At 46.9% G+C, this 65,186-nt stretch overlaps 3 protein-coding genes and 1 long non-coding RNA gene across 7 annotated transcripts; 2 read left to right on the top strand and 2 right to left on the bottom strand.

The window, feature by feature from the left end:
• Window positions 1-6,590: 6,590 nt before the first annotated feature.
• Window positions 6,591-9,426, top strand: LOC142069146 (uncharacterized). Its single transcript, XR_012664986.1, has 3 exons — window positions 6,591-6,747; window positions 7,382-7,494; window positions 9,259-9,426. It is a non-coding gene; the product is annotated as an uncharacterized LOC142069146 (long non-coding RNA).
• Window positions 9,427-12,234: 2,808 nt separating this feature from the next.
• Window positions 12,235-38,028, bottom strand: LOC125621691 (C-type lectin domain family 2 member B). Of its 4 annotated transcripts, XM_075119563.1 has the most exons (8): window positions 37,965-38,028; window positions 27,294-29,737; window positions 23,388-23,490; window positions 21,172-21,373; window positions 18,352-18,444; window positions 17,103-17,314; window positions 14,783-14,886; window positions 12,235-14,177 (listed from the first exon to the last, which is right to left on the bottom strand). In XM_075119563.1, exons 4-8 carry the CDS (start codon window positions 21,227-21,229, stop codon window positions 14,069-14,071), a joined length of 576 nt encoding a protein of 191 aa, XP_074975664.1. In that variant the 5' UTR covers window positions 21,230-21,373; window positions 23,388-23,490; window positions 27,294-29,737; window positions 37,965-38,028; the 3' UTR covers window positions 12,235-14,068. The 4 variants fall into 4 exon arrangements, with proteins under 4 accessions (XP_074975664.1, XP_048674787.1, XP_048674786.1 ...); XM_048818830.2 differs by lacking the exons at window positions 23,388-23,490; window positions 27,294-29,737 and adding an exon at window positions 30,878-32,750; XM_048818829.2 differs by lacking the exon at window positions 27,294-29,737.
• LOC125621689 (C-type lectin domain family 2 member B) lies at window positions 37,395-47,703 on the top strand. The gene is made up of 6 exons (XM_048818825.2): window positions 37,395-37,625; window positions 39,874-40,042; window positions 42,690-42,785; window positions 44,681-44,868; window positions 45,073-45,176; window positions 46,031-47,703. The coding sequence occupies exons 2-6, from the start codon at window positions 39,955-39,957 to the stop codon at window positions 46,149-46,151; spliced, it is 597 nt and encodes a 198-aa protein (XP_048674782.1). The 5' UTR covers window positions 37,395-37,625; window positions 39,874-39,954; the 3' UTR covers window positions 46,152-47,703.
• A 961-nt stretch (window positions 47,704-48,664) lies between these two features.
• On the bottom strand, window positions 48,665-61,412 carry LOC142069145 (killer cell lectin-like receptor subfamily F member 1). Its single transcript, XM_075119561.1, has 6 exons — window positions 61,209-61,412; window positions 60,158-60,256; window positions 53,390-53,560; window positions 52,463-52,620; window positions 51,176-51,288; window positions 48,665-49,682 (listed from the first exon to the last, which is right to left on the bottom strand). Exons 1-6 carry the CDS (start codon window positions 61,291-61,293, stop codon window positions 49,559-49,561), a joined length of 750 nt encoding a protein of 249 aa, XP_074975662.1. The 5' UTR covers window positions 61,294-61,412; the 3' UTR covers window positions 48,665-49,558.
• Between the last annotated feature and the right edge of the window lie 3,774 nt (window positions 61,413-65,186).

The raw sequence follows: 65,186 nt of genomic DNA, 5'->3' as shown, positions 1-65,186 counted from the left end.
CAATTTCAGTCGGAACCTCTTGGTGTAATTATATTACTAACACAATATACAGTTGCAGTGTTCGTGATGATGGAGTTTAGGGCCACTGGTTGTGTGGACAATACTCTGGAGTAAAGAGAGGCCTTACTTGAATCTGGACTCTGGTACTGTCAGTGGTCAATGTGCAGTTATTATTCTGGTCTGAAGGCTTCCTCTTCTCAGGCAGGTTAGGTTTGCAGATTTCCAGTATTTCCCGCTGAAATAATGTGGCAGGGCTATTTTTTAAAACCTCAATATAAACGACCGTCTTACTGACCAGCCGCTGGAGCTGACAATAGTATTTCTTATTGTTATTATTTTGTCTTTGTTTTACAATAGCGCCTAGAGACGCCATCCATGATCGGTACCTTTATGCGCTAGGTGATATACAGATATATAACCAGAAACAGTCTCTCCCCTAAAGAAATTACAGCCTAAAGAGAGAATTATTTTCCCTGTCCAGATGGGGGGAAATGAGACATAGGAGATTCTACTTGATTCCAATCCCACGCTCATCACCGCAGTAGCTGAGATTGAGAGAAGTTGCCCAGAGTGAGACAAGGAATCTGTGGCCCTGGCCCAGCAAGGAATTAAACCACAATCCACAGTGTCTTAACCACAAGCCCAGGCGTCCTCTGGCAACACACTGATTGGCTGCAGGGAGAATTTTGGAACTTATATTCAGGGCCGATGATAACATTTACTTCTGACCTAGTATCTTTCCTATTCAGACCCCTTTGCTAGAGTTAATGAATTAATGATGATGTTTCACTAAATCTTTCATCTTCCAGAGTCGCCTACAAGTCCCCGTTGTTACAAAATTGCCCTAGGAGCTCTGGGGGCCTGGTGTATCATTCTGACGTTAGCGGGGATTACAATCGGCACCTGGGGTAAGTGTCTGGGATCCCATCCGGTTTTTAAAATTGATCAAATGCAGCCTGTTTTAGATAGATTTCTAGAGTGCTAACACCTTCTCTAAGTAACAGTATGACTAGGTTTGGCAGATTTCAATTGATCTTTATAATTTCGACAGATAATATCAATGTTTATTTTTAAGCATTTTTAAAATTTTTCGCAAACTACATTTTCACAGCTGTGAAAAATTACGGGTATTAAGCTTTTTGTATTTTTATCTATTTAAATGTTCACAGTTGTGGGAAATTATGGGGTGGTAGGACAACAGTGGGGTCAGACAACAAATATTTAATGACGGCAGACGTGATTCTAAAAGTGAAAGCTTTATAACAGTTCACACAGAAATTGTCAATATCACATGTCAAAATATACAAGTAAAATTAGATTATTATCCATAAATATTTTTTCATTAGTTTGTGTTTGGTGAAGTCAACGTTTACCGATAAAAATCAAATTCTTCCAAGCCTATGTACTACAATTTTTTCTCTAACTCAATTAATTGTGCCAGGAGCTGCCCAGACCCACAGCGAGAGACAGTCCCTGCCCCAGCTGAGATCAGGCCCCGTTGTGCCGGGCGCTGCAGACACACAGGGAAAGACGTCCCTGCCCCAGCTGAGATCAGGGCCCCTTGGGCCAGGCGCTGCACAGACACATGGAGGAAAACAGTCCCTGCCCCAAACAATTCACCATCTCGATAGACAAGAAAACCAAAGGAAGGCTCTGTACTCCCATATCACAAGTGGTAAACTGAGGCACAGGTTGCACACAGAGATGCAGTGACTTGCCCAGTCACTGAGTCTGTGGCAGAACTAGGAATTGAAACCACACCTCCATCCACTACCTTAACCACAAGACCCACCCTACGTCAGTCAAACATTCATCAACTTCATTGGAAATTTTGCATGAATATGAGCCGCAAACCACCCTTCCTTTCTTTTTGTCCCACCAGCTTTATCCTCTCCAAACATCCAAAAGGAAAACCCGGTACACTAGCCCTTGACAGTTTCAACTGGATACTTAGGCTGGAGCTAGCAATAATCCAAGGCAGGAGAACCACAGATTCCCCCCCACTAAAATATTTAACGTCTGGTCTTCTCCCTCTGCCTTTCTGCCTAACTGACCCCGATCCACATTGTCTGACGCTTTATTACAATCACACACTGCCAGGCAATTTCCTAACCCCAGCTCTGCTGGATGCTGCTAAGTTTTCCAGGGTCCAGCTCAGGAAGAACAGGCTGGAGCAGCAGGGAACGCATCCCTGGAGGAGCTGGTGTCTCACTTGAGGCAGCGTCTGTGTGACACACCACCCGGCAGCTCTGCAGGTAACCTCACCTCCTTCGGACGCTGGGTTACTATGCACATTTCACACCACCGGGAAGGGTCATCAGTGGGGTCTGAACCCCAGGTCCTATAGCACAGACTTCTACAGGGTGAGCTAAAGGAGTAACTCCAAAAGCTGACAGTAGTAGAAAGTTAGGACCAGTCCTATTTAACATATTCATTAATGATCTGGGAAAAAGGGTAAACAGTGAGGTGGCAAAATTTGCAGATGATACAAAATTACTAAAGATAGTTAAGACCCAGGCAAACTACAAAGAGCTTCAAAAGGATCTCTCAAAATTGGGTGACTGGGCAACGAAATGGCAAATGAAATTTAATGTTGATAAATGCAAAGTAATGCACATTGGAAAGCATAATCCCAACTATACATATAGAATGATGGGGTCTAAATGAGCTGTTACCACTCAAGAAAGAGATCTTGGAGTCTTTGTGGATAGTTCTCTGAAAACATCCACTCAATGTGCAGCGGCAGTCAAAAAAGCAAACAGAATGCTGGGAATAATTAAGAAAGGGATAGATAATAGGACAGAAAATATCATCTTGTCTCTATATAAACTGATGGTATGCCCAGATCTTGAATACTGCGTGCAGACGTGGTCACCCAATCTCAAAAAAGACATATTGGAATTGGAAAAGATTCAGAAAAGGGCAACAAAAATTATTAGGGGTATGGAACAGTCTCTATATGAGGAGAGATTAATAAGACTGGGACTTTTCAGCTTGGAAAAGAGACAGCTAAGGGGAGATATGGTTGAGGTCTATAAAATCATGACTGGTGTAGAGAAAGTAGAAAGGGAAGTGTTTACTCCTCCTCACAACACAAGAACCAGGGGTCACCCAATGAAATTAATAGGCAGCAGGTTTAAAACAAACAAAAGGAAGTATTTCTTCACACAATGCACAGTCAACCTGTGGAACTCCTTGCCAGAGGATGTTGTGAAGGCCAAGACCATAACAGGGTTCAAAAAAGAACTAGATAAATTCATGGAGGATAGGTCCATCAATACCTATTAGCCAGGATGGGCAGGGATGGTGTCCCTAGCCTCTGTTTTCCAGAAGCTGGGAATGGAAGACAGGGGATGGGTCACTTGATGATTACCTGTTCTGCTCATTTCCTCTGGGGCACCTGGCATTGGCCACTGTCGGAAGACAGGACAGTGGGCTAGATGGACCCTTGCTGTGACCTAGTAGGCCATTGTTATGTTCTTATGTTAAAGTTATTCTCCTTTCTGTGGACTCGCTATTGGAGGGGGATGTGGCACACACTTTGCTAGCACAAGGTAACCAACTTCCACTGGGAGGTTCAAAGTTCAAACCGATTCCTTGGAATATTTCTGTGGATGTTTGGCTGCGTCTAGATTTGGCACCTACACCGATTGCAGAGGTGGCAAGGTGGCGTGTCCAGCAGAAATAGGCCATAGGCCCATAACTGTAATTTCCTCCACCAGCCCCCGTCATTTCTGCTTGGTGTGGCCTGACTGTTAAGAGTCATAACGCATTCTTGGGGCCAGTTTTGTGGATCAGCTGAGACATCTAGTGGTCACTCAGGGTAGTTCTCAGCCTTTACTCACATTTTTCTGGTTTCAGAGGAACAGCCGTGTTAGTCTGTATTCGCAAAAAGAAAAGGAGTACTTGTGGCACCTTAGAGACTAACCAATTTATTTGAGCATGAGCTTTCGTGAGCTACAGCTCACTTCATCACATGTATACCATGGAAACTGCAGCAGACTTTATATACACACAGAGAATATGAAACAATACCTCCTCCCACCCCACTGTCCTGCTGGTAATAGCTTATCTAAAGTGATCAACAGGTGGGCCATTTCCAGCACAAATCCAGGTTTTCTCACCCTCCACCCCCCCCACACAAATTCCCTCTCCTGCTGGTGCTAGCCCATCCAAAGTGACAACTCTTTACATAATCAAGTCGGGCTATTTCCTGCATAGATCCAGGTTTTCTCACATCCCCCCCACCCCCATACACACACAAACTCACTCTCCTGCTGGTAATAGCTCATCTAAACTGACCACTCTCCAAGTTTAAATCCAAGTTAAACCAGAACATCTGGGGGGGGGGGTAGGAAAAAACAAGAGGAAACAGGCTACCTTGCATAATGACTTAGCCACTCCCAGTCTCTATTTAAGCCTAAATTAATAGTATCCAATTTGCAAATGAATTCCAATTCAGCAGTTTCTCGCTGGAGTCTGGATTTGAAGATTTTTGGTTTAAGATAGCGACCTTCATGTCTGTGATTGCGTGACCAGAGAGATTGAAGTGTTCTCCGACTGGTTTATGAATGTTATAATTCTTGACATCTGATTTGTGTCCATTTATTCTTTTACGTAGAGACTGTCCCGTTTGACCAATGTACATGGCAGAGGGGCATTGCTGGCACATGATGGCATATATCACATTGGTGGATGTGCAGGTGAACGAGCCTCTGATAGTGTGGCTGATGTTATTAGGCCCTGTGATGGTATCCCCTGAATAGATATGTGGGCACAATTGGCAACGGGCTTTGTTGCAAGGATAAGTTCCTGGGTTAGTGGTTCTGTTGTGTGGTATGTGGTTGTTGGTGAGTATTTGCTTCAGGTTGCGGGGCTGTCTGTAGGCAAGGACTGGCCTGTCTCCCAAGACTTGTGAGAGTGTTGGGTCATCCTTTAGGATAGGTTGTAGATCCTTAATAATGCGTTGGAGGGGTTTTAGTTGGGGGCTGAAGGTGACCGCTAGTGGCGTTCTGTTATTTTCTTTGTTAGGCCTGTCCTGTAGTAGGTAACTTCTGGGAACTCTTCTGGCTCTATCAATCTGTTTCTTTACTTCTGCAGGTGGGTATTGTAGTTGTAAGAAAGCTTGACAGAGATCTTGTAGGTGTTTGTCTCTGTCTGAGGGGTTGGAGCAAATGCGGTTGTATCGCAGAGCTTGGCTGTAGACGATGGATCGTGTGGTATGGTCAGGGTGAAAGCTGGAGGCATGCAGGTAGGAATAGCGGTCAGTAGGTTTCCGGTATAGGGTGGTGTTTATGTGGCCATTGTTTATTAGCACTGTAGTGTCCAGGAAGTGGATCTCTTGTGTGGACTGGACCAGGCTGAGGTTGGTGGTGGGATGGAAATTGTTGAAATCATGGTGGAATTCCTCAAGGGCTTCTTTTCCATGGGTCCAGATGATGAAGATGTCATCAATATAGCGCAAGTAGAGTAGGGGCTTTAGGGGACGAGAGCTGAGGAAGCGTTGTTCTAAATCAGCCATAAAAATGTTGGCATACTGTGGGGCCATGCGGGTACCCATAGCAGTGCCGCTGATCTGAAGGTATACATTGTCCCCAAATGTGAAATAGTTATGGGTAAGGACAAAGTCACAAAGTTCAGCCACCAGGTTAGCCGTGACATTATCGGGGATAGTGTTCTTGACGGCTTGTAGTCCATCTTTGTGTGGAATGTTGGTGTAGAGGGCTTCTACATCCATAGTAACTTGGATTTAAACTTGGAGAGTGGTCAGTTTAGATGAGCTATTACCAGCAGGAGAGTGAGTTTGTGTGTGTATGGGGGTGGGGGGGATGTGAGAAAACCTGGATCTATGCAGGAAATAGCCCGACTTGATTATGTAAAGAGTTGTCACTTTGGATGGGCTAGCACCAGCAGGAGAGTGAATTTGTGTGGGGGGGTGGAGGGTGAGAAAACCTGGATTTGTGCTGGAAATGGCCCACCTGTTGATCACTTTAGATAAGCTATTACCAGCAGGACAGTGGGGTGGGAGGAGGTATTGTTTCATATTCTCTGTGTGTATATAAAGTCTGCTGCAGTTTCCACGGTATACATCTGATGAAGTGAGCTGTAGCTCACGAAAGCTCATGCTCAAATAAATTGGTTAGTCTCTAAGGTGCCACAAGTACTCCTTTTCTTTTTTCACATTTTTCTAAATAAATCAGGAGTCCTCATGGCACCTTAGAGACGAACACATTTATCTGGGCCTAAGTTTTTGTGGGCTAAAACCCACTTCATCAGATGCATGGAGTGGAAAAAACGAAAGCTTTGGCCCAAATAAATGTGTTAGTCTCTAAAGTGCCCCAAGGACTCCTCGTTGTTTTTGCTGATACAGACTAACACGGCTACCACGCTGAAACCTGTCACATTTTTCTGGTTTTTAGCTAGGTCCTGACCAGAAGCCCCCCTTCTGTCCCATCCCTGCATCCCCCCTCTCCTCCAACTCGGCCAGTGCCCCTCAGTCCCAAACTGCAGATCCCTGCTCTCCCAGCCTGAGCTCCCCCCCCAGAATCCTCAACTCCGCTGATGAAGTCCCTGCTTTTATGTCTCTTTCCAGATGGCTCCGGGTGCAAAGTCTGCCCCCGGGACTGGCTGCCTCACAGAGACAAATGCTATTGGGTCTCTAAAGAGAGTAAGTTCTGGAGTGAGAGCTTTAAAGACTGTGAAATGAGGAAGTCTCAGATGCTGGTGATCCAGGACAGGGAGGAGATGGTAAAGAAACTAAGCTGAGGGTTTAACTTTGCCTGGGGAGGTTTTGTTATGGTTTACCGCGGATGTTGCTAACACAGCGGATGAGGGTGAATTTCAGAGATGGAATATTTGGTTTAACAAGCTGGGCTAGACTGTCCCATGTCGCCAAACATCCTCAATGGAAAATTCCATGCACCTGATCCCCAACTGGTTTAAATCAATGTATTTCCACTGCAGGCAGTAGAGACAGCCCTACCGAGGAAGGGGCTTGTGGGTAAATGGGAGGGGCAGAGGACGTGGTCTTGCTCCGGGCTGTTGGTCTAAAGAGCCATAGGAATATTGCACTGACTCTTCCCCCCCACATGCTCCTGCTTCCACTCTCAGGAGCGAGTATGGCCTTCTGGCCTATCCCTGTGCTTTCCTCTATCCAGAGGGCTCAGAGATGGGAATCTGTTGGAGTTAAGGCTGATCCTATTGTAGCGTGTGGATGCCAGCGTACGGTGCTGTGTGAAGTCACTGCTCCACCACTGCATCCAGCTACATCTTTCCAGTCCGATGGGGCTCTCAACGACATGGGGTTCCCATGGGCCATGAGGAGAACACAAGAAACCAGAGAATTATATTCACCCTGATGCATCTGTCTCACACTTGGCAGGAGTTCATACAGAACATTACTCAAGGGACAAACCTTGTTTGGATTGGACTCACCATTAAATCACCAGAGAAGAAATGGACCTGGGTGAACACTTCCCCATTAGATCAAAGACTGTGAGTGTTTGTAATTGGTTACTGGTTTACATGAGGTAGGAAAGTTGTAGCTGTGTTGGTCCCAGGATTTGAGAGAGATAAGGTGGGTGAGGTAATATCTTTTACTGGACCAATTTCTGATAGTGAAAGGTCTTCTTCATCCTCAAGAATTAGCGATTGCTAAACTCATTCCTTTTTATGCCTCTCCCTCCCACTCATGGATGCATGAGGAATGCAACAGAGCTAGGCTAAAACTTTCTGCCAAAACTTTTTTGGGCAAAAAAAGAGAGATTCAGTGACACCGAAATGTTCTGCAAATTCATGGAGGCTCCACCTAATTGTTCATTTCAGAAAATCAATCGATTGATCGATCCATCAAAGCATTCCATTTAGATATTTTCAAAACACTGGGGAATGGTAAACAATGAAGAGGAGAGGTCACTGATTCAGAGCGATCTAGATCGCTTGTTAAACTGGGCGCAAGCGAACAATGTGCGTTTTAGTATGGCTAAATGTAAATGTAGACATCTAGGAACAAAGAACGCAGGCCCTACTTACAGGATGGGGGACTCTATCCTGGGAAACAGGGACTCTGAAAAAGATTTGGGGGTTGTGGTGGATAATCAGCTGAATATGAGCTTGACGCTGTGGCCAAAAGAGTTAAAGCGATGCTGGGATGCATAAACGGGGATCTCAAGTAGGAGCAGACAGGTTATTTTACCTCTGTATTTGGCACTGTGCGACAGTGGCTGGAATCCTGTATCCAGTTTTGGTGTCCACAATTCAAGTAGGATGTTGATAAATTGGAGAGGGTGCAGAGAAGAGCCACAAGAATGATTACATTATTAGAATACATGCCTTACAGTACTAGACTCAAAGAGCTCAATCTATTTAGCTTAACAAAGAGAAGGTTATGGGGTGATTTGATTACTGTCTATAAGTATCTACATGGGGAACAAATATTTAATAATGGGATCTTCAATCTAGCAGAGAGAGGTATAACATGATCCTGTGGTTTGAAGCTGAACCTAGACAAATTCAGACTGGAAATAAGGTGTAAATTTTTAACAGTGAGAGTAATTAACCATTGGAACAATTTACCAAGGATCTTGGTGGATTCACCATCACTGGAAATTTTTAAATGAAGATTGGATGCTTTTCTAAAAAATCTGCTCTAGGAATTACTCTGGAGCTGGTCTCTGCCCTGTGTTATACTGGAGGTCAGACTAAATGATGACAATGGTACTTTCTGCCTGTGGTACCTATGAAAACAAAATATATCAATTTTTCGGTTTGAAATTACTTTTCATTTAAAAATTTTCTTTAACTTTATGTTTTTAAAATTGAAAAAAAGTCTTAAAATGGTCAAAATCGAAACAGAACATTTCGATTTTGTCAAAATGCGTTGATCCCAACTGACTTTTTTAAATTTTATTTTATGTTTCGCCAAAAATCTCAGCAAGTTTTGGTTTCAGTCCAGCAAGAAACAAATTTTTTGTGTGTGGACTAAATTGCCAACAAACCGGAAAATCATTATTCACCCAGCACTAATTGCAGCCACATTTGGAGCCATAATCTTGACACAATCAGTTGTAAGATATTTAGTGACTGAACATGGCAATATTCTGAACAAAAGAAACCCTCAACCATGCTTGTAGCTCATTCCATCGCTTCACACTGACTCCACAGACATTTTAGACTTCAGAGTGACAAACAGGTGATGCTCCTGAAATCTTCTCATATCGATAGTAATAAATCACATTTTAAATCACAGATCTTTTGCAGGTTCCCGGTAACTGGCTCTGCTGAAGGAAACAGCTGTGGGATGATCAGAAGGAATCGGATTAATTCTGAATCTTGCAACTCTGAATTCAAGTGGATGTGTCAGATGGGAGCCATCCTGCTATAAACCTGGTGGTCCCTGCTTGGAAAAAATGAAAGCTTTGTATTTTAGTAAGTGGGCAGTGATGAGTTTTATGAGTTGGAGTTATACATTTTAAACCCATGGCTTGATCACCACGTAGTTTTGAAAAGGGAGGAGAAAAGTTATTTCCAAATATAAGTGGAGGAAATTGTTTGGGGCTTTCTTCTAGAGGGAAGCTGGTCTTGTAGGGTGGGATTCAGGAGATCTGGGATGATCCTTTGTGACATTCTTAACAGTGAGCGTGATTAACCATTGGAACAAACGACCAAAGGAAGTGTTGGATTCTCCATCTTTTGATGCCTTGACTGGCTGCCCTTCTGGAAGATGTATGTTGGTCAAAGACAAGTAATTGGGCTGGAGAAATTTAACGGCTTGTATTATATAGGAGGTCAGACTCCAGCAAAACATTTTAAGTTTTGTCAAATCAGCATTTTCTGGGGGAAACCTCCAGTGAGTGATAGACTGAGAGGGACTCCAGGGAAAGCAACCAGGGAGTCAATGCTCTGTAACAGAGCAAGGAAGCACCTAAAGGTAGCCCAAAGAGGATTGAGAATTGAGCCCAGAAGGTGGGCTAAAGAGGAGCCCAAAAGGAGCAGAAGAACCTTTTGTTGGCTTGAACTTTTGTTACCAAGGGAGGGGTTAAATATGTGTAGTGACTTTGCTGCAAGACAGAGTGAAATCACCAACACAGACCCCTGTGCAGAAGGCCAAGAAGACTTGCCTCAGAGGTGGAAACTGACTCTGAGGCAGGTTTCTCCTGCAGAGGCACACTCCACCAGAAGGGAGCATGATGGGGCAGCCATGCCCTGTGACAGCCTGTTTCCTAAAGCCCCAGCTCCTGGACTCATGTGATTATAGGATGATCTCAGCTTGAATTAAAATAAAAGCAAGTCTCTAACCCAGTGGAGGGCAACCTGCGGCCCACAGGCTGCACATGGCCCATCAGGGTAATACGCTGGCAGGCCATGAGACATTTTGTTGACATTGACCATCCGCAGGCACCGTTTCCCACAGCTCCCATTGCCAGGGAACAGAGAACTACAGCCACTAGAAGCTGCAGCGGGAGGTGCCTGCGGATGGGCAACATCAGCAAAATGTCTCGCAGACCGCCAGCAGATTACCCTGACGGGTCACATGTGGCCTGCGGGCTGCAGGTTGCTCACCACTACTCTAGCCCCTGTGATTGTGACATAACACTTGAAAACAGGGGCCCCTGTAGGCTCAAAAACCAGAAGTCAAATAAAAAGAATTTTTTTTTTTTTTTTTTAAGTCTCATGGTTTTAAAATCACACACGTGATTTTCAGGACTGTTCTGACTCCTGATTTGTGAACACTTGGGATTGGCTATAGTGGCTAACAGACTCTTGTGAATGCAATCCTGCTTTGTTCTTGATTATTGTATTGATCTAAAGGTCCATATGATCACTCTTTTTCAGTACTAGTAGTACTGTAGTAATGCCTCTGTCATGGACTAGGACCCCACTGTGCTAGGGGCTGTACAAACACAGCACACAAAGATGGTCCATACCCCAAAGAGTATATAAACAGAAGGTGAAATTCTGGCCCCCTTGACATTAACAGCGAAAGTCTCATTGAGCTCAGTGGGACTCGGATTTCACTCTGAACCCTACATTGATGACAACACTTCTGCTCACACTTTTGATTCAATTTTTTTTATGGGCTCATAGCCTGGAATTGCTGGGGCTCAGAGATCACAGAAACGAGCAAGGTGTAATACTTAGGGCAGTGGGGTAATATGCTTCTGCTCAGCCATTACTGCCTTAATGAATAACCAAGATAAAAAACATTTCACGGAGCATATATAGGTGCGCACACACCCCCTTCCCACCCACCACCACCCCCCAAGTAAAACCATCACAGTTCCCCCATTATAGGAAAACATATTTCACTGAAAATATCAAAATGCTTCATTTCAAAAATGTGGAAACGAAACATTTATCACAGAATCATAGAACTGGAAGGGACCTTGAGAGGTCATCAAGCCCAGTCCCCTGCACTCATGGCAGAACCAAGCACCATCTAGACTATCCCTGACAGGCGTTTGTCTAACCTGCCCTTAAAGATATCCAATGATGGAGATTCCACAACCTCCCTAGGCAATTTATTCCAGTGCCTAACCAGCCTGACAGCTAGGAAGTTTTTCCTGATCACCAACCTAAACCACCCTTGCTGCAATTTAAGCCCATTGCTTCTTGTCCTATCCACAGAGGTTAAGGAGAACAATTGTTCTCCCTCCTCCTTGTAACAACCTTTTAGGCATTTGAAAACTGTTATCATGTCCCCTCTCAGTCTTCTCTTCTCCCGACTAAACAAAGCCAATTTCTTTCATCTTCCCTCATAGGTCATGTTTTCCAGATCCCTAATCATCCTTGTTGCTCTTCGCTGGACTCTCTCCAATTTGTCCATATCTTTCCTGAAATTTAGATTTGTTTTGTTTAGAGTTTTTTCTGCCCAAAACAATTCAGTGAAACCAGCCTGAATGTGGGACATGTTTCACCGTCAGCGAATCTGCATTTGTTTGCTGAAAAAAAATTCATATAAAAAATTTCACCTAGCTCTAGTCAGGAGTTTGACTATGATGTGGGGCAGTGGAAAGCTGGTTTTGTGTATTTGCTAGTGGAAGGACAATTGCTTACTGGCTGTCCTTCAGTAGAGTTCTGTGTGGATACACATTTCTATCCGCGGATATCCACATCCGCAGATAGAAATTTGTATCTGTGCAGGGCTCTATCCATCAGTCTACAATACCCATGAAACTATCATCCCTTGACAATACACATCTCCTATGCATAATGTACATAAATAAAATACTCAAATGTATTTATTACATTTTATTAAACAGTAGAAAAACCCCAAACCTTGCAAACCATACAGCTGAAATCCAGGCCTATAAAAATACCTTAAAATGCGGATAAAAGTTCAGAAGGAAGCAAAATGATTGTTTGTGGTTTAGTCCAAGATCCTGTGAACAGGGAAACTGGACTGTAAGTGTGAGCTGACATGGAATGAAGCAACAGAGACCGCACTGGGCCCTCCGTCCAATAAAGTATTTAAAAAAATGCATCAGTAATGTCATAATCACCCTCTGCTTCTCATCAGTATAGCTCACAGCACTTTACAAAGGAGGTCAGCATCGCTATCCTTATTTTACAGATGGGGAAACTGAGGCAGAGGGAGGCAAAATGACTTGCTCAAGTTTGCTCTTTAAGGGGCTTCCTTGCAGTGTCTAGTTCTTAAATTCACAAACTCCTATGGAAGTGCTCTTCAGTGTTTTTGAAGTGGGGGCCACTTTGGCAAAAAGCCTTCAAATGTGAGAGCCAATGTGTAGGATTCAGTGGTGAGAGCTGCAGGGCAGGGCTGGGATGAGGGATTCAGGGTGCAGTAGGGGGGTCAGGGCTGGGGCAGAGCATTGGGATGCAGAGGGGGTGAGGGCCTGGCAGGGGGGTGCAGGCTCTGAGGTGGGGCCGGGAATGAGGAGTTTGGGGCGCAGGCAGGCTGCCCAGGGGATGGGGCCAGAGGACTTCCCCCAGCCCTCTCCCTGCGGGCAGCAGCTAGCTCCGGGGAAGGGGCCTCTTTGTCCCCCTGCTGGCAGGCAGCAGGAAGCTCCATGGGACAGGGCCCTCGCTCTTAGAGGGAACTTAGGGAGCCGCACTTTAGGGTCAATGGGAGCAGCCACTGGCTCCCGGGCCTTGCAATGAAGACAACTGTTCTATGGGGATTTGGCTACGAACGGCTGGAGCTTCGTGCTGACTCAATACTCCACGGAGCGAAAGAGTCTGTGACCTCCAGCACTCTGGGAAATTGCTCTATGGATGGCTGAAGCTTCGCTGATAATAGAACTAAACCTGTATCTAGGATTTACCTTCCTCCAAGCCCATATCAACAGTGACAATGTACCTATGCTGGAAGGAGAATATAAAGAAGAAACAAAAGCCACGTGACCTAGAAGCAGCCCAGGGCTAAGAGGCACCACACGCCTCAGTCTGATAGCACCAAGGTGCTTGAATCAGCAGGCAGTATCCTCCGACTGAGGGAAACTGAGCATGGCGAGGGTAAAGCCAAAGTCTTGGAATGTAGGTGCCTAAAATTAGGACAATTCTTTAGGTGTCCAGTTTCCAGAAGTGCCAAACAACTGTAGCTCCCATGGAAGTAAAGGGTCAGTAAAGGGCTGGATAAGGTGAGGGAGGGATGGTGCGAGAGTCATCGAGGGCAGGATAGGGAGGGGACGGGGGCTGTGTGGGTCAGAGGGGCAGCACGGGAAGGGGACAGGGGGCCACATGGCGGTCACGGAGGGCAGGATGGGAAAGGGATAAAGGAACAACATGGGCGTCCACAAAGGGCAGCAGCTGTGCCCCGCAGAACTTTTATCCCTGGAGATGCTGTATGAAATTGAGACCCCAGCTTGACTCTCAGATCCCAGAGGCAAGCTTGTGATGCTGGCTGCTAACGAGGGGGTGGGGGTGGGGAGGAACCCCAGCAGCATCTGTTTACTTGTAAAATGAACCCATCTGATCTGGAGACACCAAAAGATAATAAATCAGTACTCCTAAGGTGAAGCTTTTTGCTCTCAGTTTTCAGAGTCTAACTGTGATTTAAGTCCTTCATTTCTGGCAGCCCCACTGTATGTCCGTGTTACTTTCCCTTCATCTATTATGCATACGGTTTGTTGCAGATCCAGCTTCTCATGGTGTAACACCTTGAAGAGCTGACAGCAGTCTCCATCAGAAATGCGCAGTTTGCATCTCCTCTGACTTCAAACCTGGAAAGAACAGCAAGATGTGGCTTGTACACACCCCTCATGACCCTGACTCAGTTTCCCTCCGAGGTTCCTAGAAATCAGCCGCTCAGCACAAAAGTCTTTAAAACCATATCGCCGTCTTCTTGGGGTCTAATGTATTGAACATAGTCTGGCTCCCAAAGTCAGCCTCCTTTCACCCACCACCCTAGGTTCAGGGTTTCCACAGCCCTGCTTCCTGGGACTGGGTGGTTCAAGTCGGCCTCTCCAGCCTGCAAACATACTTCCCTTTAGACCAGGGTTTCACTGCCCTCTTTCCAGGGACCAGATGCTGGTGGAGTGCTTTTTTTCCAGCAGCTCAGCCTCTGATTCACCCAAAGCCTCACCCTTATCACCTGATTGGGTCACTTGACCTCCATTTTCCCCCACCCAGGAGAGTTGGTTGCATCACTGGCGGGGTTGAGACACCCAGCCACCCAGCAATTTGGCCAAAGCATTATTGTACCATGCAGGCCCCGACCACACACACAGCCCATGGCAAAGCCAGACATGGAAACCAGACCTCCTGAGTTCCAGCTTTAAACACAGCACAGCCTGACACAATGTTCCAGCTGAGCAAAGAAACTCACAGGTTGTTGAATTTGGTGCCGTTTTCCCATTTCCAGTGATGATCGGAGCCCCTCTGGAGACCAATCCACGGATCTGTGGTGCCTTTATATCGCAGCACGAAATCCTTAGGGCGATAAAGAAGCAAAGAGGAAGCTCGTTATGTACAACGGCCTTCAGTGACTGCACACAGCATCATTCCACCCCACTCTTGTCGAAGAAGACTATCGTTCCATCACTCTATACAGCCCCGTTCCAGAGCATAAGGTGGTTTGGTTTTGGGGGAAATGTCACAACGTCGCAAAGATCCGGCCTTCCTTCAGTCGCTCATTTTATTCCAAGTAGTGTTGCAGGCTCTTCAGCCATGTCACCAGGATGGACAAAAGTAACCCGGCGCATCGTGCTCTCAAACTCTCCAGCAACGTGCAAAGGGGACTGTTTCCTGACCCTTGCTGGCACCACATCCAGGCCCACCCCAGAGCGCTGTGGGATCGCGGGACTGAACAAGAGCTGGGAACTTCATCACACAACACCTGGTGCAACGCCAGCTGCCACGGGCACTCAGACTGGCGCAACGGTCCTTAGTGGACTATGCGTGTTTGACAACAACGGTATGTATATATTTTAGAGCAGGGGAAAATGGAATTGCCATCCCGCGGGAAACTCTGAATTTTAGTTTTGTCCCGAGTCAGGACAAAAGGTTGAAAGTTCGAAATTCTTCATGGAATGAAATATTTCATTTTGGGAAAATAGGACTGTTTCATGTCAGCCTTATCAAACTGATTCATTCTGATAATTTTCCATCAAAAACTGTTTAAATTGACAAATTCTAGCAAAACATTTCCCGACTGTTCTGTTTGACAATTTTTGACCTGCTCTAGTATATGTGCTTTGCAAAATCAATTAGTCATGAGCATTCATCCCAAGGAGGTATTTGGATTATAAGATCTTTGCAGCAGAGACTGTCTCTCGCTGTGTGGCCGGGCAGCACCCGGCCCAACGGGGCCCTGATCTCAGCTGGGGCAGGGACTGTCTCTCGCTGTGTGTCTGGGCAGCGCCCGGCACAACGGGGCCCTGATCTCTGTGGGGGACCTCTAGATACTAATAAATAATAACAGAGTTTTTCAGATAAAATAGACCACTTTGGATCAACTTGCGACAGGAAGCCAAAATGCTTTTTGTAGGGAATAAGTGGCAATGACTACCATGCAGGATCCAATAACACGCATAGATGGAGTTCCTCTTAAAAACTCTTTGTGGCAGCCACCACTTTTCTGCCCAGCAGCAGTCCTTGCTCAGTTTAGCTACTGCCCACCAAGGGAAGGAGTGGCTGTGTAGATTATTATGTACATGCACATAGGAGAGGAAACTGGAACAACCTGGCTTGTTTAGCAGGCCTGAGAGTGGATCTGATTGCTCCCTATAAATACATCACAGGATAAAACACCCGGGAAGGAGAAAAAGCCACTGAAGCTCCAAGCTAATGTTGGCACAAGAACAAATGGGGACAAACTGGCCATGAATAAATTCAGGCTGGAAATTGGAAGTTGCTACCCATCAAGGGAGGGAGGCTCTGGAACAGCTGACCAATAGGAGCAGGCAAGGGCAAACACCTAACAAACTTGAAGATGGAGCTTGATAAGTTTATTAACAAACTGGGTTGCCTGTGAAAGCAGGTCCTGGACTCAATAACCCTTTCTGTTTTATGTCCTTATCCTGAGAGACAGCGGCCACCCCAAGAGCTCACAGACAAGACAGACAATGGTGAGGATTATCAGCCCCATTTTACAGAGTAGGAACTGAGACCCCACAGAGATCAAGATTTTCAAATGTACCTAGTGATTTTTGGGTGCCCATCGTGAGAAGCCTTAAAGGGCTCTGATTTTTAGAGGGCAGGAGTTTAGCAATTTCTCCAAATCAGGCCCTCTGAAGCCACCTGATATTGGGCAACCAAAAATTAGTCGTCACTTTGGAAAATCTTGGCAATAGGCTTATAATGAGAACTGCCTTTCAACTTACACTTTGAGATCTCAGCCATGACGACACAGATGCCAGTTGTGAGTCGAGCTGCTGAAATGTCCATGCTATTTAGCATCTTTACCATTACAGGGACCAGAGGCTGCTATGAGCTTCACGGCTGGAACCCCGGAATGTGTCCGTCACGAGCATTCCAAACCCAGAACCCCGGAATGAGTCCGTCACTAGCATTCCAATTCTGGAACCCCAGAATTAATCAGTCACTAGCATTCCAAACCTAGAACCCTGGAATGAGTCAGTCACTATCACTGCAATCCCAGTCTATTGAGATTGCCATACAGAACAAGAAATCAGTTTCTTCCTTACCAGGTCCTGCCGGGTGTCAATCACAGCCAGGGAGGCACCAAGTGAAGAGCAGTTATTCTTGCTGTAGGTCCAGTTCCCTTCGGCCTCTGAGAAATAGTAGCATTTCCCTTGGTATCCGACCCAGCCATCCTCACACGAGGGGATGGAACAGCAGATTGAACACGAGGCAGCGATGGGGAGTGGACATGACTGCTGGGTTTTAAATGCCATCACTGGAAAGGACAAAGAAAGAAACTGATTCTCTCCTGCCCCACTTCTCTGTTCAGAGTCACGAATCAAAATAAGTCGCCCCAGATTTAGGCTTCAAAGACTCTTCAGTGTCTGGCTGCTGGCTGGAGGGTATGTGATAGGAAAGATCAGAAGTTAGATCAGAAGACCTATGCTCGGTTTCTGGGAGATAACTGGAGCCGGTCGGGAATTATTTGACAAAACGCTTCTTCAATTGGAAAATACCAATTTGTAAAAACTGAAACTTTTCACCGAAGCCGGTCGGTTTTCTTGGGAAGGTTTCTTGGGTCCAGGGAGGAATTTCTGATTAAAACAAGAGACAGAGACACCCCAGAGTAGCCAATTGGTTAGGGCACTTTCAAGTGGTTGCTGGCCCCTTTTAAAGGGAGTCTGGGCCCAGGCTACAGGTGAGCTAAATTAAAGGGAATGAGCCTATCTAGGCAGTTAATGGACTAACAAGCACCTAGGCCTGATAAAAAGCCATCGAGGGCTCTCTTAAAGAATCCAGCCCAGAACGGGAAACAAACCCCAAGAACGAGGGCTGTACAATCCCCTGAACCCAAGGGGAGAGACTTTATTTCAAGTTTCTTTGGATGTAATAAAGTAGAAGAGACTCTCTTAAAGAATCCAGCCCAGAACGGGAAACAAACCCCAAGAACGAGGGCTGTACAATCCCCTGAACCCAAGGGGAGAGACTTTATTTCAAGTTTCTTTGGATGTAATAAAGTAGAACAGCAGCAGGGAAATTTTGCCTCATCCTCTTTTGGACTCTGCGTGGAGTTCTCAAGGGGTCCTGAGAGACGAGAAACCGAGACAAGATGCCTGTAAGGCCATGCCTTGCTTCTACAGGCACTGATCTGGGAGGTGGGAAACCCGGGTTCAAGTCTTTGCTCAGAATCAGGCAGAGCTAGAAGTTAAGCCTGGCACTCTACCCACCGGGCTATTGCACCAGTCTGATTGGAGAGAAGAAAAATTCTAAACACTCAACATTTCTCATGGAAATTCCATTTTGTTTACTCACCTACCAAAGAAATGAGAAATACAGCTATGACGAGAACTTCAACTACAACTCTAATCCTCCATCTAAAAAATCTGATACGTGCAGATTTACCCTCTGAAAGAGAAAAAGCCATTAGTATCCAAGTATTCAATGGGGCTAGCCATGCCTCAGACTTGCCCAAAACAAGCTGCTTTAGTTTTCAGCTAAAGTTACCGTACAACATCCCCCACCTGTTTTTAAAAGGGGAATGAGAAGTTAAAGATCTAGACAGGCTTCCACTTGACAATATTTATTTTTGATCTAATCTTGATAGCTGCCAACCTCTTGCCATCTCCACTGGCTAAAGCAGGGTCTGGTTGATTTCAGACATCTTTCAGGATCCCTTCGTCAAGTGGTTGTCCGACTTTGGTCTGACAGCCCTTGCTGGTTGTCTGCAGAGAGCTGCTTGGTCACATAGCACTGGCTCCTCTTCCTTGTTTCCAGCTACTAAATTACATGTGGTTAAGGCACGAGAATGGGACTCGGGACACTGGATACAATTCCCAGGTTTACTACTGAGTCCCTGTGTGTCCTTGGATAAGTCACTTACTCTTTGAGATTTCGCTCCCCATCTGTAAAATAGGGATTATAATCCTCTCTTTCTTCTACCCTCGTCTGTTCAGACTGTGAGTTCTTTGGGGCAGGGACGGCGTGTCTGTGCAGAAGCTGGTGCAATAGGGCCCTGATTTCACTTGGGTCAGGGACTATCTCTTACTGGGTGTCTGGGCGGCGCCCGGCACAACGGGGCCCTGATCTCAGCTGGGGCAGGGACGGTCTCTCGCTGGGTGTCTGTGCGGCGCCCGGCACAATGGGGTTCTGATCATGACTGGGGGCTGAGTCTAGGCCCTATAATACATACTTACATTTTTATTATTATAGGCAGCTAGAAGTACAAACCAGGGATCTATGTTCAAAGCAGTGGGCACAAATAGCTGATACTGAAGCCTAAATCACTACTAATCTGCTGAAAATTAAGCATTAAAGTGTTAGCAGGATTGGGGCCTTCAGACCAAAAACGAAAGGCATGATAAGGCTTCCTTCAACCTGGACCATATACTCTATTCTCTACCAGATTTACTGGGTTAAAATAAGGCTGCAGAATTGCGCCAATTTCACTCAGCTGTGTGGTTTTGAACCAGTACAGCAAAACTAACACAAAAGGTGGTGTGACTGCTTTTATTTCAGTTTCAGAGTATCTCAGTTCTTAGAATCATAGAAATGTTGGGCTGGAAGGAATCTCAAGAAGTCATCAAGTCCAGCCCCCTGCGCTGAGGCAGGACCAAGTAAACCTAGACCATCCCTGATAGGTGTTTGTCCGATCTGTTCTTAAAAACCTCCAACAATAGGGATTGCCTTGGAAGTCTATTCCAGAACATAAGAATGGCCACACTGGGTCAGACCAAAGGTCCATCTAGCCCAGTAGCCTGTCTTCCCACAGTGGCCAGTGCCAGGTGCCCCAGAGGGAATGAACAGAACAGGGAATCATCAAGTGATCCATCCCCTGTCGCCCATTCCCAGCTTCTGGCAAACAGTGGCTAGGGACACCATCCCTGCCCACCCTGGCTAATAGCCATTGATGGACCTAGCCTCCATAAACATAACTACCCTAGAGTTGGAAAGTTTTTCCTCACATCGAACCTAAATCTTCCTTGCTGCAGATTAGGCCCATTACTTCTTGTCCTGCCTTCGGTGGCCATGGAGGACAATTTATCACAGTCTTCTTTAGAACATATCTGAAGACTGTTATCAGGTCCCCTCTCAGTCTTCTTTTACAGGTCTGTTACAGGCGCTAGATCTAGAAGTTTAGCACAAGCATAGCCGTTTGTGCTTTCAGCTCTGCAGATCCTTGGTTCAAACGCCGGAGTGTTGGCCAAGATAGCAGCCACCACATGTAGACAAGGCCTCAGGCTTATAAATGGGCTATAACCTTAAGCTTTGGAATTGCCTATCAAATGCCTCCATAATATCAGCAGTTGAGCTGTCCTGGATCAAGAGATGTTTCGCTATATGGGTCATATTATCAGAACAGGGGTCGGCAGCCTTCGACAAGCAGCCCATCAGGGTAATCCTGCACCGCTTCCCGCAGCTCCCATTGGCCAGGAATGGCGAACCGCAGCCATTGGGAGCTGCAGGGAGCCATGCCTGCGGATGGTCAACGTAAACAAAATGTCTCATGGCCCGCCAGCGGATTACCCTGATGGGCCACGTGCCGAAGATTGCCGACCCCTGCATTAGAAGATAAGTCTGGCTATTCAGGTGTTCCTGGTGTTTCTGCCAAGGTTAAGTTTCAAGGGCTGTTGCTTCGAGTATCTTGGCAACAACTGGCTTTTGTTTAATAAGAGAAGAAAATATGGCCCAGCCCCACAAAATCGGTGTAGCTCTATACCTTCAATGCAGCTATGCTAATTTACACCATCTATGGATCTGACCCAAAATAGCAGACCCCTCCTAACTCCGTGGCCCTGTCTAGATTAGGATTTCGAGGTGTGACGTCAGGCCATGCCAGTTAGACTGAGCTAGCTAACCATCTCCTAAAGTTCTAATCAAGGAAAGACAAGAATTTGCACTTTAACACATGCTAAGATGATGGAGCTGAAGCCTACAGGGAAGTTTAAGCTTTGACTCAACTAGCTTAGCATGTGTTAAAAATAAGTATGTTCTATGCCACCTCTGGCTGGCTCCTGCTTCCTCTGAAAAATCGGCTGTTCAAACCTTCCCAGACGCTCAGGGTCTAATCCTTTACAACACGCTTTACTCCCCATGTCCCCAGAAAGAAAGAGGAAGGAATGGCCATCCGATTACCCTTTTCAAACGAGTTGCAACGTTGCACCTTTACAGAATGAGAATTCGTTTTCTCCATCTTTCCTCTCCGTCTGGGAAGCGAGCTGTCCGAGTGTCCCAACCAACTCTTTCACTGATATAGAATTACTCCCGATCAGCTGTGACAGTTCTGGCTTCAGGGTCTTTTCTTCCTAAGGTTTCTCCACTTGAGTCATAGTCTGCTCTGTTTTTATACCAGACGATAAAAGAAAACAGACAAGAATTCACTGGATGCAATTAATTTAAACTTTCAAGACAAATACATTGAAATATTTTCGGCAGCATAGAATCATAAGGAGCTGGAAGGAACCTGAAGAGGTCATCTAGTCTAGTCCATCCCTGCATGCTGAGGCAGGAATAAGTAAACCTAGACCATCCCGATAGGTGTTTGTCTAACCTATTCTTACAAACCTGGGGATTCCACAACCTCCACTGGTAACCTATTTCAGCGCTTAACTATCATTAGAATTAGAAAGTTTATCCTAATAGACAACCGAACTCTCCCTTGCTGCAGACTGTGTCTATTATTTCTTGTCCTACCTCTGGAAGGCTTGGAGACCAATTGATCACCATCCTCCTTATAATAATCTTTTACGTATTTGAAGACTCTTAGCAAGTCCCCCCTCAGCCATCTCTTCTCTAGACTAAACATGCCCAATTCTTTCAACATTTCCTCATGCGTCATGTTTTCTAAACCTCTGATCTTTTTTGTTGCTCTCCTCTGGATTCTCTCCAATCTTTCTGAAAGTGCAGTGCCCCAGACTGGACATAATACTCCAGTTGAGGCCCCACAAGTGCTGAGTAGAGCGGAACAATTACCTCCCATGTCTTACGTACAACCCTCCTGTTAATACACCCCAGAACTGCACGTTGTTAATACAGCCCAGCATGAGTCAATCTGTTGGCTGCGCTGCCACAATTAGCCAAAGGAGAATTCGGGGGCTGAGTTTAAAGAAAAATGGATTTGTTCTACCAGCAACAATATTTTGTCTTCGTGAGCATTTACTAGTGCTGTTGTAATTGAGGTCGCAAACCTGTTTCCATTCTAATCACCTTTCCCTACCAATTTTCAGTCACTCGTAACTTCTGAGATATTCATCACAGGTGCTGAAATTTTCCTTTACCCCAAAAATCTGTATTTGGGAAGAAAAAGTGTGTTTTGGGCAGTGAGAGGACAGACATCTGGGTTGTTCTTTGAGGTCCAGATCTTCAAAGGTATTTAGGTGCTTAACTCATATTGATTTCAGTGGGAGTTAGTAAGAGGTTGGAAAATGGAAGCTCAAGTTAAACAAAAGTTAGGGGCCTAACCCGCTTTTGAAAATACCACTAGGCACCTATCTGCATTTGTAGGTGTCTAAATACTTTTCAAAATCTCTTGCTCCTGGTGCCGGTGTCATTTTTAAAAATTTTGCTCTACCTGATTGGTCCAACGGCACACCTGGAGTTTATGGCAGAGTCAAGAATTGAACCCCAGGTCTTTTGAGTCCCAGTCTTAGCCACAAGACTAGTCTTCATCTTGTAATACCTGGCTCTTACCTTAAGAAGATCTCCAAGCACTTTGGTTTCACTACTGCCATTGTACAGAGGGGGGAACACTAAGGCACTGAGAGAAGTGACTGACCTGTGGTCACGCAGCAGAGCCCGGAATAGAACCCAGGTCTTGCAAATTCCAGTCTAGTTCACTGCTCGCTAGGCCACAGTGCACCGTCCCTCTCAGGCTGAACTCTTTCTTCCCAACCCAGTGTTTTCTCCTCGGGTGCTCGTTAGTACTAAGCTTACCAGTTTACCAACATTTCCCTATCACCGGGTTGCAATGCTGGAAATCTCCACTGCATGTCAGCGTTACACGCAGCTATGTCTCCCTTGCCAAGCAAGAACGCACCAGAATGTTCTGGATCGTTACATGAAATTGATAAGGCCAGTCGAATATTTTCCATCATAACTTTTTCCCCCATAGAAACTGGATTTTTGACTATACAAAATTACCCCCAAAATCTACAGCTGTCTAACTGTCCCCCACCCAAAACTTCCTCTCACCCAGCTCTTCTTTGGATGCTACACCAACTTTCCCACCTCATTACCCTCCCTCCCCTGCATTTCCCTCTCAGAACTCTTCTTTTCACCCCTCTGCACTCCATTCCCTGCCTTCCCCTCAGACCCCCTCCCACTAGTCTCCTAATATACGAATCATAACTCACCCTGTTTCCTGCAGCATCAACTCTGAATCTAGAGGAACTGCTCCACTGGGAGAGAATTGTGCAAGCGATGTTCAGTCTCACGCTGGTAACTGGGCAAAACACCCTAATTGGGGGAGGAGTTGACACGCATGTAAACCAGCGAGAAAGCCGTGAGAGAGCATTCAACAACACAGCAACCTGCCACCAATCAGGAGTCTACTGTAGTGGTAAATGTACCCCCTTGCCCTTTTGGGAGCACAAGAGAAGGGGAACTGCCAGCCACAGAGGCTGAAACTGAAAAAGACTTTCTGAGCTTGAACGACAGTGGACTAGAAACGCTGACTGAAAACCACAGGAACCGACTACAGCTAGAGCTCGGCAAATAACAGATTTTTTTGATTTGCTGGCAATTCTTAAAAAAATCGGGGTAGGGGGAATTACAGATTCCAGGGGCAGAAGGGACCAATGTGATTATCTATTCTGACCTCCTGCATAACACAGGCTAGAGACCCTCCACAAAGTAATTCCTTTTGTTTCAGCTCAGCTTGTTTCAACGTTGAACTTTTTTTAAACATTTGATTGACGTTCTTAAAAAAAAAGGGGGGGGGGATTTTGAACCCAAAACAAACAAGTTTCAAACTAAGCAAATCGAAGTGTGTCCTTTTGAAAAACTGTCAAAATGAAACTTCTGATTTGTTTTGGAATTTTTGTTCCCCACCCACCCAATTAAAACAATTCAGTGAAATCAACACAAATTCACAAAATGTTTCAGGGGCACCAAATCAGATTTGGGGATCCAGTTTGGGAATATTTTAATGAAGTCCCTCTACCTGTGGGTAAGACAGGCATTATATTTCATTTAACTATTTTAGTTAAAAACAATTTTAACAAAAACAAACCTGATTTTAAAAACCTTGAATGTTTAAATTCAAAAATTCATATGCTTGTTGTGTTAAAATATTATGTTTGCTGTTGAAGAAAAAAATCCAGAATACATAACGTGGTTGTTTTAGTTAAATAAAACAATTGAAATGTCTGTCTGGTGATGTTCTCCTCCTAATACAGTCTGGCAAGAAAATCCTCCAAATAATTAATGATTAACCTGTTGAATTGGAGATAGTTCACCTCCCAATGACTTCATAAATATCTGCTTCAATTACCTTTGGTAAATGAAATAACCAAACAATCATTCCTTTTCTGAGATAGCTGTAAAACTCTTATTCAGAATAAATCACGGTTTAAAAATGGATCATGTGTACCTTCTAAAAATGAAACCGACATCTACCTCTGAGTTGTGAAGAATATGTATTAAGGTTATAACCACCAACAAGAATGCACTTTTATGTAGAAAACCATGATTCAATCGAGTCTTCCTGACTCATGATTTAAATCAAATCCACCCCGGTATTTTCCAATGAAAAAAGCTGACCCTTAAAAGCACAGCTTTGTAGTTATTAGCTTATTCCACCCCGCATGAGCAAAACAAGCTGCACCAGTAAAAGCATCGTTTGGCTCATATAACTGCATCTATGCACCCCAAACCGACAGCTATGCCGGCAAAGGTCTGTACTGTAAACATGACTCTTGTCTACACAGAAAATTTTTCCCAGTTATATCAGTAGAGTGAAACTGATACAGATATAATTTCTGTTGCGGATACTCTTATTCCAGAATAAGGCCTGGTGTAGTCTTCACAGGCGCCGACTTTCTTCTTTTCCAGTGGGAGCCCCAAGGCCCTGCGCCCACTCCACCCCTTCCCCCAAAGCCCCACCATTGCTCTGCCTCTGCCCCTCCCCTTAGGCCCCACTGTGCCCTCTCCCCAAGTGTGCCCTGCCTAGGGATGTAACTAGTGTTTTAAAAAAGTAAATGTCTAAACTAGTAAAATTGTCCCAGTTAAACGTTTAACCACTAGGCTCCACTGCTGCCCTGCGTGCCCAGGATCCCGGCTGCCGCGCTGCGTGCCTGGGGCTCTGCTGCTGCCCTCCGCACAGGGTCCCAGCTGCCGACCCCGCGCCCGAGGTCCCGGCTGCCCCCCCCACGCCCAGGGCTCTTCTGCCGCCCCGTCCCCGGGTATTCCGCTCGCTGCTGGCCCCGTGCTGGGGACTCCATCGCTGGCCCTGCACGTAGGGTACCGGCTGCCACCTTGTGCAGAGCCCTGGGGGCAGGACTGGCATCTGGAACCCCGGGGGGCAGGGCTGGCAACTGGGATCCTGGTGTGGGCGGGGAGCAGAAGCCTGGATCCATGGCGTGGGGCTGGCAGTGGAATCCCGCTGTGGAGTTTAAATGTTAACCAGAATACCTTACCGATAAGACTGATGCTTACCGGTTAACTGGCTGACTTTTATATCCCTAGCCCCACCCTGGCTTCCCACCTCCCTCCAGGGACTCCCAGCTCCCGTCCACCTCCAAACAGCTGATCGGTGGGTGGCTGTTGAGCACCCACTTTTTTTTTCCGGGGGTGCTCCAGCCCGGGAGCCCCCCCAGAGTCAGCGCCTATGGTACCCTTAAAACTTACTGTACGTCTACACTGCAGCAGCTACGGGAGCGCAGCTGTCACTGCAGCTGTACCTTGGTACTGCAGACGTTTCCTACAACGACACAAGGGGTTTTTCCATCAATGTAGGTAGCCCTCGCCTCCGAGAAGGAGCAGCTAGAGCGACAAGAGAACTCTTCCTCGCCGCGTCCATAGTGGCGTCCATATGGCGTCCATAGTAGCGTCCATATGGACCTCGCCGCGTTCATAGTGACCTAACCACGCCACAACAGGGTGTGAAATTTTATACATACAAGCAACGTAACTAGGTCAACCTAATTTTTATGCGTAGAGCAGGGCCAGGGCACCTTTATACCTTGCGCTGCTTGTGACGCTGTAGAAAAGAAACACGCTTCCTGTTTACAAAAATGTAACGTGTCACCACCATTGCACAACTCGTGATAAACCTTATGCAAAATACGCCACGTAAGGTATACATCCAGGCTAGGGTCCCCCACCATCACTGAAGAATGCAAGCGCGAAACTACAGTCTAAAATAGAATCATAGAATATAAGGGTTGGAAGGGACCCCAGAAGGTCATCTAGTCCAACCCCCTGCTCGAAGCAGGACCAATTCCCAGTTAAATCATCCCAGCCAGGGCTTTGTCAAGCCTGACCTTAAAAACCTCTAAGGAAGGAGATTCTACCACCTCCCTAGGTAACACATTCCAGTGTTTCACCACCCTCTTAGTGAAAAAGTTTTTCCTAATATCCAATCTAAACCTCCCCCACTGCAACTTGAGACCATTACTCCTCGTTCTGTCATCTGCTACCATTGAGAACAGTCTAGAGCCATCCTCTTTGGAACCCCCTTTCAGGTAGTTGAAAGCAGCTATCAAATCCCCCCTCATTCTTCTCTTCTGCAGGCTAAACAATCCCAGCTCCCTCAGCCTCTCCTCATAACTCATGTGTTCCAGACCCCTAATCATTTTTGTTGCCCTTCGCTGGACTCTCTCCAATTTATCCACATCCTTCTTGAAGTGTGGGGCCCAAAACTGGACACAGTACTCCAGATGAGGCCTCACCAATGTCGAATAGAGGGCAACGATCACGTCCCTCGATCTGCTCGCTATGCCCCTACTTATACATCCCAAAATGCCATTGGCCTTCTTGGCAACAAGGGCACACTGCTGACTCATATCCAGCTTCTCGTCCACTGTCACCCCTAGGTCCTTTTCCGCAGAACTGCTGCCTAGCCATTCGGTCCCTAGTCTGTAGCTGTGCATTGGGTTCTTCCGTCCTTTTCTATTTTCATATATTTTCTATAGCTTTTCTATTTATCCGTTTGGCGCCAGATATCACTTCTGGAAGGCTCTGCAAGATCAGTGATCCCAAGGGATAAAAACCTGGATAGAATGTTGTAACAAAAGCCTATGTCCTAAAATGTCACCTACCTGTCTGCTATGTAAATCCAACAGTTTTAGAGGCCGCTTTGTTTGTTTAGATAAATTCCAAGAGAGATTTGTTGGCCGCGCCCTCACAGATACACAAGTCCGGGAGCGGAAGAGCCAGTTGAATCCTACAGTAGAGCTGAGTGAATGGATTTATTTTTTGTTGTTGTTTTGTTTTTGTTTAGGGATTGCCCCCTCTGATGTCCCTTCATGTCATGTTCCAGCAGGATGGCTGCCTTCTCGTTCACTGTGTTCTCTCTCATCTATTCCTGTCTCCTTCTTTTTGTCACAGACCATGGCATTGTCACGTCATCCCTAGTGGTCGGAGCTGGAGTCAGCGCCAAGGGTCAGAGCTAGGTTCAGGAACCAAGCAGGGGAGCAGGGCTGAAGTGTACCGGAGCAGGACTGCAACAAAGCAGGAGCGGGGCTGGGAACGATGCAGACACAAGAGGGATCACAGGTACAGGCTTAAACATTGAGCAAGTTCTGGCCTGGGGCTGCAGCTGGGTTTGTCTCTGTTCAGTCCTCCAGTGTAAACAAGGGCTTAAAGCAGGGGTTCTCCCAAGAAATGTTTTTGTGGCCTCGGAGTGCGGCCACTAACTCTTGCTGGTGGCTGCTCTGACAATTTTTCCTAAAATACTTACTTAACTTTAAGAAAAACAAATAAATATCCACATATACATGTCCAAATCATTGTAATTTATTTATGTAGGGGTTTTTTTGCAGACTCAGTAATAAAAAACGTACAGTTGTCTCTACTCTTTGCTGGACCTAAACAAAATAGAAACACGAGGAGCTTTGTACGGTCTTGTCTTTTTTCTTGTTGTTTCTTTTGCTTTTTTTGGGTTGCTTTTTTAAAAGACTTGCTAGCTAGTAAGTCTGTTGTGAAAAGTGATACTAACAAACATACAAATATCACTTTTCACAGCAGATTTACTCAGTCCCGGCAAGCCCAGAGACAAATTAAGACCTGGATGGGGAAGTAGTTACGGAGGCAGTGGGGCGATGGGGCCCTGGGGGAGGCAGCAGGATCCAGGGGTGATTGGGGAGGGTGAGCTCGGGGCCAGAGCCAGTCACCTCACAGCCAGGGAATGGAGCCCAAAGCCCCATGGGTGGAGCCTGTCATCCACCACCCCACGGCTGAAGCCCAACCCCACCACTCCGTGGAAGATGGAGAATTCACACCGACTGTCTGCTCCTCTAGCTTTCCTGACTCCAGAGGTGGCAAGGGCCCAACCACTGCTGGAGAGGGGCTGCTGCCTTACTCTCCCCTCAGGAGGCTGTGGCCGCAAGAAAAGCCCTTGGTGGCCGCATGCGGCCATAGTGGCCGCATTTGGGAAATGCTGGCTTAGAGAAATAATTTATCTTCCTCAACATAATTTTCTTCTCTCCACACTGGAAAGAAAAAACAGCATGTTACACTACACTTGGGCCACAACCACGTTTAAAAGTGATTTTTTCAGATGTGTGGAGGAAGGCTATCATGTTGACTTTATACTCTTCGCAATCTTGCATTGAAACAACATTTGCATGTGGTTTGTGGTTTCAGAGTAGCCTGGATGACTCATTCTTTATCACCCTTACAAGGAGCACAGTAAAAAAAAAAAAAGGGGGGGGGAAGGAAATCGAGAGAACAGTCCCCTGTACTAAAATTTTTCTCAATCAAAAAAACTTGTTTGGTTTGTCATCTGAACGCAAGATCAGCCTTTAAACACCTGCCACTCCAATCCTCCAATGAGTTCTTTGTAGGCACACAGAAGTTTGCTGATTTCAGTGAGCGCACAGTAGCTTACTGATTTCAGGCACGAGGGTCCGCTGAAGCACTGCAGGGTCGGAACTTAAGCAGTAAAAACAAAACGCCCACATAAGCTTCAAGAAGGCAAATGACCTTGGGGGATAAATGTCGTAATCATACAAGATTTTAGAAAGCAACCAAATCCAAACTCTACACAAATCCTTTTGCAAGACATAATACATTCCCCTTTCCATTTGGCACAAGGGGCCTGGAGGTCTCAGTTGTATTTCAAGCCATTTATCGAACCAAAGCAGCATCCCACCCACCTTCCATTTTCCCTTCAGTTTGTTGATTTGAGTTTGTGTGTGTGTGTGAGAGATAGAGAGAGAGCAACAGCGAGATTTTGTTTGAATGAATCCACACCTAGTGGTTTTACTAACACCAAGTGTTTAAATAATCCACACTTCGTGGTTTTACTTACTAACACCACGTGTTTAAAAAACATGAAAACAAACATTTGTCCTTCAGTTCATTTGGAACCACAAACTTCTCCTTCTCCCCCCGCTTCTCATTCCTCTTTCTGGGGTTTCCTTTCCCCCCAGCACAGAGCGCTGCTCACGTCTGGATTCCCTCTCTGTCCCAGCTGACGATGGGGAGGTGGCTGGGGGTTGGGAAGAGAGTCCTTTGTTGGAGGGTCCTGAGCAAGTAGAACCTGACCATTGAGGAAAGGTTAAGAAAACTAGGCACATGTAGTCTTGAGAAAAGAAGAAGTTTGCAAATATGTTAAGGTTTGTTATAAAGAGGACGGTGATCAACTGTTCTCCATGTCCAGTGAAGGTAGGACAAGAAGGAATCGGCTTACTCGGCAGCAAGGGAGATTTAGATTGGATATTAAAAGCAATTTTCTAATTCTAAGGGTAGTTAAGCTCTGGAACAGGTTACCAAAGGAGGTTGTGGAATCCCCATCATTGGAGGTTTTTAAGACCAGGCTGGATAAACACCTATCAGGGATGGTCTAGGTTTACCTGGTCCTGCCTCAGGCTGGGGGAATGGACTAGGTGACGTCTCAAGGTCACTTTCAGCCCTACATTTCTAAGTCACACCATGGCCTTGGCTTCACCAGGAAAAAAGGGTTTACCACCATGTTGGCTAACGTTTGGTAAAATGCGAGTGTGGACAAGACAGTTGTTGTCACGCATTAACTGGTCACACATTTCCCCCAGGGCTGTTAATGTGTGTGAAAACCACAAACTGCCCACATAGGATTTTACCATGTTAGCTAACACAATTTAAAAAAAACATGCTGTTCCATGCTCTTTACAAACTAGAGGCTGGTTATGAAATGAGTCCCTTTGACTTCCTACATGTTAGTGATTTGTGAATCGGCTGACTGGAAGTGATTCATCTTTTTTAGTGGTGCTTTTGTGGTGTAAACCAAGATTGAAATGACTGTGCTGTCTTCTAAGTGAGAAATGTTGATCATTTACAACATAGGCGCCCACTTCCCCTCTAGCCAGGGGGTGCTCGACCCTCCCCCTCAGGCCCTGCTCCCACTCCACCCCTTCTACCAAGCCCCTGTCCCCGCTCTGCCTCTTCCCGCCTCTCCCTCCCTCCCGGAGCCTCCTGAATGCTGCAAAACAGCTGTTTGCGGTGGGCGGGAGGGGGAGGAGGTGATCAGCAGGGACCGTGGTTGGGCAAAAGGCGCTGGGAGGAGGAGCCTGACTGTCGGTGGATGCTGAGCACCTGCTAATTTTTCTCCACGGGTGCTCCAGGACTGGAGCACCCACAGAGTGGGCGCGTATGGTTTACAACAAAGGGCATGTCACAAGCGCCCGTGGACTCAAACGTGTACCTTAATGCTGCCTTTCTTGGTTTTCACAAGTCGGAGTTCTGCAGAACTTGATGTTCTGGGAAGGCAGCCGATAGCTTCAGCTCTGCACTAACTAAATTGTTTTTGAACTTTAATAGCCACTAGGTATTTGTAAATTGCACAGCACAAGGGAGACCCCGAGCTCAGTTGGGGTATCTGAGGTACGACCCTCAGCAGATCAGAAGTGACAACAGGGCTCTGGGAATAAGGATGAGCGAGTTGGGAGCGCAGGTGGTGTTCTCTTCAGTCCTTCCAGTCAAGGGTAGGGGCCTTGGCAGAGACAGATGCACCCTGGAGGTGAATATCTGGCTGTGAGGATGGTGTTGACAGGAGGACTTCGGCTTCCTTGACCATGGGATCCTGTTCCAGGAAGAAGGACTGCTAAGCAGAGATGGGGTCTACCTATCAAGGAAGGGGAAGAGCCTATTTGGCTACAGACTGGCTAACCTGGTGAGGAGGGCTTTCAACTACGTTTGACGGGGGCAGGTGACCAAAGCCCACAAATAAGTCAAAAACATGGAGACCTGGGAGAAGGGTCAGAATCTGGGGGGGAGCATGGGCTGTTATAGCAGAAATAAAGGGGGGGGGATCAAATCAGTATCTTAGATGTCTGTATACTAATGCGAGAAGTATGGGGAATAAGCAGGAAGAACTCAAAATGCTAGTAAATAAACACAACTATGTCATAGTTGGCATCATGGAGACCTGGTGGGATAATATGCGTGACTAGAATATTGGTATAGAAGGGTACAGCTTGCTCAGGAAGGACAGGCAGGGGGAAAGGTGTTGCCTTATGTATTAAAAATGTATACACTTGGACGGAGCTTGAGATGGAAATAAGACACAGGCTTGTTGAAAGTCTCTGGGTAAGGATAAAAGGGGTAAAAACCAAGGGTGATGTCATGGTAGGGGGTCTACTGCAGACCACCTAACCAGGAAGAAGAGATGGGTGAGGCTTTTTTTAAACAACTAACAAAATCATCCAAAGCCCAGGACTTGGTGGTGATGGGGGACTTCAACTCCCCAGACATCTGTGGGGAAAACTACACAGCAGGGCAGAGATTATCCAACAAGTCCTTGGAATGTATTGGAGACAATTTTTTATTTCAGAAGGAGGAGAAAGCTACTAAGGGGGTGGCTGTTCTAGATTTGATTTTGACAAATAGGGCGGAACTGGCTGAGAATTTGACAGTGGAAGGCAACTTGGGTGAAAGTGATCATGAAATGGTTGAGTTCCTAATTCTAAGGAATGGTAGGAGGGAGAATAGCACAATAAAGACAATGGATTTCAAGAAGACAGACTTTAGCAAACTCAGGGAGTTGTTAGGTGAAATCCCATAGGAAGCAAGTCTAAGGGGAAAAACAATTGAAGACAGTTAGCAATTTTTCAAAGAGACATTATTAAGGACACAAGAGCAAACTATCCCACTGCGTAGGAAAGAGAGGAAGTCTGGCAAGAGACCACCCTGGCTTAACCAGGAGATCTTCAATGATCTAAAACTCAAAAAAGAGTCCTACAAAAAGTGGAATCTTGGTCAAATTACAAAGGATTAATATAAACAAATAACACAAGTTTGTAGGGGCAAAATTAGAAAACCCAAGGCACAAAACAAGATCAAACTAGCTAGAAACATAAAGGGTAACAAGAAAACATTCTACAAATACATTAGAAGCAAGAGGAAGACCAAGGACAGAGTAGGCCCGTTACTCAATGAGGGAGGCAAGACAATAACATAAAATGTGGAAATGGCAGAGGTGCTTAATTACTTCCCTGTTTCAGTTTTCACCAAGAAGGTTGGTGGCGACTGGACATCTAACGTAGTAAATGCCAGTGAAAATGAGGTAGGATCGGAGTCTAAAATAGGAAAAGAACAAGTCAAAAATTACTTAGGTTAGCAAAAAGAAAAGGAGGACTTGTGGCACCTTAGAGACTAACCAGTTTATTTGAGCATAAGCTTTCGTGAGCTACAGCTCACTTCATCGGATGCATACTGTGGAAAGTGTAGAAGATCTTTTATACACACAAAGCGTGAAAAAATACCTCCCCCCACCCCACTCTCCTGCTGGCAATAGCTTATCTAAAGTGATCACTCTCCTTACAATGCGTATGATAATCAAGTTGGGCCATTTCCAGCGGATTATCATACACATTGTAAGGAGAGTGATCACTTTAGATAAGCTATTATCAGCAGGAGAGTGGGGTGGGGGGAGGTATTTTTTCATGCTTTGTGTGTATATAAAAAGATCTTCTACACTTTCCACAGTATGCATCCGATGAAGTGAGCTGTAGCTCACGAAAGCTTATGCTCAAATAAATTGGTTAGTCTCTAAGGTGCCACAAGTCCTCCTTTTCTTTTTGCGAATACAGACTAACATGGCTGTTACTCTTAGACAGGTTAGGTGTCTTCAAATCACCAGGGCCTTATAAAATACATCCTAGAATACTCCAGGTGGTGACTGAGGAGATATCTGAGCCATTAGCAATTATCTTTGAAAAGTCATGGAAGACGGGAGACATTCCAGAAGACTGGGAAAGGGCAAATATAATGCCCACCTATAAAAATGGAAATAATGACAACCCGGGGAATTACATACCAGTCAGCTTAACTTCTGTACCCAGAAAGATAATGGAGCAAATAATTAAGCAATTAATTTGCAAACATCTAGGAAGATAATAAGGTGATAAATAACAGTCAGCTTGGATTTGTCAAGGACAAATTGTGTCAAACCAACCCGATAGCTTTCTTTGACAGGGTAACAAGCCTTGTGGATGGGGGAAGCAGTAGATGTGGTATATCTTGACTTTAGTAAGGCTTTTGATACTGTCTCGCATGACCTTCTCGTTAACAAACTAGGGAAATACAACCTAGCTGGAGCTACTATAAGGTGGGTGCATAACTGGTTGGAAAACCGTTCCCAGAGAGTAATTATTAGTGGTTCACAGTCATGCTGGAAGGGCATAATGAGCGGGGTCCCGCAGGGATCGGTTCTGTTCAATATCTTCATCAATGATTTAGATAATGGCATAGAGAGTACACTTATAAAGTTTGCGGATGATACCACGCTGGGAGGGGCTGTAAGTGCTTTGGAGGATAGGATTAAAATTCAAAATGACCTGGACAAACTGGAGAAACGGTCTGAAGTAAATGGGATGAAATTCAAGAAGGACAAATGCAAAGTACTCCACTTAGGAAGGAACAATCAGTTGCACACATACAAAATGGGAAATGACTGCCTAGGAAGGAGTACTGCATAAAGGGATCTGGGGGTCATGGGGACCACAAACTAAATAGGAGTCAACAGTGTAACACTGTTGCAAAAAAAGCAAACATCATTCTGTGACGTATTAGCAGGATTGTTGTAAGCAAGACACAAGAAGTAATTCTTCCACTCTACTCTGTGCTGATTAGGCCTCAACTGGAGTATTGTGTCCAGTTCTGGGCACCACATTTCAGGAAAGATGTGGACAAATTGGAGAAAGTCCAGAGAAAAGCAACAAAAATTATTAAAGGTCCAGAAAACGTGACCTATGAGGGAAGATTGAAAAAATTGGGTTTGTTTAGTCTGGAGAAGAGAAGACTGAGAGGGGACATGACAACTGTTTTCAAGTACATAACAGGTTGTTACAAGAGGAGGGAGAAAAATTGTTCTTCTTAACCTCTGACAGGACAAGAAGCAATGAGCCTAAATTGCAGCAAGGGAGGTTTAGGTTGGACATCAGGGAAAACTTCCTGTCTGAGTGGTTAAGCACTGGAATAAATTGCCTAGGGAGCTTGTGGAATCTCCATCATTGGGGATTTTTAAGAGAAGGTTGGACAAACACTTGTCAGGGCTGAATACTTAGTCCTGCCTTGAGTGCAGGGAACTGGACTAGATGACCTCTCGCGGTCCCTTCCAGTTCTATGATTCTATCTCTGTGTGGCGTCATTATATACACAGTAAATCTTCATTCACGACCCAGCACAGCTGTGTTAAAGCAGTGGTTCTCAAGCCAAGGTGCGTGTACCCCTGGGGGTACGCAGAGATCTTCCAGGGGGCACACCCACTCATCTAGCTATTTGCCTAGTTTTACAACAGGCTACATAAAAACACGAGTGGAGTCAGTACCAACTAAAATTTCAGACAGACAACGACTTGTTTATACAGCTCTATGCACTAAAACGGACAATACTTCTCTGCCAATCGATTTTTTATAATCTTCCGGTAAAAACGAAAAAGGCAGCAATTGTTGAGTAAGGGGGGGGGCAGTATCACTTCAGCGTTTTTATGTCTGATTCGGTAAGCAAGCCGTTTTACAGCGAGGTGAAACTTATGGAAGGGGGGGGAGGGAAACGCAAGACAAATCAGCCTCCGGAAAGGGGGGCACGGTAGTCTGGAAAGGTTGAGAGCCGCTGTGTTAAATGACTGTGCTAAGTCATTACACAAGGTAACCTACTTCCCCTTTCAGAGTAGCAGCCGTGTTCGTCTGTATTCGCAAAAAGAAAAGGAGGACTTGTGGCACCTTAGAGACTAACCAGTTTATTTGAGCATAAGCTTTCGTAAGCTACAGCTCATTTCATCGGATGCATCCTGTGGAAAGTGTAGATCTTTTTATACACACAAAGCATGAAAAAATACCTCCCCCCACCCCACTCTCCTGCTGGTAATAGCTTATCTAAAGTGATCACTCTCCTTACAATGTGTATGATAATCAAGTTGGGCCATTTCCAGCACAAATCCAGGTTTTCTCTCCCCCCCCGCCCACCACCACACAAACCCACTCTCCTGTTGGTAATTGCTTATCTAAAGTGATACATTGTAAGGAGAGTGATGCATCCGATGAAGTGAGCTGTAGCTCACGAAAGCTGATGCTCAAATAAATTGGTTAGTCTCTAAGGTGCCACAAGTACTCCTTTCCTTTTTGTGAATACAGACTAACACGGCTGCTACTCTGAACATTGTAAGGAGAGTGATCACTTTAGATAAGCTATTACCAACAGGAGAGCGGGTTGGGGGGGAGGGAGAAAACCTGGATTTGTGCTGGAAATGGCCCACCTTGATTCTCATACACATTGTAAGGAGAGTGATCACTTTACGTAAGCTATTACAAGCAGGAGAGTGGGGTGGGGCGAGAGAAAACCTTTTGTAGTGATAGGTTTCAGAGGAACAGCCGTGTTAGTCTGTATTCGCAAAAAGAAAAGGAGTACTTGTGGCACCTTAGAGACTAACCAATTTATTTGAGCATGAGCTTTCGTGAGCTACAGCTCACTTCATCACATGTATACCGTGGAAACTGCAGCAGACTTTATATACACACAGAGAATATGAAACAATACCTCCTCCCACCCCACTGTCCTGCTGGTAATAGCTTATCTAAAGTGATCAACAGGTGGGCCATTTCCAGCACAAATCCAGGTTTTCTCACCCTCCACCCCCCCACACAAATTCACTCTCCTGCTGGTGCTAGCCCATCCAAAGTGACAACTCTTTACATAATCAAGTTGGGCTATTTCCTGCATAAATCCAGGTTTTCTCACATCCCCCCCACCCCCATACACACACAAACTCACTCTCCTGCTGGTAATAGCTCATCTAAACTGACCACTCTCCAAGTTTAAATCCAAGTTAAACCAGAACATCTGGGGGGGGGGGTGTAGGAAAAAACAAGAGGAAATAGGCTACCTTGCATAATGACTTAGCCACTCCCAGTCTCTATTTAAGCCTAAATTAATAGTATCCAATTTGCAAATGAATTCCAATTCAGCAGTTTCTCGCTGGAGTCTGGATTTGAAGTTTTTTTGTTTTAAGATAGCGACCTTCATGTCTGTGATTGCGTGACCAGAGAGATTGAAGTGTTCTCCGACTGGTTTATGAATGTTATAATTCTTGACATCTGATTTGTGTCCATTTATTCTTTTACGTAGAGACTGTCCAGTTTGACCAATGTACATGGCAGAGGGGCATTGCTGGCACATGATGGCATATATCACATTGGTGGATGTGCAGGTGAACGAGCCTCTGATAGTGTGGCTGATGTTATTATGCATCTGATGAAGTGAGCTGTAGCTCACGAAAGCTCATGCTGAAATAAATTGGTTAGTCTCTAAGGTGCCACAAGTACTCCTTTTCTTTTTGTAGTGATAATCACCCATTTTTTCATGGTTTGTGCGTATAAAACATGGTCTGTATTTTCCACAGCATGCACCCGATGAAGTGAGCTGTAGCTCACGAAAGCTTATGCTCAGATAAATTGGTTAGTCTCTAAGGTGCCACAAGTCCTCCTTTTCTTTTTGCGAATACAGACTAACACGGCTGTTCCTCTGAAACCTGTGTTAAAGAATAACCTCCCTTGACCCCCCCCCCCCCCCCGGGGGAACCAAATCCTGCGCTGTTCACTTGGCGGGACAGAGTCAAACTGGTAAACAAAAAGCTGTTGTGGGTGTGTACGTGTTTCGTTTTTGTTGGGGTTTTGTTTTGGTTTGGTTTTTTTGTGGTCTTAGGGTGAACCAGGCGCCGGAAGCCACAGCAGGCATCAGCCCAGGGCTGGAGGAGCATCCCGGGCTGGGGCCAGTGCGCGTCAGGCCGGCGAGCAGGGGGGAGCCAGCCCCACACAACGCGCCCAGCCAGCGCCTGCCGGGGGGGGGGCGCCTGAAGTTATTTTGACCCTCCAGAGACGGAGCCGCCCCTGGGTCCAGGACCGGGAGGGGGCCACCCTGGGATCCACCCCCCGCCGCTGGCTCTGACTCGGGAGGTGAGAGGGGGGCGCTGCGCAGGCTGCACCCTGATGGGGGGAGCGCCACGGGGGGGGGGGGGGGGGGCTGTGCCCAAGGGTGGCTCCGAGGCGCCCCGCCCGGATCCGGGGGGGGGGGGGCTCTTAACACGGGGGTGCGCGCGAGCTTTCGGGGGGCAGGGACACCCCGTCCGCTGGGAGTGGGGGGGGGTCACGCTAACGGTGGGGCACAGCCGGGGGAGGCGGCAGGATGCTGATGGTGGGGGGGGGGGCGGCGGGGCTCGTCCGACAACACGCAATCGGGGAGTGGGGGGGTTGCGCAGCCGGAGACCCCCCCCCCCCCCCCCGATGGATCCTCACCTCGGCCACGAAGGAAACTCTGGGTAAAATGGCGGCGGCGACACTCGACAGTAAAAAAAAAAAAAAAAAATGCCTCTAATACGGCGAGCCGGGGGGGACACGCCGCGCCGCTCGCCCGCCAAGCGGAACCGCCACAGCGCATGCGCGGGGGAAGGTCCTTTCCCCCCCCCCCACTGCCCCTTCGAATCGGCTTGGGGGCGCCCCGTAAAGGGGGGGGGGGATCAAGTGCGGGAGCTGCTCATGGGGGGGCTCCTCATGGGGGGACTCTGAATTGGAGGAGGTTAAAAGGGGGGACACCCCAAGGGGGAGGGGCTGCTATGGGGGGGGTCAATGGGGGAATCCTAAGTGGAGAGGGTCATTGGGGGGCTGCTAATGGAAGAGTCTAAGCTGGGGGGGGGGGGTTGCTGCGAATAGGCCTCAGCGGAGGAGTCCCCCAAAACGACGTTAGCCGCGTGAGAAGCGTTCTTCTGTCGACGTAGCGTCTACGCCGCGTGTTAAACGTTGGCGTCGCTATGTCGGTCTGGGATGTTTGGGGGGTCCCCCCCCACGCTTCTTGTCGACGTAGCTATGCCAATATCACTCTCCGGGGTCGACCCAGGCCCTGGTCCCCATGACAGAGTTAGGTCCGCTTCGCTGCGGCGCTCCAGGCTGTGCAAAATGTCGAGCCCCGTGCGGTGTCGTGAAGCCGACCCGAAGCTCGATAGGTGGATGGAAGAATTCTTCTGTCGACCCAGCGGCCACCCCTGGGAGAGGTGGATTTACTACAGAGACAGAAGAGCCCCTTCCGTCGCAATAGGAAATCTCTACGCTGCACTGAGGAGGGGTCTCTGCTACAGGGCTGCAGCCGCACATCTGTAGAGTTTCAACGGTAGACATACCCCAAGGCGTAGATTGCAAACTCTTTGCGGCAGGGGCTGTCTTCTTTCTTCTGTGTTTGCACAGCGCCTAGCACAGTGGGATGCTGGTCAATGATAATACAAGGAGAAGACAGCTTGGGAGAGTCTCCCTGTTTGTGAGACACCTGTCTCCATCAGCATAGGGCGGGTGGCACGTGCCTCCCTTGTATGAGTGATGGTTAACAAGTGTAATAGAAATGTTTCAGTTTCAACTTTAATTTGTCGTGTAATTTATGTACTATAAAATCTGAAATTTTGAAACAAAAACATTATTTCAAAATTAAAAATTGAAACAAAAACATGACCTCATCCCCAAGAATCATTTTGATTTTTTTTCCTAAACAAAATTTTGGTTCTTTTCCTAAACAAAATGGTCCTGCAGCACATTTTGATTTTGACAAATCATTATTATCTGATGGAAACTTCTTCTGTCAGAAAGTTTTCAACCAGCTCTGATTACTTGTATAACAATAGCCTAAGAGCCTAAATCGTGGACCAGCCATCAAATAAACCAGTGCAGAGCCTTTTGTGGGCAGCTGTTTGACTTTAAAGCACCATGGGTTTAACTGAATTGTAATAATTTGTATTGTGTGATGCTGAATGTGGACAAGGCCTTTCCCTGGTAAGATAGTGGTGTAAATTGCACCAGTGCAGCAGGTTTCTTAGGGGTTTGCAAATGTAGCTACACTAGTGCAATTAACTTAGGCTTGAATAGAGACTGGGAGTGGTTGAGTCATTATACAAAGTAAAACTATTTCCCCTTGTTTATCCCCCCCCCCCCCCCCCATTCCTCAGACGTTCTTGTTAACTCCTGGAAATGTGCTGGAAATGGCCCACCTTGATTATACTTCAAAAGGTTTTCTCTCCCCCAACCCCACTCTCCTGCTGGTAATAGCTCATCTTACGTGATCACTCTCCTTACAATGTGTATGATAAACACCCATTTTTTCATGGTCTGTGTGTATATAAATCTCCTCACTGTATTTTCCTGACTCTTAAATCTTGGATTTCAGGTCTTCAAATGACGGCGGTTCCTCTTCTAAACACAGCTTCAGCCTGAGAGAGAGTTGAGCAGAGCCCAGTGTTCATAGACCATGCGTCTCACTCAGAGACAAGAGCCTGAGAATTCTGCTGAGGACCCTCTTAATAACAATGGGGATCAAGAGAGGGCAGGAAAACCAGGTAACCAGAGCCTCGCTGCTCGGGTACAGGGTAGAGGGAGAGACAAATGTAAGACCCATCAACACTGGAAGAATAGCCATGTTTAGACACAGATCTGAAACGTGGTTGTGGCTCTTCTGTGTTATAACAAAACTCTTCTTGACAGTGGACAGGACAAACATGTTTTAGCCTAGATGTGTGGCAGGATTAGAAGAGGCTTTACGGCATGGTTAACCTGCATTTTTCCCCCCTCTGTCCACGCTCTCCATAACACAGGAGAGACGTAACCTTGTTTAAATACTGAGGTTGCCCTTTCAAAAGAGGATGCAGCAGTTGCATGTGCAGTCAGGCGTATCTGATCACCCCAAACCCCTCTCCTATGTGTTGTTACCTCATTTTGTACCTGCAACTCTATGGACAGCTGTGGGAATGTTGTGGGTTATTAAGGAGGCTCACGTACGTTTCTGGGCTGGAGCATATATTGCACCTGCACATGATGATTTGGCCCTGGTGCCCTCTCCTTTCCCTCTTTACGGCCAAAGACGGAGGTGGGTGTGGATAATCCACCCAAGGCATTGCGAGCCCAGTATTCTGCATTTGCACATACAAAAGAGGAATTTGGTTCACTTAGGGGATGTCTCTACTGCATAGGGTACCCGGGTCTGTGTATTCGGGCATGCAAGCCTGTGCTTTTCAACTCGCCTGAGAGCATCCATACTGCATCGGTATGCAGACCTCATACCTGCAGTATATCCTGGCAGCTGCATCCATACTGGGGATGCACTGACGCCGGTCAGACACGGTGGCTTCTGGGGGCGCGTCCCAGGGTTCCTAGTGCCCAGCTAGCTAGAGCTGTTCTAGGGCTTGGTTAGTGGCGTATTATGGGAGAACGTCTCTGTCCATCCTGCGACACGCTGGTTGATAGGCATCTTCTCTGCTTTTTTTAACAAAGTAGGCGGAGCTGTGTTTCAAACCAAGTCGTCTGTGTGGCAACGAAGGGTTAAACCCAGGGCGACTGTATTTGAGCCAGCAGGTTGCTTCCAGCTCATGGGAGACAAGTGGGAAGATGGGAGACAGAAGGACAGGAACATGCAGACCCCAGGAATTGTGGGGCAGCTTCTCAGGCTGTCTGAACACAAGCTAGGCCACGTGAACTTGGGCTACATCAGCGGCAAAGTTGGCAGGGTTGGGTGCGCGCAATAGTGGAACGCAGGTTCGTACCCACACCGCTGGGCGAGCCAGCCAGCCCCGCTTGTGAGGCGTGTGTCTTTCGCTCACAAGAATCTTAGGTCTGGCTTGCAGCACTAGTCTCTTCAGAAAATTTTTGGACAAATGGTGGCATTTTTTAAACTGACACCTCCCTTGAATGCATGGCTGTCTATAGAGCAACCTAGGTGCCTTGTGTTGAAGGTGCTGTAGAGGAGGAATTTACAGGTTCATAGATTTGAAGGCCAGAAGAGATCATTGTGATCATTTAGTCTGACCGCCTGTATAGCATAGGCCTGAGAACTTCCCTGAAATAATATCTAGAGCAGATCTGTTAGAAAAACGTTCAGTCTTGAATTAAAAATGGCCAGTGATGGAGAAACCGCCATGACCCTTGGTAAATTGTTCCCATGGTTAATTACTCTCACTAGTAAAAATGTACACCTTCTTTCCAGCCTGACTTTGTCTACCGTCAACTCCCAGCCCTTGGATCGTGTTGTACCTTTCGCTGCGAGACTGAAGAGCCCGTTATTAATTATTTGTTCCCCTTGTTTACCAAGTGATCTAGATCGCTCTGAATCAGTGACCTGCCCTCTTCCTTCAGAGAGATCTGGAGCGCTTCGTAAGCTGGGGGCAAGCAAACAGTAGGTGTTTGAACACAGCACAGTGTCAGCATGTACATCTGGGAACAAGGAGCCCAGGCCATGCTTACTGGATGGGGGAAGCTCTCCTGGGAAGCAGGGACTCTGAAAAAGATTTGGAGGTCATGGTGGATAAACAGCTGAACGTGAGCTCGCCATGCAACGCTGTGGCCAAAAGGGCTAGTACAATCCTGAGATGCAGAAACAAGGGAATCTCAAGTAGGAGATGAGAGAGGTTGTTTTCTCTCTCTATTTGGCACTGGTGTTTCTGGTCTGTTGTGTAAATGCCTTCTAATGCAGGATAGGTGTAAATCAACATCGTCTATCATACTGTAATGGCTGCAGTCCCTGTAATATGGAATGGGAACATTTTCCATCCTGTAGCAATTTCTCTACTCATTAGGGACACTAGTACCAAATGTATACTGCTTCTCCTCCTAAGGGAGTCAAATTTCCAGCATCTTCCCCGCCCCCCCCCCCCACCATGGCTTGTCTCAGAGCATCCTGACTTAATGTAGGGCCACTAGGTTTGTGGGTTCGACGTCTGAGAGAGAGTCTGATATCCTGGGTAGGGGGCACAGGCAGGGAAGAAACTGCAGAATGAGACACATTCCCCTCCCCTGTTAGTTGGGAGCCAGTCAGCCCTGGGATACTCGGGATCACAACGCCAGAGAGCCTGGACCGGAACAATGAGCAGAAGGGAGAGAAAGCAGGAGCCATTTAACTAAATGCCCTATCTGACAGCTGACATGCTGGTATTAATAACTCTAGGTCCTCACATCCTCCTCCTCCAGGAGAACTGACAGCTTTCTCTCTTTCAGGTACTCAGCGTTGGGCCAAGCCCTGGAAACACTGTACACGTAAATTCCTCTTTATACTCTTGACCACTGCTGTCATTGCCATCGTGGTTTTGTCAGGTGAGAGTTCAGCGCTCCCTTCTCCATTCTGTTTTCCATTCGGCCCAGGAGCGGCCGCAATCCCACGGTTTTCTCTCTTCTTGCCTCAGATAGTTGAGCCATAGTGGATTTATACAAGACTCTTGCTCCAACTGCCCTTAACATGACTGCCTCATTTGCCCTTCAAACCATCTCTGTGATATGATTCACGGGCGCCAGTCCCTAAGCCTCCTTTTTTGCCCTGAAAGGGTTAAAATTTCAATGAGGTCTTTAGTTTTGTTACTTGGTCATCTTTTATCTGATGCGATATCCAATAAAGAGGCCTCTGAACGAGAGGTGGAATGAGTTAAAACAATGGTGGGCCACCCATCAGGGTAATCTGATTGCGGGCCACGAGACATTTTGCTGACATTGACCGTCTTCAGGCACCGCCCCCCACAGCTCCCAGTGGCTGCAGTTCTCTGTTCCCGGCCAATGGGAGCTGTGGGGAGCGGCAGCCAGCACATTCCTGCGCCCCTTTGCCTGCAGGCGCCGCTTCTTGCAGCTCCCATTGGCCAGAAACAGAGAACCGCGGCCACTGGGAACTGCAGGGGGCGGTGCCTGCAGACAGTCAATGTCAGCAAAATGTCTCGCGGCCCGCAATCAGATTACTCTGATGGGCCGCAGGTTGCCCACCACTGAGTTAAAACCTTTCTCCGAGCCAGTCAGTACAAAGTTTTGTGATGAGACTCTGGTGCCCTCTTGTGGCTGGACTTTATCTAGTTGTTTTTTTAATAATGCAGGCTACCTGCATGTATTAAACAATGTTAATAAGTGCAAAGTAATTCACCTTAGAAAAAATCAGTCCCAATTATACATACCAAATGATGGGTCTAAATTAGCTGTTGCCACTCAAGAAAGAGATCTTGGAGTCATCTTAGCTAGTTCTCTGAAAACATCCGTTCAATGTGCAGTGACAGTCAAACAAACTAACAGAATACTAGGAACTGTTAGGAAAGAGATTAGATAATAAGACAGAAAATATCATAAATGGCACGAAGTAAATCTGTGGTACAACCACGCCTTGAATACGGCGCTCAGTTCTGGTCACCTCAACTCAAAAAAGCTATATTCGAATTGGAAAAGGTACAGAGAATGGTGACAAAAATGATGAGGGGAATGGAACAGCTTCCGTACAAGGAGAAATAAAAAATGACTGGGACTGTTCAACTTAGAAAATAGAAAACTAAGGGGGCGATATGAGAGGGGTCTGTAAAATCATAACTGGGGTGGAGAAAGATAATAAGGAAGTATCGTTTACCCCTTCACAGAACACAAGAACTAGGGGTAACCTGATGAAATGAATAGGCAGCAGGTTTAAAACAAACAAAAGGCAGTATTTCTTCACACGACGCACAGTCAACTTGTGGAACTCCTTGCCAGGGGATGTTGTGCAGGCCAAAAATCTAATGGGGTTCAAAAAAGAATTAGGTAAGTTCATGGAGGATAGGTTCATCAATGGCTATTAGCCAAGATGATCAGGGATGCAGCTCCGAATATCCAACTGCCGGAAGTGGGGACTGGACAACAGGGGATGGATGACTTGATTCCCTGTTCTGTTCATTCCCTCTGGGGCACCTGGCATTGGCCAATGTCTGAAGACAGGATACAGGGCTAGATGGACCATTAATCTGACCCAGTGTGGCTGATCTTGTAGTCTTCTGCTGTGACTTTCAGCCAGATGCTTTTCTTCTTAAAAATAAAATCCTTTTCTCCACTGAATCAAATATACAGATCTGAGCGCTGGGCACAGGATGGGCTGCGTTAATCTCAGGGGGAAAGCTTATGTGTGACATTCTTACTGCTGCGTATAATTGCATAGGAACAGATGTGTCTCTGTCACCCTGTGTCTGTTACTTTCTCTCTTTTTCCCCCAGGGGTAGCACTGAAACTTGGTTTTGATCCTCCGGGCTCCCCTGCTGTCCCTTGGTGCCCTGCTGGCTGGGTTGGGTACCTACGGAAGTGTTACTATTTCTCAGAGGCCGAAGGAAACTGGACCTACAGCCAGAGCAACTGCTCCTCCTTCGGAGCCTCCCTGGCTACGATCGACACCCTGCAGCAAAAGGTGAGACGCCTCCAGACTATAAAATGGGCCTGGAGCAGGGACCTGAACTTGGGTCTCTTCAACCACCAGGCTAGAGAGTCTGTCTCACACACTCCCGGCCCCAGCGACTCTTCAAGTGTCCTATGCAACGTGGAACAACTTCAGCAGGAGACAGGGAGGGGGACCCACCCGGAAATAACGTCTTCCTTTTTTTGTTCTACAAAGGCTTTCATGCTGCGCTATAAAGGCCTTTCCGAGCACTGGATCGGCCTGCGGAGGGAAGAGGGCGAGCCCTGGAGATGGGCGAATGGTGCAGAATTCAACAACCTGTGAGTCTTCTCTCTTTTTAAGTGTTGGGACACATGTGACTCGAATAAGCATTGAACCAGTCTAAGATTGGTAGGAAGACTAAACCACCGATAATCTTTTTCTGGCATTAAAAAGACTGGACATGGTATTTTGGAACTCCTATTCGGTGCGGGATTGGGGGGCGCTGCGCTGTTTAATGGGGCTGGCTTTGAGGGGATCTTGGGTTTTCCGTACGTGGGCGTTTGTTTGCACTGTTGTAGCAACGTTATTGGCTGATGTCCCCTGTGTAACCGATCTGGCCCAAGAGACCTTTTAGGAGTAAGTAAATGTATTGATGTTGGTATTATGGTAGCACCCAGAGGCCCCAGCCGAGATCAGGGCCCCGTTGTGCCGGGCGCTGCCCAGACACACAGGGAGAGACCGTCCCTGCCCCAGCCGAGATCAGGGCCCCGTTGTACCGGGCGCTGCCCAGACACCCAGCGAGAGACGGTCCCTGCCCCAAAGAGTTCACAGTCTAACTACACAAGACAGACCAAGGGTTGGGGGCAACAGAAGGTACAATCAGATTGAATAGCTGGAAACATCCTACCTTTGGTCTGATCCCCATCTGGCCTGACGTTTTGCCTGCATTAGGGACATACCACTGCTAACCCCAGGGCTGCGTGCTCCACATGAGAGGACATCATGAAATGAACTGAGTTTGACATTCAAACACATCACAAGGGGATGCTGGGCCCAGATGCAGCGGGCAGGCAGCGTGGGGGAGAGCAGTGGAGAGCAGGGTAATTAAGGCCCCGTTGCTGCCTGCTTTCCTTGGCTGCGCCACGCAGAATGCTCCGCCGTGACTCACGGCCCCACGGCGCTTGTGTTGCAGGTTTGAAATCCGAGCTGACGGCCGCTGCGCCTATCTGAACGACAAGGCCGTCGGCTCCTCGTGGTGCCACACGCTGCGCAACTGGATCTGTGCCCAACGCGACGCGTACACGAAGGGCTAGGGAAAAGCCGGCGGGCCCCGGCGTTCGGTGCCCGATGTGGGTGGGACTGGCCAGGCCAGGCTTGTTGGACTTCCGATCTGCTTTTGCTGCTGCGCTATCTGCATATGTTGCAACGGGAGGAGCCACGTCACTGCTGCGGTCATCTGCAGATGGCTGGCGAGTTCCAGACTCCGGGCTGCGGTTGAAGGAAGCATTTCCTCGCTGCTGAAGGGCTGCTCCAGGAGAAGAGCAATGCAGAGCTGACTCTTCGGTGCTACTTTGGGTGCTGGTGGCCGGGGTGCAAACGGTGCCGCTGAGTGATTTGCTGCTGATCCCTTCTCTGAGGATATTTACATCACAGTGGCACCCGGAGGCTCCAATCAAGGTCAGGGGCCCCATTTTGCTGGCTGCTGTCCAAACAAACTTCAGTAAGACTCGCCCAGAGAACCTCGCAGCCCCAAACAGGGGATGCCGTGGAAAAGGGATACAGCATCCGAGCAGAATGGCTGGGGCTTCCTACTGCCGCATGCTTAAATGCAGCCCTTGTTTCTGTTTATTTCTTAATGTGTTTGTATCCTACACAGCAGAGTCTGATCTCTCCTTTCTAGAGGTGATGGGTTGATTAACCTCAGTAGGAATTCGTTCCCGAAAGGGTTATCCAGTCATTTAAAAGCCTTTAGACAGATGCTTTTGAAACTCCCATCCAAGTGTCTTAGAACCTGGAGGTAATGACTTTTATTGGACCAACTTAGAATATAAGAACAGCCATACTGGGTCAGACCAAACGTCCATCTAGCCCAGGGTCCTGTTTTCCGACAGTGGCCAATGCCAGGTGCTTCAGAGGGAAAGAACAGAACAGGGCAATCATTAAGTGATCCGTCCCCTGTCACCCATTAACTTCTTTAAGCTTTGCTTCCTTTTTCTTCGTGTTGTGGAGTTTCCACAGAGGCGGCAAAATTCGATATCTTCCCTTGTCACGTGTTGTAGCTGTGTTGGGCCCAGGATAAAAGACATTCCCTCCCCCACCTTGTCTCTCTCAGAAGTTTGAGACTGAGTGACAGCGAGAGAAGGAATTTTGCCAGGGGTGTATTTGATCGACCTCTCTGAGGGAATTCTTCTGTCAAGCTACATCTACAGTCGACCGTACTACAGTGCACAGGGTGTAAAATTTTTCCCAGCCCTGAGCGATGCCGCTAGGCCGATCTGATTTGTAGGTACAAACCCAGTCTTACACCCATTCTGCAGTGGTGTAAAGTAGCTATTTAAGGAAATGTAGGAAATCAGGGCGTTCGCAATAATGCCGAGACCAAACTGTGAAAAGGCAAGAGTCAGGGCTTAATTTCAGCATCCGTCATCCCAGCGAGCCTCCCACAAGCTGCCTATCTTGGGAGAGACTTTGGGGGACTCTCCCTATTTCGCCCTGGCTCAGTGAACCCACTAATGGGCTACAGTATTCTGTATACTTGAGAAACGCTTGTGAATAAGAATACAGGCGCTGCTTAAACCTTTGTCTGTAAATCCATGTTTGTACTCTTTTGCACTTTGTGTAAATAAACGACCTCATTGCTGGGTCTGTGGTTTTGTTCTGTCTTCTTCCCTGCATTCGCTTCAGCACCTCCTCAGTGCCAGCAGGGCTGTGTCCAGGCGGAAGGAAGAAAAGGGGATTTTCCAGCAGCTGGCCAACTGATTTGGTGCGGGGAAGAGTCTGAGTTGCCTGATCAACTGCAGAAGCAGCCAGCGCCAGCCAGCCTTCCCCTCCTTACCTGGGGTGGAATCTGGAGCATGGGATGGTTCAGAGCGGCCCTTAGCAATGGACTTGGAGGTGGCTTAGGTGACAAGGCAGGGGTGGGAGGAGAAATAAACGTTAAAGATAGTGACTGTAGTAACGAGGGCTCTGTATCAAGTACATTAGATTAAAAAAAAATAGAGAGATTTAGGTTAGACCTTTAGGAAAAACTTTCTAAGTGTCAGGGTAATTAACCACTGGAACGAATTACGTAGGGAGATTGTGGAGTTTCTATCATTGGAGGTTTTTAAATAACAATTTGAACAAACACCTGTCAGGGATGGTCTAGATAATACTTAGTCCTGCCTCAGTGCAGGGGACTGGACTAGATGCTCTATCGAGGTGCCTTCCAGTCCTATATTTCTGTGATTCTATCTCTGCTTCCATTTCCCCCTCCACCCCTACAATAATGGTGATCACTTGCCTTGTGTAAAGCACTGAGAAGGGCGCTACATGCTAAGGATGATGGTTATTGGGGTTTGTCACGGATCCACATGCCCAGTGCTTTAGAACAGTCCCTGGGAGGACTCCTTGGGTTCCAGACTCCCTTAGGGTCTCACTCGGTCACCAGGGTCAGCCCTTTGGCTTCACCACCTCCTTGGACTGAACCTCGAAGTCTCCAGCACCGCTGCTTCAAGCTGGGAGCTCCCTTCAGCAAGGCCACCTGAGATGGGCATCGGAGGGAGACTTGTACCCCCAAAAGGAGCCATGCACCCCTCCTTCAGCATCTGCCATGACTCCCAGCCAGAGTGGTAAAAGCAGGAGGGTTTATTAGCTATCTGGAACACAGTGTAGAGAGTCCTTGGTTAACATAGAGAAGAGAAAGCTGCAGCAAGGTCCATTCTGGTTGGCCCAGAGCCCCAGCCAAGTGGTATGTCCCCAGCTCCCACTCTGTCCTCTTTGGTCAAGTTCTCAGGCCAGTCCCACTGGGCCCCTTCTCAGTCCTTTGTTGTCCAGCTGCTCGAACACAGCTGGCTTCCTGCGGAGAGGTGGGCCATCCATGGTCCTGGGGGGTTGGCTTTGCCATTGTCTTCATGGACTTCCAGTCACATGGGCCTCACACTCGAGACAGGCGTCAGCCACCCCTGCATCGTAGCCTGCCTGAGAGTAACCAGCCCTTTTCTACCTCCTAGGTGATGATGGAGCGTACAGGGGAAACTCAGGCACGCACAGGAGTCATACAAAAATATGACAGAAAATTCTCACTGTCACAGGGGTAAGCTGAACCTTTCAGAGGACTGGGAGTAGGGTGACCAGATAACAAGTGTGAAAAATTGGGAAAGGGGGTGGGGGGTAATAGGTAGGGTGACCAGATGTCCCGTTTTTAAAGGGACAGTCCCATTTTGGGGGACTTTTTCTTATATAGGAGCCTATTACCCTCCACCTCCTGTCCTGTTTTTTCACAGTTGCTATCTGGTCACCTAGTAATAGGTGCCTATATAAGAAAAAGCCCCAAATATCAAGACTGTCCCTATAAAATCAGGACATCTGGTCACCCTAACTATGAGGAACATGTAGCTCTCTCCCGTCAGCTTTTTACCACTGGCCTTTGTTATGCAGGAGGTCAGAGTAGACAATCAGAATGGCCTTTCTATCTAGGAATCTATTATTTCTAAGGATACTGCCTCCCTACTGTCATTGCTTAGATCAGGGCAGCTTCTTTCTGACAAATCCACTTAAATTCAGCGCTGCACATTTCCGAACGCATCTGATTCCCCTTTATCACCCCACAACTGTTTCTCACAGCTGGACCAGATACCGGAAACCTGTGGAACAAAGGGGAGGGGGGAAATAATCCGTGTTAGTGTCTAGACTTCTCAAACAAAGATCCAGAGAAGAGTCTCTTTGTATTAAATCTAATGGCCTACTCAGCTGTAGGTATTCCATTATCTCTGCATTTTCCCCTGCAAGGTTATAAATGTCCCAAACCTCCCACCACGTCTGGTCTCCATGTGGGCTATTGGGGACTGAACTCACCACTCTAACCTAGAGGCGGCAGTGGGAAAGCATGTGTTGGAAGAAAGCTTGTCAGGCTCTCTGGCGAGTGTGGCTCTTTGTCTCCTCCTTGTCAGTGGCTGGGCCACAAAAGTGCCTAAAGTCCAGTCCTTTCTCTCAAGCAGTCGTGTGCATGCTTTGAGACCCGATGGTCCCATGATCAGCCTGAGAATCAAGGGGAAGTTGCCTCCCTAATAACATTCAGAATCACCTTTAATTCCTGAGAGGAGGGGACTTTACTTATTGTTAGAAGAAGCCGGAAAATTGAATTTCCATTCCATGGGATATTCCAAAAATATCGGGAGGTTTGGTGGTGGTTTTTTTGCTGTTGTTCTCAATCAGAACACAACGTTGAAATTTACAGCAAAATGAGGTTTCCAAAAATTTCGTTTTGGAAACATCTCAGACATTATCAAAATGTTTCAATCAGGTCAAAATCTTTCGACTTTTATGTTGTCATGTAATATACAATGTAATCAAATGGATGCCGCTGAAATAAACGGTTGCGATCATTTTCCATCAAAAATTGAGAAAAACCGATACAGTCACAGGCAACGTGTCAATGTCATGGAATCGGTGTTTTCTGAGATGTGGTTTTCATCTAAAAACTGCAGTCGACCTAACTACATCTCTCAAGGCTGTGAAAGATGTTGCACCCTGTGGACGTCGTTCGGTTGACCTAACCCCTGGCTGTAGATGCAGCTGGGTTGGCAGAAGAATGCCTCCATCAACCCAGCTGCTGTCTCTTGGAGAGGTGGACTAGCTACAGCAACGGGAAAACCCCCTTCCGTCCATGTAGGAAGGGCCCACAGTTTGGTGCTACAGCGTTACACCTGCTGCACGGTAGCCGCTGTAGTGTAGACGTTCCTAGAGGGAAAGCTGCTCCACTGGGCATTGTTTCCCCTGGCTCTCTGTATTATGTGTGTTCTAGTAATGCGTAGAGGCCCCAACCAACATCAGGACTCCATTGTGCTGGGCGTTTTATCTATACACTTAGCAAGAGGCAGCTCTTGCCTCCAGAGGCCTGCAATCTAAATACACAAAGCAGCCAAAGAATAATTATTCCTTAGGACAGATGGGGAGTGAAGGCCCAGAGAGTTTAAGTGACTTGTCCGAGTCACGCAGGGGGTGTGTTTGTAAATCCAGATTGCCTGAGTCCCAGTTCAAGGCCAGCCTTTCTCACCGACTCAGCAAACATCCAAAGTTACTTAATTATAAACTTTCCTCAAGACACATGAAATATTTAACAGCAAGAAACACTCACAGATTTTGGTTTAAGATGGAGCCGTCCACCCAGGTCCATTTCTCTTCTGGGGATGTAACGTTAAGCCCAATCCAAATGGGATATTTCCCTTGTGTGACGTTCTGTATGAACTGCTGTGGAGAAAAGCAGGAGTGTGAATTTAGCCTGGGGGAAAAGCAATCATTACAAAGGACACCAGAGAACTTAATCCACAATCTCTAAAGAGGCCTTCAGTTGGACCCAAAACAAGCAAGGGAATTTTTTTTTTCTATGAACCGGCATATAACACTTGTTAGGACACTAACTGCTAGGTCTCAAAATGTAATTGTAAACAGAGAATCGTCATTGAGCGGGTGTGTTTCCAATGGCATCCCACAGGGACTGCTTCTTGGCCTTAAGCTGTTGGAACATTTTTACCAAGGACCTGGAAGAAAAAATAAAATCCTCACTGATAAAGTTTACAGCAGACACAACAATTGGGGGCGCAGTAAATAATGAAGAGGAGAGGTCAAGCATCCAGAGCGATCTGGATTTCTTGGTCAACTGGGGGCAAGCCAACAGTATGTGTTTTTAATAGGGCTAAATGGAAATGTATATAGCTGAGAACAAAGAATGCAGGATGGGGCCTCTACCCTGGGAAGTCATGACGCTGAAAAAGATTTAAAGGTCATGGTGGATAATCAGCTGAACTTGAGTTCCTAGTGGGACGCTGTGACCAAAAGAGCTAATGTGATCCTGGGATGCTTAAACAGGGGAATATTGAATGGAGTAGAGAGGTTATTTTACCTCTCAATTTGGCTCTGGTGTGACCATTGCTGGAATCCTGTGTCCAGTTCTAATGCCCACAGTTCAGGAAGGATGTTGCTAAATTGCAGAGGGGTCAGAGAAGAGGCATGAGAATGATTAAAGGATTTGAAAACCTGCCTTAGAGTGATAGACTCAAGGAGCTCAGTCTATTTAGTTTAGCAAAGAGAAGGTTAAGGGATGACGTAATCATAGTCTGTAAGTACCTACATGAGAAACAGATATTTAATAATGGGCTCTTCAATCTAGCAGACAAAGGTAGAACATGATCCAATGGCTGGAAGTTGAAGCTAGACAAACTCACACTGGAAATAAGGTGTAAATTTTTAAGAGTGAGGGTAATTAACCATTGGAACAATTTACCCAGGGTCATTGTAGATTCTCCGTCACTGACAATTTTTCAACCCAGATTTAAAACAAGAGGCATTTTTCAAATGCCTGCGCAACATAGCTAGGTTGACCTACATTTTAGGTGTAGTTTGCACACTTTATTTTTTACATTACCATCTCATCCTGGTCCTGGATCACCAGGATGTGAGACCTCTTCCTTGGGCAGTCATCACGGCTCCCATTCCAGTCCTTATTCCCTTTAGAGAACCAGTAGCACTTTCCTCTGTGTGATAGCCAGTCCATGGGGCAGAGTTTGCACTCAGAGCCTCCAGCTGGGGGAAAAGGACATGGCATTCATGGGGCTGAAGACACCTCATGGTTCAACACTTTCCATGTTTAGGCACTTGACTGCGAGTCAGGTGATCTGGCTTCAATTCCCAGCTCTGCCACACATTGTACTGTGTGACCTGGGAAAAGTCACGGCAACCTGCTGTGCCTCAGTTTACCCACCTGTCATAGAGGGATAGTACTACTTTGTTCATCTGTCTTGTAAGTTCCTTGGGGCAGGGACTGTCTCACTGTGGGTCTGTGCAGCGCCCGGCACAACGGGGCCCTGATCTCAGCTGGGGCAGGGACTGTCTCTCCCTGTGTGTCTGGGCAGCGCCTGGCACAACGGGGCCCTGATCTCAGCTGGGGCAGGGACTGTCTCTCGCTGGGTGTGTGGAATGATGGCTAGACACCTGTGCCTTCATGCCATGTCCCAGCGCAGCCTCTGCCTTCTTTCTCACTCTGTTGGAGCCCATCCCTTCCCCTCTCGCTCTCCTGGGCTTTCCCCCCACTGTGGTACTGCATATACTGAGAGCTACCCTGAGTGGCCACTAGGTGTCACTGCTGCTCCCCACAGTCCCATCTGAAAACGCTTGTGGTTAACTGCACTCCTGGTACCCAAAGCAGAGAAGCTCTGGAGGGCAGGTGGGTGGTGGCACATGTGGGCCCAGGAGCAGGAAGGGACTTTCCTAGGAGGAGCTCTGACAGATGCACTAGAGCAGCCTAACGAGCTAGACAGGCGCACGGCTCAGGCATGGAAGGAGCTGAGGTTACCTGCTCTGCTGTGTGTTTGCAGATCGCACAGATTCTGTCTCAGGTGAGCAAGGACGTCCTCTGGCCTGCTGCTGCCTTCTGCTCTGTTTAAGCTTCTCCGCCCAGAATCACTGTCCGCAGGGGTGTTTGGGGGTGTTCCGGTCGGTCCTTTGTGAGAGCCGCCCTGGAAAACTTCACCACACAGCATCCGTGTGAATAGAGGTTAGAGAACTGCCCGGCATGTGTGTATAATAAAGCCCTGAATAATATGGATCCCAGTCAGTCACTTTGGAGAAAGAAACTGAACTATTAAAAAATCCAGAGGCAAATTCTATTATGTTCCTACAGTATTTAAACTCAAAAGTGAACCAAGCATGTCTCAGTGTTTACATCCCCCTTTCCTATTAGATGTAGTAATCTCTTCGGTACTTTCCCATTTCTCTCCCCTGCTTTTGTCTCTTTCCAGCTGGCCCTGCAGTTGTTTTATTTTGAATGATTTTCCCCGGGCTCAATGTGCCTCTGCCTCATTAGTTTCTTTCTTTGGCATCAGCATCTTTGCTTATGTTATCAGTAGAACTCGTCAAAAAAACCCTGACGGAACAGTATTCTGGGGGAAAATTAAGTTTCATCAACATGGAAACATTTTGCAGGAATTTGTCTGTTTCAATGACATTTTTGATGAGGAAAAAATCTAAAGGAATTGTTTTGACAGTCTCATTTTGTTTCAAATATGTTTCAATAAGGTAAAAAAAACATTTTGTTTTGACTTTATCGTTTTGATTCATTTCATTCCAACTTGTATGTTGTAGTAAATATTAATTTTCATATATTACATTTTATGTTTAATATTCAGTGTATTGTATCTGTTATTATTATTATAATGTTTCAACATAATCAAACTGACTTGATAGTTCCCAGTCCCAAAAAATTGGAATTTTTATCCAGTGGGAAATTCTGAAATTTTGGCTTTTCATTCCAATTTAGAATGAATACAAATTTCAAATGGTCAGAATTTCCCACAGAACCAAAATTCCAATTTCCAGCCAATTCTAATTATCAGTGATAGCAGCCCAGTTCTGGGAATATGGTCTATTACGTCAATTTGTTCGTCCATAGCTATTGGGGTCTGTAGCATTCAGCATAAGAACATTGTAAAGACTTAAGGCAGTTTTTCCCAAAAATGGGGGGTATGGACAGACTACTGAGTTGTTCTCCAGAGCTGCTTCTAAGCCAGTCTCTAGCTATTATCATTGTGGGGGGAACCCTAAAAACGTTGACCGAAGTGTAACTGATCCAGCAACTTCTGCCTGAGTCTGCAGAGAACCTGAAACAATTGCCCTGATATATGAACTGCCCATCCATTTTAACAGATACTGACTTACAGTCTAAAGAAAAGGAGGACTTGTGGCACCTTAGAGACTAACCAATTTATTTGAGCATAAGCTTTCGTGAGCTACAGCTCACTTCATTGGATGCATAAAGTGGAAAATACAGTAAGGAGATTTTTATACACACAGACCATGAAAAAATGGGTGTTTATCATACACATAGTAAGGAGAGGTTTCAGAGTAACAGCCGTGTTAGTCTGTATTCGCAAAAAGGAAAGGAGGACTTGTGGCACCTTAGAGACTAACCAATTTATTTGAGCATAAGCTTTCGTGAACTACAGCTCACTTCATCGGATGCATGTAGCTCACGAAAGCTCATGCTCAAATAAATTGGTTAGTCTCTAAGGTGCCACAAGTACTCCTTTTCTTTTTATTGTAAGGAGAGTGATCACTTAAGATGAGCTATTACCAGCAGGAGAATGGGGTGGGGGGAGAGAAAACCTTTTGAAGTGATAATCATAGAATCATAGAATATCAGGGTTGGAAGGGACCCCAGAAGGTCATCTAGTCCAACCCCCTGCTCAAAGCAGGACCAATTCCCAGTTAAATCATCCCAGCCAGGGCTTTGTCAAGCCTGACCTTAAAAACCTCTAAGGAAGGAGATTCTACCACCTCCCTAGGTAACGCATTCCAGTGTTTCACCACCCTCTTAGTGAAAAAGTTTTTCCTAATGTCCAATCTAAACCTCCCCCACTGCAACTTGAGACCATTACTCCTCGTTCTGTCATCTGCTACAATTGAGAACAGTCTAGAGCCATCCTCTTTGGAACCCCCTTTTAGGTAGTTGAAAGCAGCTATCAAATCCCCCCTCATTCTTCTCTTCTGCAGGCTAAACAATCCCAGCTCCCTCAGCCTCTCCTCATAACTCATGTGTTCCAGTCCCCTAATCATTTTTGTTGCCCTTCGCTGGACTCTCTCCAATTTATCCACATCCTTCTTGAAGTGTGGGGCCCAAAACTGGACACAGTACTCCAGATGAGGCCTCACCAATGTCGAATAGAGGGGAACGATCACGTCCCTCGATCTGCTCGCTATGCCCCTACTTATACATCCCAAAATGCCATTGGCCTTCTTGGCAACAAGGGCACACTGCTGACTCATATCCAGCTTCTCGTCCACTGTCACCCCTAGGTCCTTTTCCGCAGAACTGCTGCCTAGCCATTCGGTCCCTAGTCTGTAGCTGTGCATTGGGTTCTTCCGTCCTAAGTGCAGGACCCTGCACTTATCCTTATTGAACCTCATCAGATTTCTTTTGGCCCAATCCTCCAATTTGTCTAGGTCTTTCTGTATCCTATCCCTCCCCTCCAGCGTATCTACCACTCCTCCCAGTTTAGTATCATCCGCAAATTTGCTGAGAGTGCAATCCACACCATCCTCCAGATCATTTATGAAGATATTGAACAAAACCGGCCCCAGGACTGACCCTTGGGGTACTCCACTTGATACCGGCTGCCAACTAGATATGGAGCCATTGATCACTACCCGTTGAGCCCTACAATCTAGCCAGCTTTCTACCCACCTTGTAGTGCATTCATCCAGCCCATACTTCCTTAACTTGCTGACAAGAAGACTGTGGGAGACTGTGTCAAAAGCTTTGCTAAAGTCAAGAAACAATACATCCACTGCTTTCCCTTCATCCACAGAACCAGTAATCTCATCATAAAAGGCGATTAGATTAGTCAGGCATGACCTTCCCTTGGTGAATCCATGCTGGCTGTTCCTGATCACTTTCCTCTCATGCAAGTGCTTCAGGATTGATTCTTTGAGGACCTGCTCCATGATTTTTCCAGGGACTGAAGTGAGGCTGACTGGCCTGTAGTTCCCAGGATCCTCCTTCTTCCCTTTTTTAAAGATTGGCACTACATTAGCCTTTTTCCAGTCATCCGGGACTTCCCCGGTTCGCCACGAGTTTTCAAAGATAATGGCCAATGGCTCTGCAATCACAGCCGCCAGTTCCTTCAGCACTCTCGGATGCAACTCGTCCGGCCCCATGGACTTGTGCACGTCCAGCTTTTCTAAATAATCCCTAACCACCTCTATCTCCACAGAGGGCTGGCCATCTCTTCCCCATTTTGTGATGCCCAGCGTAGCAGTCTGGGAGCTGACCTTGTTAGTGAAAACAGAGGCAAAAAAAGCATTGAGTACATTAGCTTTTTCCACATCCTCTGTCACTAGTTTGCCTCCCTCATTCAGTAAGGGGCCCACACATTCCTTGGCTTTCTTCTTGTTGCCAACATACCTGAAGAAACCCTTCTTGTTACTCTTGACATCTCTGGCTAGCTGCAGCTCCAGGTGCGATTTGGCCCTCCTGATAACATTCCTACATGCCCGAGCAATATTTTTATACTCTTCCCTGGTCATATGTCCAACCTTCCACTTCTTGTAGGAAGAAGGTGGGCCATTTCCAGCATATTTCCAGGAGCAAACAAGAACGTCTGAGGAACAGTGTGGGGGGGGGTACACAAGGGGAACTAGTTTTACTTTGTATAATGACTCAACCACTCCCAGTCTCTATTCAAGCCTAAGTTAATTGTATCCAATTTGCAAATTAATTCCAATTCAGCAGTCTCTCGTTGGAGTCTGTTCTTATAGTCTATGAGTCTCAGGCCAGAACGGACCATCACGATCGTCTAGTCTGGCCTCCTGCACATTGCAGGCCACAGAATTTGTATACTAATTATGATACTTTAAATGTCCACTTTGCTAGCTATTTCACTGTGCAACATGGAGTGTGAAAAAGGAGAAGGAAGATCATATTTTGAAGAAACTCCAGCCGATAGGACCAGAAGCAGGGACTGCTGCAGTGAGGGGAGGAGAATAACTGGGGAATAGCAGGCTAGGAATGGGGAATAAGAGGCTAGGTGGCAGTTACAGTGGATCATAAATAGAATATGAGTCAACAATGCGATGCAGTTGCAAAAAAGGCTACTATCATCCTGGGGTGTATTAACAGGAGTATCATATGGACAATAAAGGAGGTCTTTGTCCCGCTCTATTCGGCACTGGTGAGGCCTCACCTGGAAGACTGTGTCCAATTCTGGATGCCACACTTTAGGGGACAGATGGACAAATTGGAGAGAGCCCAGAGGAGAGCAACAAAAACGATCAACGATTTAGAAAATCTGACCTAAGAGATAAGGCTAAAAAACCTGGACCTGCTTAACCTTGAGAAAAGCAGACTGAGCAGGGACCTGACAACAGTCTTCAAATCTGTTCAGGGCTGTTATAAAGAGGAGAGTGATCAATTGTTCTCCATGTCCACTGAAGGCAGGATGAGAAGTAATGGGCTGAATCTGTAGCAAGGGCAATTCGGGTTCGATATTCGGAAGAACTTTCTAACTGTAAGAGAAGTTGAACTCCGGAACAGGCTTCCAAGAGAGTCCTCATCACTGGAGGTGTTTAAGGACAGGTTGGACAAATGCCTGTCAGGGATGGTCTAGGGGTATTTGGTCCTGCCTCGTTGCAGAGGGCTGGACTTGATGACGCTTATTCCCCAGTTTGTAGCTGTGCATTTGATTTTTTTTTTCTTCCTAAGTATAGCAATGTGCGCTTGTCTTTATTGAATTTCATCATCTCAGCATCAGACCAATTCTCCAATTTGTCAAGGTTGTTTTGAATTCTGATCCTGGCCTCCAAACTGCATACTCTGCACTCCATTGTCCAAAGTCACTAATTACTTCTGAAAAGTGTGGTCTCGGGTCTCACAGGGGAGGAAAAACACTCTTCAAAATGTAGAAAAATGGGATTGTAAATCGAGCTGGTAGAAAATGTTCTTTTTTATTAAAAATTCAAAAATATAAAAAGTCTGTTTTCACACTAGACATATTTTGTTGTATAAAATTTGTCCTGTTTTTTGAAGACCACAGAGCCTCTTGTGTAAGACACAACAGGAGAGTATCAAAAATTGACATGCACATTCATCGTATCAAGGAGTCGGATTAAAAACACCTTGGGGCAACATATTACAACCTGCGCCAATCAAAATCTACACTGTGAGAAACCAGAAACTGAAATAATTTTGACAAATGGAAAAAAGCCCAACCGTATTTTCACAAACAGAACAAAGCACTGGAAACATTTCAGTGAAAATGTTTGTACAACTGACAAGTTGCCCGAACCAAAAAATTGTTTCCAGATAGACAAGATTTTTTTTTAATGAAAAACATGGTTCACAAGAGTTTGACCAGCTTTCATTGTAAATGGTCTAACGGTCAAGAGAGCCCAGACTAGATTTAAAGGTGATTGTCTTTTTAAGGACCCTAATCAGGAAACCACTGAAGTACATCCTTAATTTCAAAAGCCTACGCAGGTGTTTACCTGAACTGGGGCCTACCCATTTCCTGCTCGGGGCCATTTCTTCATGATGTTACTAGCGCTGTGGTAACTGAATATAGGACAGCAGTTCTCAAACCGTAACCCATGATGAACCAGTGAGCTCTTGTTGGTAGTAAAAACTGGCCACATAGGGCTAATCTCCTTGCTTTTACCTGCTAAATTCCTTTACACAATAGCAACAATTACATTATTTTCCTAATGTGACTCTTTCCACGTAAGCAATAGTTGTCATTGGCACAGGGATTATAAATATAAGAGATTCTGTTATGTGGACCAGTGAATCTGTAATCCTCGCTTCCCGCAGCTTCAATTGGCCGGGAACGGCAAACTGCGGCCACGGGGAGTTGCGGGCGGCTGGGCCTGCAGACGGTCAGTGTAAACAAACTGTCTCGCGGTCTGCCAGCGGATTACCCTGATGGGCCGTGTATGGGCCGCCGGTTGCCCACCACTCGTCCACGCTGTGGTGCACAGCTCCATGTGTCAGGGCAAGGTTCTGGCAGGGAGGAGGCAGTGGGGTGAGGCTCAGTAGCAGGGAATTGCCAGAGACTTTCCCCACTGATGGAGTCTTTCCCTGCCACGCGTAAAGTCTCCACAGCAGGGAGCTGCCGGAGCCTTTCACTGCTCACTTCCCATTGCCAGAGTCTTTCCCCACTTCTGAATCTTCCCCTTTGGTGGCGAAAGACTCTGGCAGTGGGACGCTACACTGTAAAAACAGAAATGTAGATGGGGGAGACACTGCTTGGGTGAGTAGAGAGCTGTGTGTGTAGGGTGCATACCTGAGTACGTACCCACAGAGTTCAGTGTGTCTTAACCCTATTCGCCTAAGCAGTGCCTCACCATCTACACTGCTATTTACACCCAAGTTAGGGGGGGCATGTGGTGTACGTACTCTACACACCCCCGAAAAGAGTGTGCAGTGTAGATGGACCTTCACAGGTGGACTGCGCCATGGAAAAATTTGAGAATCCCCGGTTGATTAATAAGAAAATAGTTAAGCTGAATTACTAAGGCATAAGAAACTTCACAACCCGCATATTTATGAAACAGACGGGATCCAGACACTTACCGAGGATAGTCAGAATGATCACGGCTAATGTCAGAATGATGCAAAGAGCCCCCAAAATTCCTAGCATGCATTTGAAGCACTGGGAACTCAAAGGAGAATCTGTAAAAAATGCAAAGTTTGGTGAGACGGCTTCAACCTTATCTTTGTCTTTTAAAATATGGTCTCACGTTATGTCATGAGGCATCGTTAGATAATCTCCGTAATGCAATACAAACGGATATTTCTAATGCAACCCTACATGCGGTAATTTACAGTACAGTTGCATAGCCAGGCTTGGCTTGATTTTCAGAAAGCCCTGAGCACCCGCCCTCTGAACCCTCTACAGATTATCAAGATCCTTCTTGAATTGTAGATATCGGAACTGGACACAGTATTCTAGCAGCAGTCACATCAGTGCCAAATACAGAGGTAAAAAACCCTCTCTACTCCTACTCAATATTTTCTCCTGTTTAGGGATCCAAGAATCACCTTCGCGGTCGGTTGCAGCCCCACACTGGGAGCTCCCGTTCAGCTGGTCGGGAATTTGTCAACAAACCTGGTTTTGTCGGAAAATGCCGATTCCTCAAAACTTCTCATGGAAGCGTGTCAGTTCCACAAAAGTTTGCTCGGGTTCAGAGGTGGTTCTGTCATTTCCCCTGGGGTGTGGGGGAGCCAGACTGAAGTCCCTGCTATATCAAAGGATCTTATTTTTGTTCTGCTGCAGAATTAAAACAAATGTCGAGACCGCTACATTTTTCAAAAAGTGGAATTCCTGTTGTCCAGTCAGCCCTAAAAATCAGCAGCTTTGAAAGCCAGAGCCTATGGGAATTGAATGTCCAAATCCCATTTATTTTGATTCAGTTTGGGTGTCCAGATCTCTTAGGCAGCATTACAAATCTCAACCATCAGGTGCAAAATATCCATTTCTGAATGGGAACAGGGAATGTCTGGTCACGGGGTCAAAGAAAAGCCTGTCCGATATTCAGCAGAATAATGGCACTCTGCACTTATGCTCTTCACTCATTCTCTCCTTGCGACATGCTCCTGAAGCATACCCATCTAACTTCCATACCTTGGATCCTCCCTGGTGACAGGCGGATGGTGGTTTTCTCCTGGGATCGGAGGTTTAATACCGTGTAACCTTCTTCATCCTGCATCTTCCAGGCTTGCCCAGAAAACGACGAGAAAAGAAGAAACCAAGGACCCTCCACAGACTCGCCCTGTCCGACTGAGGGCTCAAGGCTGCAGAGGAAGTGCTAGCCCCATCTCGAGCCGTCAAACCACAGAGTTGACGCAGATGCAAGAGGCCGGCCAGCCTGCTAGCGAGCTGCACAGCTTGGCACTTTGAAAGGGCAAGAGGATTAGAGCCTGGGTCAGAACATAACCCTAAGTGAGGGAACCTGTAAAGGGAGTAATCACAGGGCAAAACTGGACCTGATGCCCTGAAATAAGTCACAGGGAAGTTGAACAGCCAAGGCACTGGGGGGCTACACTGGAGTCTGTGCCCACGCCCTGCTGTGCCTCTCAGCAATAAGAAACACATCCCTAAACATGCAATAAACAACGTCACGGGCCCAATCCCCTGGTGGTGTAAACTGGTATAGCTCTTCTGAAGTCAATAAAGCATCACTGATTCACACCAGCTGGGATCTGGCCCCACTGAATCCAGTGGAGCTACGGCCAATTGACACCAGCTGCGGGATCTGGCCCCATTGAGTTCAATGGAGCTACGGCCGATTCACACCAGCTGGGGGATCTGGCCCCCAAAAATGTTGGTTTGAAAACACAGTGATCATAGAATATCAGGGTTGGAAAGGAGATCATCTAGTCCAACCCCCTGCTCAAAGCAGGACCAATCCCCAATTTTTGCCCCAGATCCCTAAATGGCCCCCTCAAGGATTGAACTCACAACCCTGGGTTTAGCAGACCAACTGAGCTATCCCTCTCCTGTACACTGATGAACGTGACCGTGTTAGACCAAAATCTTGCAAACACGGAAGCATTTGCTGAGCACAGGTGAGTTGTTTGCCGTGACTGGTTGGACTGTGAGCTCTTCGGGGCTGTCTTTTACTGATGTCTCTTTGGACAGCACCCAGCACACTGGAGCCATATTATGACTGGGCCTGGGGCCTGGCATTATGGGCCTGGTAGAACTGTGCTGCCATAATGCAAATAAAAATAATAGCCAAATGGGAGTCAGTAGGGCTACTTCTGTGCGTAAAGTTAGCCACGTACATAAACGTTTGCAGGACTGGGGCCTCTTAAGGAACGTTGCATTTGCTGCAATTGCTCGGTGGATTTTAAAAGATCGGTATGATTCCCGGACACGACCTATCGTGCCAAAGTTTGTTTTGGATGGGAAAGACCTTGTTAAATGTCTGATCTATCTTTCGAGTGGTGCATTCGTCTTCTGGTCAGGTGTAGTTTTCATGTTCCTCCCTCCCCCATTTCACTCCCTTCCTCCCCTGTGTCCCTCTAATAGTCACACACGATCTCCATCCCCAAATAGCTACACTACCCTCCACACACACAAGCGCACGCTCTGTAAGGTGCCACAAGTCCTCCTTTTCTTTTTGCGGATACGGACTAACACGGCTGTTACTCTGAAACCTCTCAAATTTATGTGATCGCCCCCCCCCCCCATTCTGTGTGGCTGGAGTAGTTTATGTCCCCCTGCCACACACTACATATACCGATAAAAAAACCCAACAGACAACTCTCCCGAAATATTCAACCCAGCAAGGCGTTGATTGAAACAGAGCCAACGAGCCATTGTAACAAAAGCAAACGCCAACCTGCGGCAGGTCCATGCCTAGAACTCCCGACCCATCCAACCACCCCTGCTCCCTGCCTGCCCTGACCCCTCTCCACACCCCCTCCCCCTGAGAGGCCCCCCCAAACCACCGACCCATCCAACCCACCCCCGCTCCCTGCCTGCCCTGACCCCTCTCCATACCCCTGCCCCAACAGCCTCCCCCCAGAAACCCCGACACATCCAACCCGCCCCCTGCTCCCTGCCTGCTCCGATACCTCTCGACACCGCCGCCCCCTGACAGGCCCCCCCCCGCCAGAACTCCCAACCCATCCAACCCCCCCCCCCCCGCTCCCTGCCTGCCCTGACCCCTCTCCACACACCTGCCCCGACAGGCCCCCCTCAGAACTCCTGACCCATCCAATCCCCCCCCGCTCCCTGCCTACCCTGACCCCTCTCCACACCCCCTCCCCGAGAGGCCCCCCCAAACCCCTGACCCTTCCAACCCCCCCCCGCTCCCTGCCTGCCCTGACCCCTCTCCACACCCCCACCCTGACAGCCCCCCCCCCGAACCCCCGATCTATCCAACTCCCCCTGCCCCCTGACTGCTCCGATACCTCTCCACACCCCCGACCCCTGACATCCCGGACTTTTCTACCTTATAACCAATTCCTCCTGGGCGGCTGTTTCAAGACGAAAAAGCCGGACATGTCCAGGGAAATACGTATGGATGGTGACCCTAGCTATGGATTTGGGATTGAAGGGCATTGACAAAGCTGGGAGGGCAAACCCAGGGCTGGGATAGCAGGAGGGCTGTGGGTCAGGATTGAGGGGCATTGACAGAGGGAGAGCCCAGGGCTGGGACAGCAGGGAGACTGAGGGGTCAGAACTGAGGCGCATTGGCACAGCTGGGATGGGGGGTGAGGCTAGTACAGGAATACACTGGTAGGTAACGCTCCTGGTCAGCCTATCTGTGGCACCAGACAACATGCCTGCGATTGACAGATATTAGTAACAATGTCTTGGCCACTGAGCGTCTTACCTCTCTTTATTTCTGTTCTGTTCTTTTTAGAAAATTCCCAGCCAGTGTGTCTTCGCTGCCTGACAGATGTGACTCAGATAAAAATCCCATTTTCTCAGTGAAACTGACCCAATGCCACAGTTCGGTAGGGGATGTTTCTTCTTTCTCACAGGCTCAGCTCAGAGGCCGGCTCTGTTGGTCCCAGCAGACGATAACCTGGTGAGTGAACTCCCTTCTGCATCATCCCTGGGGGTTTGGGGGTTGTAGTAGGAGCAGCTGCTGTAGTTAAATTTACAAACCAGTTGCCATTAGAACCTCCTGTTTCCAGATGCCCAGAGCTTTGTAGCTTTCCCAGAGCAGGGATGTGGCAATGCTCAAGTGGGAGGCTTCCTTCCAGAGACTGGTTGAGTTTGATCCTGAGCTTGTCGCTGGGATCGTGTCTAATTGACGGAGAGGGAGACTCTGGTCTGTAGGAAATGGATCGGTCATTCCGATGAGTAGATGAGAGACATGATCCGAAATGAATGGCTGGTCTCATGGCTAATGGAATCTGTGTGAGTGGCACTGATGGCTGAGAGGGTAGAACGTAGAGCCTGTCTCTTGGTGGGTTGTGACATCTCCAGGTGTGTGTTGAATGGGCGGGATTTGAACCAGCTTTATCCCCAGTGTTGTTGTCAGGTTGGAGGAAGTACACGAAACAGTCACACTCTTAGCTAAAGCTTCTGTCCATAAATGAATGCATCCGATGAAGTGAGCTGTAGCTCACGAAAGCTAAAGATTCTGTCCATAAATTGTTAATGGATGACGAGTAAATACTGTAAGCATGTTACAGAGATGAGTAATAGTGCTACAGAGACGACTAGATGCCGAGCAGTAGATGACTAATATTGTTTCACTGTTCCCTTGTACTGCCCCGTCCATCTGCCTGCACCTACCCATTGTCTCCTCTCATACTTAGATTAGAAGCATGGGTCATCCTTGTTCTATGTTTGTCCAGCACCTAGCACAAGGGGATCTTGGTCCATGACTGCGACTCCTACTTGCTGCTGCAATTTCAATAATAATAAAGATGCCGTGGGGCTTATCTACGTGAGAAGGTTGAACTGAAATCAGACTAAAAATTACTCCAGTTTAACTAAACTGAAAACATGCTTTTACTTGCTCTTTTTAGAGTTTGAGTGGCTTGTTTCAGTTTGTCTCAGATCAGATAGGAATAGGTTTAAGATACCTGGAATGAACTGTCCTTAAACTCCAAACCAGTGTCCATGTGGGGTGGG

This window comes from Caretta caretta, chromosome 14 (assembly GCF_965140235.1).
Source record: "Caretta caretta isolate rCarCar2 chromosome 14, rCarCar1.hap1, whole genome shotgun sequence".
Classification (NCBI taxonomy): Eukaryota; Metazoa; Chordata; order Testudines; family Cheloniidae; genus Caretta; species Caretta caretta.
Note: the sequence above shows the minus strand (reverse complement) of the source record. Positions and strands in the feature narration are given on the sequence as shown.

Bases quoted from the DNA above. Each gene is read 5' to 3' on its own strand.
- LOC125621691 (XM_048818830.2), bottom strand. From the start codon at position 21,229: ATGGAGAAAACGAATTCTCATTCTGTAAAGGTGCAACGTTGCAACTCG. The intron at 17,315-18,351 runs GTGAGTAAACAA...TGTCCTTTCCAG, and splicing joins ATTTCTCATTTCTTTGGTAG to TGATGGCATTTAAAACCCAG. The intron at 14,178-14,782 runs GTGAGTTTCTTT...TGTTCTTTCCAG, and splicing joins GGCACCAAATTCAACAACCT to GTTTGAAGTCAGAGGAGATG.
- LOC125621689 (XM_048818825.2), top strand. From the start codon at position 39,955: ATGCGTCTCACTCAGAGACAAGAGCCTGAGAATTCTGCTGAGGACCCT. The intron at 42,786-44,680 runs GTGAGAGTTCAG...TTTTTCCCCCAG, and splicing joins TGCCATCGTGGTTTTGTCAG to GGGTAGCACTGAAACTTGGT. The intron at 44,869-45,072 runs GTGAGACGCCTC...TGTTCTACAAAG, and splicing joins TCGACACCCTGCAGCAAAAG to GCTTTCATGCTGCGCTATAA.
- LOC142069145 (XM_075119561.1), bottom strand. From the start codon at position 61,293: ATGCAGGATGAAGAAGGTTACACGGTATTAAACCTCCGATCCCAGGAG. The intron at 53,561-60,157 runs GTAAGTGTCTGG...TGTGTGGTGAAG, and splicing joins GATCATTCTGACTATCCTCG to TTTTCCAGGGCGGCTCTCAC. The intron at 51,289-52,462 runs GTAATGTAAAAA...TTTTCTCCACAG, and splicing joins TCCAGGACCAGGATGAGATG to CAGTTCATACAGAACGTCAC.